The 71,046-nt window shown below is 47.1% G+C and overlaps 1 protein-coding gene across 2 annotated transcripts; it reads left to right on the plus strand.

Annotated features, from left to right (window-relative positions):
• Positions 1 to 19,628: 19,628 nt before the first annotated feature.
• On the plus strand, positions 19,629 to 42,466 carry WNT11 (Wnt family member 11). 2 transcript variants are annotated; one of them, XM_063327162.1, is made up of 6 exons: positions 19,629 to 19,783; positions 29,022 to 29,257; positions 30,007 to 30,120; positions 30,205 to 30,284; positions 31,723 to 32,015; positions 42,017 to 42,466. In XM_063327162.1, exons 1-6 carry the CDS (start codon positions 19,701 to 19,703, stop codon positions 42,189 to 42,191), a joined length of 981 nt encoding a protein of 326 aa, XP_063183232.1. In that variant the 5' UTR covers positions 19,629 to 19,700; the 3' UTR covers positions 42,192 to 42,466. The 2 variants fall into 2 exon arrangements, with proteins under 2 accessions (XP_063183232.1, XP_063183222.1); XM_063327152.1 differs by having other exon boundaries at positions 30,007 to 30,284.
• Positions 42,467 to 71,046: the final 28,580 nt, after the last annotated feature.

A 71,046-nucleotide genomic window follows, 5' to 3' on the forward strand; every position in this document is an offset into this window, starting at 1 on the left:
TTGCTTAGCTTAGTTTGCACATTTGCTCTGCTTTGCACCAAATTTTATCATCATATTTTTATACTTCCATCCCAAGCAGGAAATCTAGACTATGGATCAGTGGCTGCCCTAATTTTTATTGGCAAATCATGATCTTTATTGGTGGAATTATGAGCTAGCTGGACTTTACAGTCTTTGTGTAATGAAGCCAATATATTACTACCAGCATGATGTTTTAAATTTAATGTAGCAAAGAACAAAGGTAGCTTTCTTCATGCTTTCCTTCTCTTTCTCTCTTTCTTTCCTTCTCTCCTCCTCTGTCTTTCCTTCTTTCCTTTTTTCCTTCTTTTCTTCTCTCTCATTCTCTTGTTCTTTTCCCTCCCTTCCTTCCTTCCTTCCTTCCTTCCTTCCTTCCTTCCTTCCTTCCTTCCTTCCTTCCTTCCTTCCTTCCTTCCTTCCTTCCTTCCTTCCTTCCTTCATCATTTAGGTTGGAAAAGACCCTTAAGATCATGGAGTCCGACCATTAGCCTGACAGTACCAAGCCCACCACTAAACCATGTCCCTTCTGTATTGACAGTAGGTCAGTCACTCCAACATGGACACAGTTACTTTAACAAAAGAGCTTGGTATTAGAAGGAGAAAAGAACCAATACTGGTAAGATGAAGTGGTTTTGCTGGTGCAGCTGTGGTGAGAACTGCATCTCTACCCAGCTTGGTCCCACTGATACATGAGATGGAGCCCTAAATCCAGAGACTGTAGATAAAAAAGTCACTCTGGACTCAATCAAATCACCCGCAGAGCAGCTTTGGGCATCACCCATCACCTTCAGAGGAAGGAGAGCTGGCTGGATTAGACACCCACCTTCAGGAAGGCTGAAGAAGGGTGAGATGAATCAAACCTTCTGTGGTTATGGTTGGATGGTACCAATCATCACATGAAATACAGCAGATCCCAACCAAAATGCTGGCTCTGACCTCAGCTCCAGGGCTCCTAGTTGTCCTTTGCAGATCCTCCCTCCCTCCCTCCACTGACTATGGAAGATCCAAAGAATGTCATACAATTACTAGAAGTGCTTAAAGCTACCCACCATGAACAACCCCCCTTCCTTCACCTCCCCCAGGGCTCTGTCCCAAAGAGTTGGAGTCAGAACAGGAAGGTCAAGGAGAGGAACGGGGACATGGGGTGAAATCATGGGCCTGGCAACAGTCCTCAGTCACTGCTGGAGCGGGGAACGCAATGCCAGCATCTCCATTTCTAAACCAGGATCAAACCCCCCAAATTGCTCAACAGCAATGAGCTCCAGCAGGACTTTGTGTTTCTCTCCCAAAAAGTAAAAAAAAACCCAAACCACCATGCCTTTTCAACCCTTTTTTTGATTTAGGGTTTTTTTCCCCCAGGCTGGGAGGTGAGAAGGATGTGAAGGATCAGGCCCTCAGTGCTGCCCAAGCCAAAGGAGCACATCTGGCTTCTTAGACCCTGGGATGGGTTGGCAGCATGAGCAGCAAGCAAGAGCCACGCTGTGTTTGTAAACCATGCAAAGTTACGAGAGTGTCACAGCAGCACAACAAACATTGAGTCTCCATCCAGACCAAAGCCCTGCTTTAATATTGCGTGCACATAATCTTCAGTTTGTAGCATTTGCTTAATTCTTTATTGTTAAAAAGCCCAGAGGAAGCCTAGGCTAGACCTAACCTCTTCTGGACCGCAGTTCTGAGCTATTAATCTGTCATGTCAGCGTATTTTATTAATACTGTTTTCCTGCAGACGATGGGTAGAATACATCATAAGTCACTTACCATCTGCTGTGTAAGTGCGTTGTAAAGTATCTTTCTTCCATAGATTATTGCTTTGATAGATTAGAGGTTTGTACAGCCATGATACCTCATCCCATCAATTTTAAGCTCCCAGGAGAGCCCTCATGGCTGAAGTATCTGATCAATGCAAAAGTCTTTAACGGCATCTCCTTGTGCCCCCGCAGGCTAGGAAAGTGTTATTACATCCGCTTTCCAGATGAGGACACGGTGTCCCAGTTTTGTGCTGCATTGCTTTAATTAATTGCATTTTCTCCTTCTGCTCCATCCCTCGGCAGTGGGGAGAGATAAGCAGGTCTAGAGGGGAACAGACTGAATCAGGGATGGATCTGGGACTGGAAGCTTTGCTAGAGGTGCCTTGTAGCATCCCAGCCACTGAGCCATCTGCTCTGCTCTTTAGAGCTTGAACACCACCAGCTTTTATGGGCAGAGCTGCATCGGTGGAATGGGTGACCTACAGAGCATCCCCGAGCAGCAGCATCCGTGGGCGCAAAGCTCATCCATTGCCAACAGAATCCACCTCATGCTGGTTTAGCTGTATTTAAACCTGGGTACTTAGGTATAAAGAATTGTGTTGAGATAAAAAATGAGAAAGAAGGAGGCACCGCGACAGAAAAGGTTTATTTCCAGCCTAGAAAAGGTCTCTAAAGAAGGTGGGCTGAACTGGAACTGGAAGTCCTGGGCAGCTGATACATCAGTGATTTCCATTCTGCCTTCCCTGATGCAATGTGTCCTGCTGGCAGCTATTTCTTCTCCCTACCCTGATTAAATCCTTGACCATAAGCGCAGCTGTGTCTGTGCTGTACTCAGCCCTACTGAGTCCTCAACTTGGTTTCTCCTTGAGGAAATGACTGAAGACCTTTCTGAGCTGGTGGCACATCTGAGCCACTGAATGGATGGGTTTGACCCCAGGAACCAGTGGTTTCTGGGGGGCTGGAGCTGCTGTCAAACCTGAAAACCACTTGAAGTTAAGTGGTCCTTTGGGAAAACCTCAGCCTCTCTGGAGGAGGGCTTGGAAAACGAGTACTGATCAAGGGTCTGATTCAGCAAGATGCAGAGCAAGGGGGACAAGGTGCTTCTGAGTGACATACGTCTGGTAAAACTTAATGAGTGTGGGCTTTTGTATGAAAGTATGCATTAAGTGCATTAAGAAATTCAGCATGAAGAGCTCAGACATGGAACAAACATGAGACACGCATGAGGACGGGGAATAAAGATGTCAATCGAAGGAATAAGGCATATCAACCTGTAGACGAAGAGATGCCGAGGAGAACATGGCAGTCGGGATGTGGCATTGCCCAGCTGGGTTTTCCTGGCATCTTGGTCCCCAGATACTCCAAACCAAAGTGGACCACCCCTCCTTGCTGCCCACAAGGACCCGTCTCCCACACGTTGGCATGCTCAGCACACCAAGGCTCTTGATTACCTGAAAGCAGTTCAGCATCCTCAGGGTTAAATCAGATTTGGTATCCAACCAAGACCTGGCAGCTGAATTTCAGCCCAGCATGAGTTTTTACGATCAAATTATAGACCCCAGAAAAAGAAAAAAAAATACCCCAAAAAAATCCAGTCCGAGGTTTATAATGGAAATCATGACAGAGCCATGATTGTAGTAGCAGGAACAGCATCACTGTAATACAGTCGTAAACTGGTACCGTCCTGCAGGGTATTATAAAAGGAAAAAAAAAGGCGTCTGAAGTGCACTTGGTAGCCCCAAAAGGTCTGAGGAGGTGGGTGCGATGACTGGATGGGAAAAGGGCTGCTTGCCAAGGTGAACTTTAAAGGATTAAATCTCCTCCCTGGTGCAAAACAGCATCCGCGGTGTCTCTGCAGTCCCGTGTAGAGGGAGGCAAGATGCTAAACCGACCCCTCCATGGAGCTTGTGCCAGTTCTTTGCACCCCTGAGATGAGGAAAATTAAACGTATCCATTTCCAGGCTGTCTATATGTGGGTAAATTGAAATTATATTGGGCAAAGCAACACTGGATTGCAGCGATTTTTCACAGCGTGGGTCTAACAAGGTGGAGGCACAACCCTTTCCCACATTTAAGCAGGAAAAAAAAAATGATAATAAAGCTTCTGGATCTCATCTTTATTATTATCTGGCCATCAGGGGCAGCAAAGCATTTGTGAGCTGCTTACAAATCCCAGCTTCTGAACTTCTGCTCTACATCCTGGGTTTGCAACGAGTTTGGTCCATCCTCTCCAAGTCCTCTTAAAAAACGGAGCAGAAATGGTGCTTGGCTCTGGCAGAAAGCGAAAGCCGAGAATGATACAATAAAGAAACAATGGTCACATTTTATTGCCTTACTCATCCATGGTTTCTTGCGTATGACTTATGGAAGCTTTGATTTACGCTGGTGCAAGTTTTATCTGCTGCTGTCTTGGCCAGCTCATTCTTAATACCAAGACCTATGGGCCTCTGCTGACTTTCTTGGTTAAATAAATTAAAGCAAATATAAACGTTAATGGAAGCCACTTTATTTATGGCTAGATTGGAGCACTGTCTCTTACACCGTGGGTCCAATCCAAAACCCATTAATCCAAAGCCTACTGACATCCCCGCATCAGGCCCTATCTTTCGGCTTTTCCTTCTCACTAGGAAAGGGGCAGCTAAAAAATAATTTTAAACGGGACTACGTTATCCCACGAAAGACATTCTGCACAAAACTTTCAACCCTTGGCACCTCTGGGGAGGCAGAGCATTCGGGATGTTTTAGTGGCTGTTGTTTGAAGGCTAAAGATATTCCTCCCGCAGTGATGCCTCCCTCCCCACTTTCCTCTCCATGCCAACCATCCCACCCTCTAAATATCTCCTCGTGAAACGTTTTGCAATGCGTCATGCGCTGTTTGTGGCCAAACACATTTTTGGCTCTTCTGTATGATACAGAACCTACTTCCAGCTCTTCAGACACTTTCTCAGATTGTTCCTTGCCAAAGCTTTGGTTTTTTGGCCTCGTTGGATGGGAGAGTGCTTTCTGCTGTTTTTATTATTATTATATTATTATTGTTTATTCAGAGATGCTTTCTGCCACATGTACTTGGATAACTGCTGGCTTGCCATTCCAGTGTCTGCCTTAATGCATTCTGGCATTCTCCTTCCCCTTGCCCATTTCACTTTCCCTAGTTCAAAGAAAAACCACCCCAAAAGCAAGAAAACAAAACAACACCCGAAGAACAGTTGCATGCTGTTTTTGTGCTGAAGAGAAGAAGACCAGAAGAAAGGGGCAGCACAACATGTTTTAAAAAAGTGGAAAAATCTAGGAGCTGTCCCGCAGAGAATTAGGATTAGTCAATAATCGAAGCTGTTGTGTTTTCGCATGGAAGTAGCAACTTCTGGGTTATTCTCGTAGCATAAAGTCTTAGTGTTATCACAGCTGTGGAAAGGATAAAAGGAGCGTCAAGAAGGAGGATCAGCTCCTCAATGAATATGAATTATTATAGTTTATCAAGGCTTTGGCTTTTCACATCTGATCGTGTCCTGTTATTAATAGAGCTTTTCCACCGAGTCAAGCGGGGACTGGAGTCAGAGGCTGGAAGGCAAGAAGAAAGTGTTGGGTCAGACCTCCAGCACGGAGAGGGACAGGGAATCTACCCAAAATGGTTACAACACCAAGCTCCCCACCTCTGTGTGAGCACAAGTGCATCCTTTGGGATGGCATCCAGAGTTGATGGGTTTATAGACAGCATGGTCCTTCCCAACAGTGACTGTCAAAGCACATGCTACACCCAGATGTGGTATTTGTTGCCCTGCAGGATTAGGAAACTGACAATCTAAAGGATCGGGATAATTCAAGGAGGCCTGATGCCTTTGTATCGGTGTTTAAAAATAAAGAATACTATTTATATTGCAGCAGCGGTGTTTGGGAGCCCTGGCTTTCTTTGTGCCGGGCAACTTGTGTGCATGTAGTAAGAGGGATTTTGTACCCATGACAGTCCACTGTCCCCAGGAGAAGGATGGAAGGGGAGACAAAAGCACTGAAACTGCACACAAACAAGTGGGGAATTGGAGAAGTCCTAAATTAACCCACCCATTTCTCTCCGACATCTGTCATCCCAAACATTTCAGAGACAGCATGCCAACACTGACACTCAGTACCACCTCCACACCACCATGTGCCTCCAGCAGCTAAACCGACAGCGGCTTGGTGAACCTCATGGGTTGTTGAAGGTGGGTCTACCAAGCTGGTGTACCACGGTCCCATAGCCCAGTCTACAGGCCAGATTTGGGGACTGCTGGTAGTTTGGTTGCACTATTTCTTACTGAATTTAGCATAACAGCTCTCACTTCCAGGGAAAATGGCATGTTGGGCAGGTGGGGTGGGATGTCCACTGTAGGACACAGGCTCCTAAGCCTCTGCGAGCTGATGAAGCAGCAATAAAATCCCAGATAGGACAAGCCGGCACAGCCACCCTCTGCCAGGCACATCCTCTGGAGGTATCCAGAGTTCTCCTTCGACCCATCTCACAGGGCTTGGTGGGACCCAGGGATGGAGATGGGATCACAAGAGGGGATTTTACATGATGTCTTCATGCTTTTATGGCTGCTCAGCATGGCAAAAGTCTGCTGGTCTTTTGACTTCCTTCTTCATGCAGGTCAGCACATGTGGGCTGCGGGGAAGCGCCCAGGTAAGGTGGCTCAAACAAGACCCCGTCTCTCTTCCCCGTTACCTCACTTTAATGAACTCCCTATAGTCACCCTGCCAAGCCCTCGACTTTTTGAGCAAAGTGACAAATGGCTTCCAAATCTGCCTTGTATTTTGCTGAGGAGAGAACGAGCTTTGTGAATATTTACCCTGCAGATTTCCTCAATTAAAATACCTTCATGAATATTTGTTCGGTAGATTCCATGCAATTAAGTGAATAAAAGATACGTGACAGCCTCTGTTTTCCAAGAGCAGGACAGTGTCCAAGCGATAGCGCAGCAATGCTATGAGGAGACAAAAGGAACAAATGCCTGTCTGTGTTTTTATGCCATCCTATAATTAACCCCTGGAAAGGCTCTGGAATAAAATCCAAGTAATTCAGTTCTAAGTCAGGCCCTGAATCCATACTACAACCTCAAAAGCGCTACATCTTGCTCAACACCTTTTTCACAAAGTTTTTTACCTTGGATATACTCCATCGTGGAAGAGGAACCAAAGCTCGCAATTGGGTGTTTGTAGGTAAGCAGAAAGCTTAACTGAACCCTCAAGGTGAAATCAGGGAGAAAGCACATCAGGATCACAGAGAAATCACTCAGGAAAAAAAAAAATCACTGCTATCAACACAAAGGATTCATCTCCGATGTTTTCCTGGCAGTTTTAGATAAGAACAAAACAACCAAGCCTGGGTGTTCCTGGAAAGGATGACGGGTTTTCGTAGCATCCCCTTGAAGACCGTTCTTTAATAAAACCAACTGGAAGGGAAGATAACTCAAGCTGGATGTCTTAAGAATGTCTTAAGGATGTCTTCGAGGATGCCTAAGAAAACTAGAGACCAGGTTTTTGGAAGCTGGGATCCCAGCAGACCAAGCAGATGAGCAGCTCTGGGTGCCCATAGCTGTGACCCAGCTGAGCAGGTTTTTAGGATTAACTAGTACCCAGAATTGAGAGAAGAGCCATACATTAGCAGGGACTAAATGGGGTATGGATGCTTGAAAATTATCGCCCACCTGAGCTGCCCAGAGGAGCTTCAAATTTACGTCTTCAGGCCAGGGAAGGTGTGAGTGAGATGGGTGTGTGAAATGACTCCTATGAAGTTTTAGGTAAAAATATAAAAGCCTGGTGTTACCTATATTTTATGATCACGTAGAGCAGAGTGTATATGGAAGAGGTTTCCCTTGTCCGAATGGTTCCAGACTGAGTTTCAAAGCATGGTACCTTGTCCGGGACCTTGCCACCTCTTGTCAAGTTAGGTCATAAAATGATTATGCCATTAATTTACTTGCTGTCCCAATCTCTATCAAAAAGCAGCTTTTTCTCACAGCTGCGAAGAGAAATACTTGGCTGTGATGGGGCACTGTGGGTTGCTTTGGGATCCTTCCCCAGTCTGGAGGATCTACATTCTCCACTCAGGGCCATGGATTGCAACTAACCAAGGAGACCCATGTCCCATCTCAGTTTTGCTTTGTTTTTCTTTGTTTTGCCTTGTCTGAAAATGTGTTCCGTTGGCAGAGCAAGCTGTGTCTGGATCTTCAAAAATGTTCAGCCTCTCTGGCCACAGCTGGGTTTGCAGAGGTGCTCAGCTCCCACTAAGACAACAAAAAATCCTATTTTTGAAGGATGTTCATGCAAACACCACTGGAATATCTGCCCAGGGGTTGTAGCAGCAGGGATGGCTGCTTTGAGCCTTGAAAAAGCCCATCTTCTCTTCTGCAAGGCGATCTTGGCTGAAAACCTCTCCAAAAGCCTTTTGGATAACCTGGCCCTAATGCTGCCTTGCATGAGGTGGTCCCAAGACCCACTGAGTCAGAGCAAATCCTGGCACCGCTCTCTCCTGGTCCCTGCTTCCCATCGCAGAGTCAGAACAAACGTTGGGATCAGGGACTAGATTAAAAATGGGCAGAAATAGGGATGTCTAACAAATGTCTTGCTCACAGATGAGGTGTTTTTACTCTCAGCCAGCATTCGCAAAGCCGGGACCAAAATGGCAGACGCTCCCTTGGACAATTTACATTATTCCTCCTATTCCAAAAGTGCTATTCAGGCATTTTATCCTTTCCAGTTGGTCTCCATCTCTCCACTCTCGCAAACCACTGTTCTTAATTATGCACCCACTGCTAAGCCCTCCCCCCCCGCACTGCGAGGACGACTCCAGCTCCGGCACCGCAGCAGAGGAGGGGTTACTGGACTTCTTTGTAGGGAAGAGAAAGCACCACCCCACCCTGAAGGGATCATTCAGCTTTGGAGAGAGGAACTGACAGCTGGTTTTTATTAGGACAGAGGCCTTTAAAAGGCAGTGTTGGGGTAGGGGTGGGACCTTTGGTCCAGAGGAGAAGCATGTTCTGTTCAGTCCCTGGCCTGGAAGGTCAGGCTTGCATGGTCTCTGGCCAAATGGCACAAGAGTGGAGCAGCTCTGCTTTGATTTTGCTCTGGCTGGTGATGGGAGCTGGGCTGGAGCAGTGGGACAAGAGTTGGCCTCTGCCGTGGCTTGGGCTGGGCACAGACTGGGCACTCCTGCAGCATAGTTGATGAGCGATGATATCAAAAACGAGGTGAGGGAGACAAACACCACTGAAATTTAGGGGAAAGGAGCTGTGGCTGCAGCTCTGAATCCTGCCCCTTTACAGGCAGGTAAGCAGGATGGTGGTGCACAAAAATCTCTGTTGTTTAAGGGCAGGGTAGGGGGAGGAAAGAGGCAGAATAAAGGGGAGCTGTGAGGCTTTTCACCTTGGAAAATGCAATAATCTGCAAGACGTCTAGCGGGAGAGAAATCTCAGTTTGCTGCAATCTTGCTGCTTTACAGGGGTGGCCTCGTTTGCCAAAGGAAGGACGAACGGTGGCCTCATCCCCTTTTAAAGCTGTCCATGCTATAGGTACAAAGGACTTTGCATATGGCCTCGGTATGATCTGGCCTTTGTCACCAGGGTTTGGGTACTATAAGGAGAAACACAAAGCTTTCACCTCCCTCTGACTGGGACAAAAACCTCTTTTCTGTTATTTGCCTTACATCTGCCATGCACCACTGAGGCATAACTGGAGCTGCAACCCCTCCACACATACAGCTGTGGGGTGCGATAGTTGCTCACACACTGCTCCTCTGCACCCTGGTCCCTGCTTAGTCCTTGCCAAGGCCTCTTGTTTTAACCCCCAGCTGGCTCCAGAGCAACTTCATGTTTAAAAAAAAAATCCATATCGCAGAGGCTGGCGTCCTCTTCATAGAGAGCTGGGTAAAGCAGAACTTAATGAAGTTCAACAAGGGCAAGTGTAGAGTCCTGCACCTGGGGAGAAATAACGCCACGCACTGGTACAGGTTAGGGGTTGACCTGCAAGATATCAGCGCTGCAGAGAGGGACCTGGGAGTCTTGGCAGACAACAAGTTGCCTATGAGCCAGCAATGTGCCCTTGTGGCCAAGAAGGCCAATGGTCTCCTGGGGTGCATTAGAAAGAGCGTGGCCAGCATGTCAAGGGAGGTCATCCTCCCCCTCTGCTCTGCCTTGGTGAAGCCGCATCTGGAGTGCTGTGTCCAGTTCTGGGCCCCCCAGTCCCATAAGGACAGGGAACTGCTGGAGAGAGTCCAGCGGAGGCTACAAAGATGATCAAGGGCCTGGAGCATCTCTCTGCTGAGGAAAGGCTGAGACACCTGAGGTGTTCAGCCTGGAAAAGAGCAGACTGAGAGGGGATCTCGTCAATGCTCATCAATGTCTAAAGGACGGGTGGCAAGAGGATGGGGCCAGACTCTTCTCAGTCGTGCCTGGGGACAGGACAAAGGGTAATGGGCACAAACTTGAACATAGGAAGTTCCATCTCAACATGAGGAGGAACTTCTTTCCTGTGAGGGTGGCAGAGCCCTGGCACAGGCTGCCCAGAGAAGGTGTGGAGTCTCCGTCTCTGGAGACATTCCAAACCTGCCTGGACGTGTTCCTGTGCCACCTGCTCTGGGTGCCCCTGCTCTGGCAGTGGGTTGGACTAGATGATCTCCATAGGTCTGTGCCAACCCTGACCATTCTGATTCTGTGATTCTCAGAGATGTGGCATTTCTCCCTAGATGCTGTACAGAACAGGAAGGGCCATGTCCAGTCTTGTATTTTCCCCTTAGGACTATCAGTGGTTGCTATGAGACAGTCTAGAGAAAACACTCCTTAAGTGTATGCCCTATTCTTGATTTAATTTGGAGGAACATCAGTAACTGAGTCCTTCCTTTTATACATGCTCCTGCTCTTCAGCATTTTGCAGAAGATTTTAGCATCAAATGGTCCTTGTTTGTTTGTCCTGTCAGAAGAAAAAGCATATGGGTGAGTAGTCAAAACTCATATGACAATAATTTGGCTTTTTTTTTCAATAGATGGAGGAGTCTTAAAAAAGAAGTCCCTATCAATGCTTCAAATTGAAATTTAGAGGCCTGGTGAAAAACTCAGATGTGCTTAAACTACTAACTAAACAGGGTCAAGGACACAAACCTGCTCACTGACCTATAATGTATTATTAATCGGTGTTGCTCACCAAAAAAACACTCAGCAAAGTCTGGGCAGGGCTTGGGGGATTTAAGAGAGATGTTTCCTGGTGCAGAGTGTTGATGTGGTCACCCTGTTTCAGGTAAAGGAACTTGGTTTTACATATACGAGCTGTGCCCAGCTAGCTGTGCATCGGGCCAGCAAACGGTCACTAGCCCGAAGTTACTCGTATTCATAGCTGGAGCCCGCGTCTGAAGATGGCCAGAATACTTCTTTAAAAGGGAGGAATGTCATCCTGTCGCAGGGTGTGCTGTCACATGTCCTGGCACCTTCCAGCCACGAGTCCCAGCTAAATAATTAAAAAAACAACCAACCCTCCAGAACATTTATAAATGGCTCGTTTGACTGTCGCATGCAGAACACGCGCTAAAGCTGGGTGAAGCGCTGTCCTAACCCCTCTGCGGGTGTGATGGCTTTCGTAGCTCATTCGTAGCACACAGCATCTTGAAACCCGCTGATAAAACCGTAATACCACACCCCACAGTATACATAACTATGTCATATTAATAAATATTTGCAGAGTACCATGGCTTGGCACGGCGCTTTAGAGATTTTTTTTTAAATAAAGGAGCACGGCCCCCTGCTCCAGGAGAGTTTACACTTGGGTCCCGGTTCTGCATATGTTTAATGTTATCCCGAGTCATCCTCGGAGGGTCTTCTCCTCTTGCGGGAGGGGGATGGAAGAAGACAGGATGAGGAGACACATGCATAAAAATGAATGATAAGTGATTTTACTGAAGGCAGCATGGGTGGGCCTGGGGCATTAGTAATGGAATATGCCTTTTTTGTGTCAATGTGGTTGGTTGACATCCAGTTGAGCTCCTCAACACCTGAACGATATCCCTCTCTCAACAGAGGCGGGATGACCTATGTAGCGTGAGTCTGGTGAGGTCTGCAATGGCACCAGGAGTTTTGCGAGGGGTTGCAGGACTCGCTCTCCCTCTTGCTTCTGAGTTACGTTGGAGGCAAGGGACAGATGTAGCTGCATCAGGGTGAAGGGAGTCTCACCTGTGCTGCTGTGAAGTGTCTCGTCGCTTTACATGCTCCTGGTAACCTGCAAGGACTTTTGGAAGAGGCTGCCCAGGGCAGTGGTGGAGTCGCCATCCCTGGAGGGATTTAAAAGCCGGGCAGACGTGGTGCTGAGGGACATGGGGTAGTGGTGGGTTTGTCAGTGTTGGGTTGATGGTTGGACTCGATGATCTGAAAGGTCCCTTCCAATCTAGGCAATTCTATTATTTGCTGGCAGATTTGGGGAGGGTTTCAAGTTTTGGAGGTTACCACACCTGCTGCAACAGAAGACAATAAAACCTTATTTTCCAGCCCGATACCTTTCTGGCATGCTAAAAAATTTCTTTATACTGCTCAAAGTTATTTCTAAAGATTAACAAGAAGATGATTTTCCAAACATTACTTTGAGTTTAATAATTAGGTCAGTTAGGTCAATTAGGAAATGCAATCCAGAAAATATCATCCCACTGCCTCCACTTCTAATAACGGATGGATACATCTATACCCTACGAATATACTGTGTCTTTGCTGGCTGCAATGCTGAAGATGGTTGTTTGCTCAACAACCGTTTGCTTCCCATGGGGCTTATATGCTTTTGGAAAAATCACACCTCTGGTTTATTTATTGTCACGCTGGTGTGGCCAGTTGTCTTTTATGAAAACCTTGTGGAAAATGGTGAATTGGGTTGCCTTCTGCTGATGAAAATGGTAATATCTTCAACCCACAGAAGCAGTAGCAAAGCTAATGATTGCTAAAATTTTAGATTTAAGCCCTTGGTTCAGCACTCGGGTCCTGTGAAAAAAAAACCCATATACACACCCAGGCAGCTCCCCACTTCCCAGGTGCCCAAAAAGCATCCCTGCTTTGCCTCGAGACCCACAACCTAATGCGTGCATGAGGAGCAGGAGACAAAGACCTGCAACGTTTCAGCAATGGACGGCCCTGATTCATCACAGCATTTAGAGCACAACGTGTCACATAGAGATTCAGAGGATTTAAACACGCAATGAAGCATGTTGACATAGCAGGGCCTGGGGGCTTGTCTATGCATGAAATTGCCTCAGATCAAAGGTTTGGGGTGGTTTTAAAGTTCCTAAAGCCCTTCCTGAATAACTCCCTATATGCATGTGGTTAGTCCAGGGCATATTTATCCTATATCCTGTATGCATACATCCTTTCTCACTAGCCTTCTGGTTTCTTACTCTTTGTCCCACCTTTTGACCTCTGCCTCCTATGTCCTTCTGTCCTGATGAACATTGTGGACAAGCAGCCCTCATGAGTAGATACTTGTGGTTGTACCTTTTTTAATGATTCTCCAGCATGTTGTCCTGTCGTAAGAAACCTTAACAAGCTGCTTAGGGCTCAAGACAACCACGCAGACTGGGACGGTCTCCTTCCTCCCATATTCCTCCTCCACACCCTCAGTTTTGACCATTCAATTCTCATCGACAATATGAAGGTCTGGTGGTAGGACTTGCCTTGCTGTGGTGTGTTTGCACGGCTCCAAGCACAGCAGGTGCCTACTGCAAAAGCATGAGTATTACGACTACTGCTGCTTACTACTTCTCCTCCTATTGATTAATAACAACTGCATTTTCCCAACAGCCCTTTAAAAATTAAGGTAATTTGGAAAAAAGCTATTCATACAGAAATCAGGGCATTTGCACAGCAAGCTGGACTGCAATAGATATTCCAGGCGATTTCCTCATGTAAATACATTCTCCTTGGAGAACTCTGACAAAACCTCCTCCTCGTAGGTACATGTTTCTGGGGGGTAGAGGGGGGGGCTGGGGAAATGGGAGTCTTGAGCAGTTTGAGCACTTACGGGAGACTGTCACACAAAGAAAAATGGACATACTGTGCAAAGCTGCTGGCAAAACTGGGTCTTAAACAAATAATATAGTGGCTTTGGGAATTTGGGATTGTGTATACAGGGCTCTTTGCAGTTCACATAGGAAAGCCCATTAGCGACCCGTGTAGGTGAACGCAATCTTTCCGGCACAGGGACACATACATAAAAATGTTATCCTATATAAATAGCTGTTCCAAAAATAGACCGTTAAGAAATTTATTCTGAGTCTCTTGGTCCTGAGACTAAAGCATTTATTGTCTTCTTTCCTTTCACCTGAAACCCACGATCAAACTGAGTGAGCAAAATGACACAGGTACTTTTGCAACCAGCACCCATTTGTCCACAGCCCATAGGTGACACAGGCGCCTTCAATTCAGACTCCTTGAGGCCTGAGGTTGAGAAGCCAGCTGGGCTTTTCTTTCTTAAGAGTTGATTAAGTAACCCTTCTTTTTTCTTGTCCTTTTCCTTTCTCTTTCCCTTTCCCTTTCCCTTTTTCTTTCCTTCCTCCCCCCTTTCTTTTTCTCTCTTTGCCTTTTTCTTTCCCTTTTCTTTTCTCTTTTCCTTTCCTTTTCCCTTTTTCTTTTTTCTTATTTTTTCTTTTTTCTTATTTTTTTCCTTTGTTTTTATTTCTTCTTTTCCTTTCTCTTTTTCTTTCTCTTTTCTTTTCTTTCTCTTTTCTCTCTTTCTTTTTTTCCCTTTCTTTTGCCTTTTTCTTTTCCCTTTCCCTTTTTCTTTCTCTTTTTCTCTTTTTTCTTTTTTCTCTTTTTTTCTTTTTTCTTTATTTTTCTTTTTTCTTTATTTTTCTTTTTTCTTTATTTTTCTTTTTTCTTTATTTTTCTTTTTTTTCTACTTTTTTTTCTCTTTTTCTATTTTTTTTTTCTTTTTTTCCTTTTTCTAGCAGGCAACCATCAAGCCTCCATCCCTGATACTGGCGTGCAAGCAAAAATCGTGTCTCCACATCTGAAGTTCCCACTGATTAAAGACAGAGAGGGGGGGGGGGGAAGAGGCTGTGGAGGCTGAGGGCTGAGTGCAGGACCCGGTGGGGCAGCCTCAGGAGTGCGGGGCAGTGATTTCTTACCCTCGCAGGAGAAGGAAATCCACCTGACAGCCCCGTGCGATGAAAAGTATCTTTGTCCTTTAATTGGGAAGCCGGTCGCGCGGCCCAGCAGGCGCTAATCACCCTCCGGGGAGGCAACCTTTAAAAGTTTCCGGTGAAAACACCAACTGGCTATTTTTGTTGCTAATCATTAACCGCTCATTAGAATAACGCCCTTCGCAGTCGCGGCGCCGGGTCCCTGCCGTCCCCGGGGGCACCCCCGGTCCGCTCCCCCCCGCCTCTCCGTGCGCGGAGCCCCGGCCCTGCCCGCGGGGGGATGCGCGGGGCGCGGAGCGCTCCTGGCCGAGCCCTTTGTTATGCTAATCCGGGCTGACATCACGCCGCATATCAAAGCCGAAGGGGCCGCATATAAGGCGGCTCCGCGGGGCCGCCCCGCCAGAGGCAGCCCCGGCCCCCGCGCAGCCCCGCCGCGCCCGCGCAGCACGGGCGGAGGTAAGCGCGGACGGGGACCGGGGGGGGGGCGGACGGACGACAAACACGGGGTGCGGGGAGCTACGGGAGGGGGGCACTGCCCCGGCGGGAGCCCCCCGAAACGGCGAACGGGGGTGTCCAAGAGCAGGAGGCTGCGGGGAGAGGGGGGACCCGGGGAAGGGAGAAGGGGCGCAGAGAGAGAAGGGGCTTGGAGGCTGTAAGGGAGAGGGGATACCCGGGGGAGGATGCACGGACAGGAGAGGGCTTGGAGGCTGCAAGGGAGAGGGGAGGGCTAGAAGGCTGCAAGGAAGAGAAGAGGCTTGGAGGCTGCGAGGGAGAGGAAAGACCCGGTGGGATGGAGGGAGAGGGGAGACCCCAGGGGAATGCAGAGAGAAGGGAGACCCGGAGGTGGGTGCAGAGAGAGAAGGGGCTTGAAGGCTGCAAAGGGAGAGGGGAGTCCTAGGGAGATGCAGGGAGAGAAGAGGCTTGGAGCCTGCGAGGGAGAGGGGAGACCCGGGGGGGGATGCACGGGCAGCAGAGGGATTGGAGGGCTGCAAGGGAGAGGGGAGACTGGCTGTGAGGAGAGGGAAGACCCAGGGGAATGCAGAGAGAAGGGAGACCCGGAGGGGGTGCAGAGAGAGAAGAGGCTTGGAAGGGAGAGGGGAGTCCCGGAGAGATGCAGGGAGAGAAGAGGCTTGGAGGCTGCGAGGGAGAGGGGAGATCCGGTGGGATGGAGGGAGAGGGGAGGCTTGGAGACTGCAAGGTAGAGGGGAGAATGGGGAGGATGTAGGGAGTGGGGAGACCTGGGAGGCTGCAAGGGAGAGAAGAGGCTTGGAGGCTGCAAGGGAGAGGGAAGACCCAGGGGAATGCAGAAAGAAGGGAGACCCGGGGGGTGGGCTTGCAGAGAGAGAAGAGGTTTGGAGGCTATAAGGGAGAGGGAAGTCCCGGGCGATGTAGGAGAGCGGAGAGGATGCAGGGAGACCGGAGGGCCCGGTGATGTGCAGGAGAGAGGGGAGACTTGGAGACTGCGAGGAAGAGGGAATACCTGGGGGCACTCGGGGAGAGGGGAGAACGGGGGGGATGCAGGGAGAGGGAAGTCCCAGAAGGGGCTGCAAGGGAGAAAAGAGGCTTGGAGGCTGCAAGGGAGAGGGGAGACCCAGGGGGATGCAGGGAGAGAAGAGACTTGGAGGCTGCAGGAGAGAGGGGAGGATGCACGGACACCTGGGACCTGGCGGGGTGCAGGAGAGAGGGTGGAAGTCATAAGGGAGAGGTGAGACTCAAGGGCTGCAAGGGAGAAGGAGACCCAGTGGGGGTAGAGAGACCTGAGAGCCAGGGGCTGCAGGGGAGAGGGGAGACCCAAGAGCTGCAAGGGAGCCTGGACACCTGGGGGCTGAAGTGGGAGGGGGGGGATCCGGGGGCTGCAGGGGAGAGGGGAGATGGGGAAGAGTATAGGGATGCCTAAGATGTGGGGGCTGCAAGGGAGAGGGGAGTCTCAGGGGGGTGCAAGGGAGATGTAGGGGGCAGCAGTGGCGAGAGGAGACCGTGAGACGGCAGGGTAGCGGGGACACCCAGGGGCTGCAATGGAGAAGGGAGATGCAGAGGGCTGCAAGGGAGAGGGCACACCTGGGAGCTGCAAGAGAGAGGGCAGGTTGCATGGGGAGGGGAGACCGGGGGGCTGCCAGCAGCCCCACCACCCCTCATTCCCTGTGTTTTCTCCTCATCCTCACTGCGGGTCATAGGGATGCGCCACCCCTAAAACAGGAAACTGTTCTCCCGGGGAGAGCTGCAGGCTGGCAGCGGGGTCAAGTGGATGTCTCTCCTTCTTGGGTGGGAAAGCTGGAAAAATGTGAGATGGATACTCAGCTGTTTATATATAGTTCCTATTGCCTATTCCCAACCCCCGGGACCGGACTCTCGGAGATGTCGAATGGGAGCATTTTCTGCGTGCAAGAGCGGAGCTGGCTGCAAACAGCCTTGGGGTGAAGAGAAAGGGGAGCTTTGAGTTAAAAACAGCTCTGTTTTTTAGGAGTCTGCAGGCCACTTGTTGCTGGTTTGATCAGTGACCCAGAGCGCTCCAGAGCTGTAAACATCACGTCTGCCCCAAAGAGCCTCCCCTCCCCTTGCAAATTCCTCTTGCAAACGTAACCTGTGCAGGACTGTGTGGAAAAAGGTGTTATTACCTCCCCAAATAACAGGGGGGTGATTGCAGGTCAAGTTTGTAGCTCTTGGGGTGGGGATGGGGGGGGTTTAGATCACTTCTATTCCTCCCTGCAGGGAGGGTGGAAAAAACCCCAAATCATGACTTTTTCAAGGCAGGGGGCGAAGCAGAGGATGGTGTTGGCTGGTCAGGGTTAGCGAGAGGGTTTTAGACCATCTGAGACATTTTACACCCAACTCTTGTGCTGTTCAGCAATTCACAGGAGGGAGATAAGGGGTCTGAAATATCTAAATGGACACTAAAAGGCAGAAGGCAGGATTAAGGGTTGAAGGTTTCCAGCGGAGAGGGAGGGAAAGCAAAGAGCTTCCAAAGATGAAAAGATACAGAAAGACCCTGAAAGAAGGAGTATGCCTGGACGCTCATGGGAGCGCTGCCATCAAGGGACACATCAAACCCAAAATCGGAGCGGGCATTAAAGAAAAACAACCCGTGGCGATGAAATCCTGCCTCCCTTGTAGTCAGTCGGAGTTTTGTCTCGGACTTCAAGGGAGCCGGGAACTCGCCCCTAGAGGTTATTAAAATCCTTTGTAATAACAGCACTTCTCTAGTAACCCTTTACACCAGGCTGGGATAGCCAAAAAGCAGCCTGAATGGAAAAATACACTGGAGATGGTAGAAAAAACCACCCAGATATATTCCTTCACACACACCCCCACCCCAGCCCTGGACCCAATTGCTCCCCAGATGGGGGTATGGAGGTAGAAAGATGCAGCTGGGACAAATCCAGAGCTGGGGGCCAGGTGGGATGTGCTTTTACCAGGGTAAGGGGCTGCCTGAAGCGATGCCGACTGCTCCAGCCATTCCCGGTCCCATCCCAAGCCCCTTCAAGGGGGTGGCGTTTTGGGGTCGGGGGGCAGGATGGATGCACGATCACAGCTTAGGGATGCCACCGTGCCTTGCGATGGGCTGTGAGACTTCAGAGGTGCAATGTGGCGGGCAGGGCTTTTTTTTTTTCTTGGTTTTTTTTTTTTGTTCCCTGTTTATCTTATTATTGGCTTTCTGGTGGGAAACCACCGCAAAGACCACAAAGAGCAGCCCCGAGTGGTGTCTGAAGTGAAGAACCGAAGGGAAACCCCATTTACTGCTATTAATACCGCTGCTAAAATAAGCAAGCCATGCCCTGGAGACAGAGAGGACCCCTCTAAGAATTTAAGTCCTGCACCTGGTTTGTTTATTTTTTGGGGCTGAAGAAGGGAAAAACCTAAAAAAAGAGGGAAGGGGGAATCCTTGAGAGCTTTTGTCCCCTTCTGGCTGCTCTCCGGAGACAGAAATGTGATTTTTTTTTTTTTTTTCTGTTTACGAAGTTGCAGCCCATTCTGTGAGCTCCAGGTGCCCAAGGACTTGGAAGAAGTGAGAGGCAGAGTTAATGAGGTGAGAAGGAAAGCAGAAGGGAAAGAGCAAAAAAAAAAAAAAAAAAAAAAATTAAAAAAACTACCCCGCATTTGTTGTAACAGATCAGACCGAAACATCTGCAGGGCACAGGCACCTGCATGGAGTCGGGGAAACGCAGTTTTTACAATTTGTCTTTTCTGTAGAAAAAGAGAGGGGTGGAAAAAAATAAAAGAAATCCGGAGAGAAGGAAGGGAGAGATGAATAACTGAAGATTTGGGCTTGTTTAAAGATTTATCTTTTTTTTTTTTTTAATTCCCCTTCTTCCCGAGCAGTTAAACAAACTTTTTGGAGAGGAGGAAGGTGGCCGGGGGGGGCGGGAATTGTAGCAGCAAATGAAGTCCTGCCATGCGCGGGGTTAAATGGAAACACACAATCAGACCATAACTCAGGGTGTAATTCAAGCCATACGGTTTGTCTGTCTGTTGACTCGAAAGGTTGTATCAAGGCTTGGCGAGGGAGGGGACTGAGAGGGGATAATCCAAACTTTTTCGTGATTCATAAACCACTCCTTTGCAATTTGGATAATAGATCTCTCTCTCTCTCTCGCAACGACTCACTAAACTTCAGAGTTAACCGTAGCTCCTGCTCTTTCTTTCTCTCCTTTCAGGTTGTTCATCTCTGAGGAGGAGCAACACCCAAACTGCAGGGAAATACGTCGTGCAGAAAATTAGGAAAACTCTTTTTTCTTCTTTTATTTTTTTTTTTTCCTTCTTTGGAGAAGCTGATTTCCTTCGGCAAGTGGGGGACGGTGGAGAAAATGAAGCCGAGTCTGCGATTTTTCTTAGCTGGTTTTCTGTCTTTCATTCTGCAGACGGGGCTTTGCTATGGGATAAAATGGATGTAAGTACCTGGCTATCTCTCTGCATTTTTTTTAAAGTCTTTGTAGGCATTGCTGGTCTCGTACCCTTTTTTTGCAACTGCTATTTGAAGCACACTGTAAAGCCATTTAAAGAGCAGCAAGCGCTGCATTTCTCCGGGCATTCATTGATTTCAAGTGTGTGTACTAGGGGCTTGTGCTAACAATATGTCTCCATCTTCTTTCCAAAATATGCATGATTTAGGCTTGTGTGTTTTTTTTTTTTTTTTTTTCTCCTCATTGATACCAAAGGAAAGGCACACACTTGAACGCTCACATGAGCCACTTAATGAAGTTTCTAGCGTTAGCTCCTGCCACGCTGGGAAACTCTCCCAGTGGGACCGCTGGTTGTGCTGAGTAGGAGCTGAGAGCAGCAGGGACGGCAGCTGAGATAATGCCGCCAATCTCCAACCACAGGGGATGCTTGACAGATAACATGGGTTTTTTTTGTGGACCTTTTAACCTTTGGATTTCGTGAAGGGTGTTAAAAAACGAGGCAGGGGGTGGGCGGGTGAAGAAATACCAGGGAGTGTGGTCAACTCCGGATCGAGTTTCCTCGGAGGTAATGTCACTGCAAACAAAGTGAAAACATCGCTATCTCATTTCTTTGCTTAAGCAAGCAATCAATTAGTTGCTTACTGCAAAATAAACAAACAAGCCCCTCCAAACACCCATCTGGTTTGACGTCCTCGATGAGTGATCTGTCTTTTCTCCTCGGGTTTGAAGCTGTGCACAAAATAAATAAGAGGATGTGAGTGAGTCTCCAACAAGCATCTTCTGTCAAAGAAAAGGCACAATGAAAGGCGATGCCAGGAAGAGCCTGTTGTGTAGGGTGTAGAGTGTCGAGGTAGAGAAGTTGGGGTTAGGTGGGGAAACAGACATAAGCGGTTCCTCTTTTGTTCCTTCTTCTGTGCTATGTCTAATTCCCATTCCACTGTGCCAATCACTGTCATTTCAGGCTCTCCCCATACCACCTTTTATAAAGGCACTCTTAAATTCGGACATCTTCAATTTAGATGTCTTGTTGGAGCCAGTGTTTTCGCTGCCCTGCGTGCAGTCATGGCCAAGTGGATGTTCCAGATGGGGATTCACCCTCTCCAAAGAGAAACATCCAACACAAATGTCAAGAGATACCCTTTGGAGATGCCCTGGGCTGCAGGGAGCTGGTTGAGACCATGCATCCCCCTTTTGTATGCATAAAGAGAAGCAGGATGAATCCCCCCATAGGGTGTTTAAATGCATGTGGTCGGGCGGGAGGAATAGTCACCTACTTCAGGGCATCTTTCGTTTGCTGTCCCCATACTCTGAGGACCACCTTGGAAGTAGAGAGTCAGGATCTGATCTGCTCTTCACCGTCTTGGCTTTACACCTTGTAGCAGCCACGACAGCTAAATTACATAGCCTGGCTATTTCTTTCTGCCAGATTCCTCGAGTATTTAGGCTCCCAGCTCTGCCTATAGCCAGCACCTTGTGCAGAGCGGGCACCTCCTCTCTGCAGGAGGAGATGCGACGTGCCCATGGGCTGGCAGAGCTTGACTTGCTCGCAACTTTTATTTCTATACAGGACAGAAATAAAGCTGGTTTGTGGCACCCTGATTCAGTGGGGCACTTCCGTACAGACCCCTAACTGCGTGGAGGGTCTCCCTAACACGCTTGGCATTAGGGTCCTGCTTAAGCAAGGTGCTAAATCCCCAGTGAAGGACCTGGGTTCCTCCAAAGGGCAGGGGCAAGATGATCTTCATAGGGAATCTGATAGCATGTTGATAAGACATAGACGTGAGAAAAAGGCTAGCGGGCAGGGCGAGGTCCTAATAACTTCGCTGGCAAAAGCAGCCTTTTGGCCAGCAAGTGGTTAAGCTGCAAAGGTGTCTTTTGGGGCTGGGGTGGAGGGGAGGCAGTTGGAAGAAAGACTCTGTGGTTGCCGCTCCTCCCCTTCCCAGCAGACACATCCCCCCCCCCCCCCTATCGAAAAGCGAGTGGGGAAGATGAAAGCTGGGATTAAAGTGGCATTTGAAGCATGAGCTGCATCCAGATGCGCCGCCGGGGCTCCCCTCACACCTGTTTAAAACCTGGCGGAGACCTGCCCTCCCTGTCCCAGGGCGCTTCTCAACTGGGATGCTGCCAGCTGAGATTTCACAAAATTATGTTTGGTTGGGTTTTTCTTTTTTTTTGTTTTTTTTCTTTTTTTTTTGTTTTTAATTTGCAGCTTCTCCTCCCTTCCCCACCCTTGTTTTTTTACGGAAACACAGGCCAATTTCCACCTCCCCACTTCCCCATCGCTCTCTTTTCCCCACTGCAGCAATGCTGCCGTCCTGGGGGCTAGGGGACCATCCCTGGAAATCGCGTGGGTAAACTCTTGGCGAAGGGAGATCGATGCTACTGAATACCAAGTAATTTCTCGGAGCTGCAATCCCAGCCCTAAACTCACGCGCCGGGTGCTGTACAACCAGTCCCTCATACTCGTGGATGGAGATGGGGGGAGGAAAAAAAGAATGGGATGAAGAGGAAGGAAAAGTGCTACGAGATGTTTTTGGTTGCGGGCTTGTCTCAGAGGTCTGCTCGCTGTGCCGTTGTTGTAGGCATGGTGCCAGAGGCAAGCTTCAAAGGGGATTTGGGAGGGGAGGAGGTGGTGGTGGGGAGGAAGATAGGGAGGTGGGTTTTGCCAGCCTGGCAGGCTGGGTTTGCAAGGCGGAGGAAGAGGGAGCGACTGATACAAAAGGCGATAGGAAATTCAATTTTGATGCAGCGTGTGATGTAATTGCAAGGGGAGGGGGAGAAGAAAAACACACTTTTCAGCCGTTTAGGACTTCTCTGTAACACGAATATCCCCTGTAAATTAGTAAAAGCAGGGAGAAGGTAAAAGGGAGCTATTTGTTTTATTTTATTTGGCTTATTTTTACGAGTTCTGTCGTGCAGATCCCCACCTGTTGTAAATCGGCATCATGCCCTTCCCTGCCGTGGAGGCATGCACCACCGAGCACCCAGCGCGGTGCGTGGATGATCAGCATCTTGCAAACCCGCTCTTGCTGTTGGAGAAATGTCTTATTTTGGCCTTTTCCATCCAACCTCCAGGGACTTACTTGTGTGTAAAGTCAGGGTACGGACAGATCTTTGCAGGATCAGGGCTGCCATGCAGAGGCAGCCTTTCCATTCAATGCATACGATCTCCTGAGTCTCATTTTTGCACACTGCTTTTTGTAGTCACTTTCCCATCCTTAGAGCAGGGTTGTTTTTTTTCGCATGCCTTTGTGGTCCTCAGTGCTTGTTTTGCATCACAGCAGCTGGGGAGGTGAGGCAGCCATCGGTTTCAATGGGACATGTCTCAAGGCCAACTCATGTAGGACTATCACTTTACCTGTCTCCTTTTCCACCCCTTTAGCTTTTCTAGCGGGGGCTTGGGTTTGGCCAAGCATGTTGCTGAAGCAACTTGTTTGAGTAGAGCTGAAAAATAGATGAGCACTAGAGGGAGCTGCGGCCAGATGTGCGTGCCGCAGAGGTCTGCAGATGTTGGGGTGTCTGGGAACAGGGCGTCTTTTGAGGCACTTCTGCCTTCCTGGGGGTTGGCATCTCCTCTGCCCAGGGACACAGGTTGGACTGTCCCTCTGGGTCAAGAGTCACCCTCAGCACAAGAGTAGTGGCAAAGAGGCCGAATGCAGCAAGTGGGGTTTTTTTGCGTGGCTTGCAGGGTCAGCCCATGACAGCAAGTGGTGGCATTAGAAGTCGCATAATTTTTAGGTCAAGCTTGGTTACTTTGGGAAATCCCTGCCTGTCCCTGTTGTGGTGGTCTGGATACGTCCCGTGCTCTCTGGAGCCATCCCTAGTTGACCACCGTCCACATCTATGAGATCAGCTTTGCCACACAATTCCCATAGTTAAATCACAGCCCTTCAGGAGCAAAAGGCAGCTCAGCCGTGCATTTCGGTGAACCCGGGATGTACCCCAGCTCATCGACCTTGAGCAGCCAGCAGAAAGCAGGGGAGAAAATGGAAAGATTTTGTGCTTCCCGGCAGCTCCTGCTTTTCTCCTTCAACCAGGGGGGAGAGCTGGGACATTGGGGCACGGGCGCCTGCGAGGAGACCGTCTGCCTGGCAAGGGGGCTGCTAGATGAGCTGCCGTGAAAGGACTGCAGGATGGAGACGTCGGGAGGGGAGCGGGCTGGGGGCGAAGAAAGGGGGGGACAACGGCTTTGAAGTTTGCTCTTCGCTCCGTAGGCAGCTCGGGAAAACTTGACAAAGCTCCACGGCCTTCCTCGGCGCGCGGTGAGCCAACTCGCCGCTGGCATCAACTTCAGTCAAGCTTGGGCTGGAAGTCAATGGCCTTGTGCCCACTACTGCCAGTGCTGGATTTGGCACTGTATCTGAAAGCAGCTCTTATTTTAAGCTTTTACTTCAGGGTTGGGTTTTTTCCCCCACTCCTCTCCCTCTTCCTCTTTATTTCTTTTTTTTTTTTTTTTTTTTTTTTTTTTTTTACTATATAAATCCCACTTCTCTGTTTGAAAAGGCATTGCAGAACCACTGGAAGCATTTACCAGGGGACGTGGTTGCTTTCCTAGTGCTTGTGGTCCCCAGACCAGGGCTGATGCAGGGCACGGGCATGGGCTGCCTCTACCGAGAGCTTAGACGAGGCACTTGTAACAGTCCTGTGAGCCTTTTCCAGTTGAAAATGTGAGAAAATGAGGCTCCTGCAGATTAAAGACCTTTAATGAGATTGAATGCAAAACCCCTCCAATTGCTGCCTCTCTTTATTGAAGTTTATGGCACACTTCACTCTCCAGAGAAGTGTCATTTTGTCTAAATCTTTTTCTTTCACCCAAATCCCTGCAAGATTAAGGGGTTTAAGAATAGGCATAAAAAAGAGAGTGCCTTTGCAGAAAGCAAAGCAGACCATTTGGAGAAGTTAAGGGTTTCACCAACAGTCCTTCTTTTGAGACCTTCTTGGGTCACACCACACAGGGGAGGATGGGGAGATACCCCCCAGAGAGAGAGAGAAGATCCTTCCACTCTTTAAGGGATTTTAAAGGACACCAATGCTTCACTGCTCAATTCAAGGAGTTTTTTCTCCCTTTGGCTTGACCAGGAGCAGTGTCCTACTCATGGTGGTCCTTGTAAACCAAATAACTTGTGGCTTTCACTGACATCTGCTCAGATCTGAAGGTACTTCTCCCAAGCTGCTGCTCCTATGAATAGTCTTCTCATGGAGCCCAGATCTGCAGGAACAGGCCCATACCTCTCAAAGGACCTAAAACTGTAGAGCATTCATGTTTTCAAATGAATTTATTAACTGCCTGAGATAATTAATAGAGTAAACGAATGTCATGATCCATCCATGCATCATATTTCCTCTGTAATTACGTTTATGGTTTTCTGTCAGTATCCATAACTTCAATTGAAAGCCCTGCTATGCTATATATAAAGCAGGGCATGTTTGGTTTGGGGCCTGTTTATTTAAAGGGATGGGTCAAATACGTATATTTAAAAAAAAAAAAAAAAACAACAAAAAACAAACAACCACCCTTCAGTTGTCCTCAGCTTTCTGGAAAATGAAGGATGGGGCAGGAGAGTCAAGGGAGGAGACCACGATATTAGCAGGAGGAAAAGGTGGAAAGCAGCATTTATAGGGTGGCAGCAGGTAAAATCCCATGTGCTTCTTCTCAGATGAAGGGTGTGAGTCCAAAGAAAGACGTTTATCCAGGATTTTTCCCAGATATAGGACTAAAGGCTGTTCTGTTAACTATACCCTTGAGGCCTGCTTTATTCAGGCTGGCTGTGCCCCATTGGCTCCAGTTTCCCTCCCAGTGCTGGTGGTCAATGGAGACTGGGTGGAGATGGGGTAAGAGACCCACCACCAAATCCCACCAGGGACAAGACTCTTCTGGGGAAAGGTGATTTCCTTTCCACTGCCCCACGAATGGATTTTGTTCCCCAACAACGTCCTTTGCAGGCAGTGGGCATCCCTCCCTGGTGCTGCCAGAATTTGGGGAGCGGGGAGGGTTTAACACAACGAGGGGTGGAGAAGATATTTCTGAATGTAGGACAGAGACTGAGCAAACCTGGGCTGTCAGGGCATGGACTAGATGACCTAATAGGCCTCTCACATTCCTGATCTGTGATTTATAAATGCACTTTTCGGTCTCAGCAAGCAACTCCAGTAACTGTGAGTTTTCTTTTCCATCTCCATTACCCTTTACTTTTTCCTCCTGACACTTGGAGATGTTTCCAATTATAGGTTCTTACAAGCAAAGGCATGAAGTTTCAGGCCTGGGAGATGTTCAGAAAACACCTTCCTGTGTCTTGCATTTTTATTCTTGGCGGGCTCCCTGGAGCTCGGCTCATTCGACGAGAAACAGCCATTACTGCCATTTACTGAGTTCTCCCCAATGGGGCCATGGTCCTTCCTCTCTTGACAGTCTGGCAGATATTTTTCCCTGTTCCAAGAAGAGAATTTTTTTCTTGATGCATTATAAATCCGCTCCTCTAATGGCAATCATTTCAGGCTATCTGTAATAACATGATCTTGTTGTATGAAATCCCCTTTTTTCACAACGGGGATGAGTTTCAGTCTGAATTCAGGTCTCATCCCAACTTGTAGATGGTTATTTCTGCCATTCCTGACTTGTCTGTAGTGGTGAGACGCAGACGCCTTAATGTAGGCTTCCAGGTCCTTTTAAGATGCTGAAGACCTCTATAGGGGATTAGAAAACGTGGTGCAGGACCTAGGAGATATATACATCCTTCTAGAGGTCCAGGTGAAACATCCCAAGGCCTCTGAAGTGTCACTTGGCACCTCTGATTAGAAAACTGAGTTGGTGCCCCATCAGACAGCATCTCCCAAAGACCTGAAGCCTTCCTCATTTTCCTGAAGCTCAGGCTGTAAAGTTCTCTCATTTGGTCTGCCTCACCCTGCTTGCTTATTTTGCTGCTAGGACATACTGTGCTGGAGTATTTATCATCTTTACTCTATTAGTGACGAGCTGCTCTGGCCTTTTGCCTGATTTGCATTTCAGCCCCTTCCTGAGAGTTGCTGATAGGCTTTCTGGGATAAGTTTTCACAGGTTTCTGGTGCCAAGTGCTAGGGGTTGGACACATATCACCCAGCTCTGTGCTTATATGGTCCAGATGTCTGCATCTGAGCTCGGTGCCTGGGTTGCCTCTATAGGCAGTGCAGAAAATGAGTGCTTCTAGGGCATAATGTTATCCTACTGTAGATCTCAAAATTACATCAGGCTAATTACTCCCTAGATGTGGCTTTTTCTTTCCATGGACTGAAGAAGGACCTAAATGACTACCATGAGGTCCACGGTGTAGGACCTCATGGTAGTCCTACAGGTGACATTGCAGTCAGGTGACATTCATACTATCCAAAGATTCATGCCTTCAAGGACGTGATATATCTGAGATACCTGACCATCCAGAATATCACTAACAGGTTTTGTCTCCACCAGCTCAGGTCCAGCTGGTGGATCAGTCCACCAGTTCATGTCCAAGGCAGGATGAGTTGCCTTCTGGAGGTGCCCCTTTCCAGCCAGGGAGCATTGCATGAGCAGCAGTGTGCAAGATGAACTACAGGGCAGAATTTCTGACAATTAAATACTCCACTTTTTGCTTTCCCTTGAAATTCACAGGCCAAAACTTCTGTTCGCTGTATATTTAATGTACCTCTTTAAATATATGTATGATGTATATATTTACATAACTAGCAGAGTGGTGGTTTCCCTTCCAAGTTTGCCACTGATTATCTAGTGCCAGAAATGCCAAACTCCAGCCGCCTGGGAATTTGTCAGTGTAGACCTACTCAGCCCTGGCAAGGATCGCAGCTTTTCCCTGCCGGAAGAGGGGTTGGGGTTAGCACTTATGCGCAGCCCAGGGAGAACTCCAACATACACAGCAGCTGGTTCAAGCCAACCTTAAGGGAGCTGGTGGAACATAGATGTGTTTTCCTGAAAACCGGAGATCAGAGCTAATACCCTCGATCTTGGTTAGGGCTCAATTTTAGCTCCGTTTCCATCTCATTTAACTTCTGAAGGATGTGGATGTTACAGCAATAAAGTGAAATGCACCCAGAAATGTGTCTGCTAATAAGCCAAACTAACCAAGATGGCTTAGGATGAAACTGAAAGGCAACACATTTAACAAGGAGAGAAGGAAATATGTGTTAAGGCAGTTGTGTTGCCAGGATCAGATGCCAGTTACTGATGCAGCCAGCTAGAAAGTTGTTTTATGGGAATGAATAACATTTATGACTACCCTAAGCAGGTCATAAAGATACAAAGAGAGTTACACACCAGGCTTCTGCTGATCGCTGTGGGCGCGTGGGGAAGAAGAGCACAGCCCTGTACGATGCATGGCACCATTCGCTTTTTGATTTTTTTACCTGGAAACATTGGCAATTGCCCAATAATAAAAATAATGGGGTCTTTGGGGCATTGTTGGTTTCTTACACGGCAATACACGTGCTGATGCTAATGGGTGCCTTCTCACTTTTGACCATACTACTGTCGTTGCACATATTCTCATTGTGCTTCTGCACTACGTTTTTGGAGGCTGGAGAAATAGACTTATCTATGTGCAACAGTGATGGAATTGGTGGAGACCCTTGGCATTAATTCTAAGGAAAAGCATCTGTTTTGCAAACTTGGTGGCTTTTCCCTGGGCTTTGCAGGGGATTTTTTCCATAATTGATTACATGACATTTAGCGTAATCCTTAGAGAGTGTGTGAGACAGATGCTGAATGCAAAACACTGATAACACCAACTTGGCTTTTTATTTTTTTCTTTTTTTCTGAATACCACAGTCTTGGAAGACCCAGCTTTGTGTTATCATGGACCTGATGGGTCATTTTTTACTGTGTTGGGAGGTCCATCCTCTTCATTCTTCAGCAAAAGATTCTTCCCATAAGGATTTACACATTCAGTCAACTTGGCATATGCCCCAGGAGCTTTGTGCAGGCTCCCCTAGATGATGGAGAGAAACGTACACTTTTAGAGGGTATTTCTTCCCACCTACCTTAAACACCTACTTTAGATGAGATAAATCCCTCTTAAAAGTTGCCCATCTTTCTCACCAGCTTTAACTAAGTGCTTTTTTACAGGTAGCTAAAATTTAGTTGGATGAACAGAGGCCAAAGCATTCACTGAACTGGAGGTAGTGGGGAAATTAATATTGACCTAAAGATTAACTTTTTTGCAGGTTTTAATGCCTTTTTGCATGTACTTGTCTCCTCAGAGCTCTGTCCAAGACTCCTTCGGCTTTGGCCCTGAATCAAACCCAGCACTGCAAGCAGCTCGAAGGCTTGGTGGTTTCCCAGGTGCAGCTGTGCCGCAGCAACCTGGAGCTAATGCAGACCATCATCCAGGCAGCACGGGAAGTGATAAAGACCTGCCGTAAAACTTTCTCAGACATGCGGTGGAACTGCTCTTCCATTGAGCTGGCTCCTAACTACCTGCTGGACTTAGAGAGAGGTAAACAGCACTGCTGGCTCAACCGGGGACATGAGTGAGTAGAGTCAGCCAGCATGTCTGTATGCGTGCTGGGGCTTGCTACCAGGGGGAACATGGAGGGACTGCATAACCTAGTTGTCCTGTTCTCTGAGACCATGTTCATTATGGTGCCAGTCATGCCCAGGAGCTCTTGAGTCCAAGACCTGGCCTCCCACAGCTCTCACAAAGCATGCCACCAATCTGGTCTGCTCATCTCACTAGGAGTCATGGTGCACTTGTGCACAGCCATGGAGCTGTTCTTCAGGGCATGGAGACTTGTCAAGCAGCACACGCTACGCCTGAGGTTGCACAGTCGGCTCTCATATGGGTCAAAGCATCCTTGCACGCTTGTGCTGCACCTCTGTGGCCTCCCACCACCTCCCTCAGCTCCGTGCATGGTAGTTCCATGACCTCCTGGCAAGCAGTATCCAGCACAGGGGCAAAAGCGGGCAGGAGAGTCCATGGCGTTGCTTCTTCACATGTTCCAAGAGCAGATCACACCACAATGGACAAGTTGCATAAGTCCATGTGCCTCTCTGCCCTGCTGGGGTGTTGCCTTAGGTTGAAGAGCTCACTTAGGAGATGTATTCCAAGCTGGTGATGCCATGGGAGGTCTCAGCTGCAATGAGTTGGTGTGTTTGCTGTTCTGTAGGGTACAGGCTGTGTGGGTCTCTTTTTGGGGAGCCTTTAGCTGTCCCAGGAGGCTGAGCTGGAGTTCTTGTCTCTTCCAGGCACAAGGGAGTCAGCATTTGTGTATGCCCTTTCTGCTGCTGCCATCAGCCACACCATTGCCAGAGCCTGCACCACCGGGGACCTCCCTGGCTGTTCCTGTGGTCCCATCCCAGGTGAGACACCTGGACCTGGGTATCGATGGGGAGGATGTGCAGACAACCTCAACTATGGTCTTATCATGGGGTCCAAATTTTCAGATGCTCCCATGAAGATGAAAAAATCAGGATCACAAGCCAATAAACTGATGCATCTGCACAACAGTGAAGTAGGGAGACAGGTAACAAATCCACGAGAGTTATTGTAATTGTACAATCATCTGTAGTGGTTGGTCGCTGTGCGAGGTTCAGTGTCTCTATCAGCTAGCGAAAGGAGCAGGTTTCTCCCACATTGCTCTGAACTCCTTTGGCCTGCTGAAGACTGTGGCTATATAACTCACGCCGGGATCCAGGAGGTCCTGAAGGCTGTTATCAGTCCTATATGACCGCGGGTGGGATGTCTCATTGCCACCCTTTCCACAGCCAAGGATGGCTTGCTTACCCCAGGAGGTGTGGTGGGGATGGGTCCCGTCGTGCTCTGCCAAGGGCGTTGCGCAGGCGAAGTGCTGTGTAAGCATGGAGGATTATCATCTGCCAGACGCGGCCAGCAGCAGCTGCCTCCCAGCCATCCCCGCAGCCAGCAGGGCTGATTTTTCCTTCTCAAACCGCTTCGTCAGTAATTATTCCCATATCTGACAGAAGCCACTTTTAACAGCTTGCATCTCGTGGAGGGATAATGCCTACCACACGCAGTGCTCGGTGTGCACCGAGGTGCAAATCCCCATCCCAGCCCTCCAAGCAGCTGGAGAAATGGGTGGGAAACTGTAAAGCTGACCCCTGCACCCCATTTCTGGGTCTGCCTTTGCTCTCTGGGCTGGTTCTACCACACACCTTGATCCTTCCAGGGCTTGAGCGCTGGAGCAGATAAAACTTGGAGCGTGCTGAGCTCATTGGCAGCTTACTGTGTAGCTATGGGTTGAACTCACCTTTGCAGAGCACAACCATGACAAACTTGCCTCCCCTGGGTGGTTTTCTCTACCATTACCACTCTATCTGTTTGGGGTTTTTTATTTTTTATTTTAGTAATGTCTTCAGGTTTTGTTTTAATTGCAATGGGCAAAATTTTGTTTGGGACATAGTGTAGCCGCGGCTGGTACATTCGTCTGTTCCTGGCAGCGTCCTGCCATGTCCCACAAAAATGAGACTAGTGCAGGACCAAAGTAAAAGGCTCTTTTGGCCCCACGGCCAGCAGAAAGGCAGGGTGAGGGTGCCCTGAATTCATCAGAGCCTTGACATCTCTGCTACCCAAAGCCCAAAGCTGCCAGAGGCAGAAATGGATGTTATCTATTTATGGATTGCTTTGGTTTTCATCTCCTTAGGAATTTAGAGGGTGGAAATGCAGCCCTGTGTAGATATCTGATCAAAATTCAAAATACTCTTCTGTCTGCTGGCTGCAAAGGCGCCTTGGTGAAAGTAGTCCTGGGCTGATAGTGATCACCAAGGAGCCGTGGGATCTCGTTCCCTTTGCACAGTAGCTACTCTAGAGTGACTGTGCAGAAATCAGAGCAGCATTCCTTTTCTGTAATAGTCCCTGCTAATAAAGTGCCTTCTTTAGCAAGCTTGTGGCATGTTTGGAGGTAAGAGAAGGGCATTTCCTAACTCCTGCATTCCTTTTTGCAGGTCTTGAAAGCCTCTCTTGAAATGAAATGTAAGTGCCATGGAGTTTCTGGGTCATGCTCTATCAAGACCTGTTGGAAAGGCCTTCAAGAGCTGCGAGACATTGCATTGGACCTCAAAAACAAGTATTTATCAGCCACCAAGGTCGTTCACCGGCCCATGGGCACACGCAAATACCTCGTGCCAAAGGATATTGATATCAGGCCGGTTAAAGAGACAGAGCTGATTTACCTGCAGAGCTCGCCCGATTTCTGCATGAAGAATGAGAAAGTGGGGTCACATGGGACCCAGGACAGGTGAGGGTTTCTGCAGCAGGTGCTGATGGCACTCTGAGCTCCAAAGAGGGAAGGGGAAGAGGGGAACGTGTATGAATAAGAGGCAAATAATTGGGGAGGTAGCACATGCATGCAGGTAAAGGACATCTCTAACATGCGATATGGTCTACAGATGTCCAAGCCTATTATTGGTGGCCAAGACAAGACTGCAGACACCTTTTGCGTTATACAAGCAGGCACAAGATTTTGAAATCCCCTAAACAGCTCACCTCTGCAGGAACTTGCAACGATCAAGCAGCTGCTTTTTACTGCGTTGAGTCTCTCTAAGTAATTTCTTGGAGTTGCTGCTGATGTGATGAGTTGTTACTCTACTGTAAGGCTCCTCTAAGTAGCCAAGCGTTAACCCAATTAGCACCAGTGCTTCTAGGCAGCCTTAAAAAAAGACCTGTAAACTACAAAGATGAATTTTTAGGATTTTTCTCCCATTGCATTTTAAAAATCCAGGTATGCCTGTGTTGCTCATGTCTCTGCAGAGGAATTTCTTCATCCCATTAGTATTAGTCATTTAAGGTCATCACACCCAAACCTCCACTGGGCACAGTGCTGCCCCTTTCACAGGCAGCAGACACCCTTCCCAGGATCTGTTTACTTCCTTCCAAGACAAACCAATTCCACGTTTCAGCAGTCTGAGCATCTCTAGGTGGGCAGCAGACCCTTCGACAGCCAAATAATTGTGTATTTCCAGAATTTTGCAGAATTTCTGGGATTTTTGTTAAGTGGCTGCAGTGGCTGGGTTTCAAGCTAACTCATTAGTTGCTACCTGCTGGCTTGGCTTTCTTCAGATTGTTCTCATAATTCTTTGCTCTTTGTGCTACTTTGTGGTGGAGAATCAGACAGTCAAGTTGCAAGGAGCATGTGCCTGCCCTTTTGTGGGGTGTCTTCATTTTAACTCTTGTTGGATGTAGTTGTCTTTGGACCACTTTGGTTCAATGGAGAGAAGGTTTTGCTGTAATGGAAATGAACTGAATGACCCAAATGCAGCAAAGATACTCTTTGGATACCTTTGAATCATACAAATTATTTGATGGGGGGACTTTAGAAGCTATCCTTTAGCAACAGCCATTTAAACTGGAACCACAACTCTGTAGACAATATGTCAGCATTGAACTGATAGAGATGATCAGGAGATGGTGACAGTTGAGTGAGACAAGTGTGCCCTTTTTGTCCTTTGATGTTTTGTGGCAGTTAGTTTCAGTTTAGTATCCTCCATTAGGACCAAAACTTAAACTGCTCTACGACAGCATTTGTCTGTCAGCTCTGTGGTGGGAACACCAAGCTGGCGTTCATCGCCAGCCCAGTGGCGGAGCAGTAATTAGCAAGTGAAGAAGTTTATGGGCCACTGAGGACTGTAGAGAAAAAGCATGTGTTGAAACTGGTTTCTGAGGAAAAATGTCATTTGAGTGGAACCGATGTTTTTGTGGATTTGTATGGATTTTGACAAACTTGTGTCTTGAAAAAGACCTCTTTGTTGTGCTACTCTGTTTTGCAATGAAAACAATTATGGAGGCTATTTGGAAATTAATTTTATAGGAATTGCATGAAATCAACAGGTTGTGTCAAAACCAAACTGAATCCGTTACAGATTTGCCAAGTAAAACATTTTCCATGGGCTGAAATCCTTTCAAAGGGGAGGGAGGCGTGACTTCTTCTTCATCTAATTTCATTTTACAACAGATTTTGACTTTTTATCCCAGCTAGGGATGAAAAATATGTCAAGGTCTTGAATGATTTTTTTTTTTTTCCTTCTGAGGATAGGAAAATGTGTGTTGCAGGCGTCCGTTTATCCCGAGCTGGGTGACAGCGGTGATTGTGAGCCTGCCAGGCGAGGGTCCACGGGAAGTGAGATTGAGTGAGGATTTAGAGGACTGAGATATTAAGGCAGGAGGGGATGACTTTCAAAAGGAACCTGTCAAGAAATACTCCTTATTCTCGGAAGTGCAAGATGGTGATGGTCGTGGGAGGGGAGGAGGGAGAGATAGTCCCGTGTTGAGCTGCAGGCGTCTCTCAGGCCAAGTTTTAAGGTCATGCGTAGTTACGCTCATTTTCGTCACAATCCATCTGCCAGCTCTTGAGAAGATGCCTGGTGTCTCAAAACTGGCACGTGTAACAGAAGCCTTAGCAGCCCCTTTTCTGCATTAAATCAGCAGAGGAAATAAGTGAAAAATGCACACAATGTGTTTGCAGATCGGTCCGTTCTTCCTGGGGGGAGCAGCGAAAAGGAGGGGAGCTGCCCTAACCTCCTCCTCCCATGGATGCCTTTTTCCCTTCTCAATTTTTCTCTCACCGAGCGGACATCTAAATGTATTTTAAACGCAGTGGCTCTGTTCCAGCCAGCCCTGGGGCTGCAGAGATAGCGCCTAATGACAGGGATGAGGGAGAAGGAAGACAAAAGGGATGCTGTTAGAGAGGGCAGGGAAAAATGTGGCTCCTGCTTACTCCAAAAAGATGTAAAAATGCTCGCACGGAAATAGCCCAAAGAAGTTTTTGTTTTTTAAGTCAAGTCCCGGAGGCATCTTAACATTTTATCCTTGTGCATGTCAAAATTCTCTGGGGGGAGATCCTGCTGTTTCCTACTGGGTTAATTTTTAAGGTCTTTTATGGCAAATGCAATCAAAAAGGAATTTTTTAGTGGTGGTCACTCAGTCCGTTTTCTCTCTTCTCTTCTTCCGACACCTGCCTACTCCCTCTTTGGCCCTTTTTCTGGCCATGAACATGGGTCCAGGGATCAGCACGTGGGATGTTACAGTGCAGACCCCCCTCACCATGCTCTAGAAGGCATCTGGGCATCTTCAACAGCTTCCCAGCCCCACTTTCTTCGTCCAAAGGGGTGCTGAGAGGAGGGGACCCCATTAACAACCCTTTTTCCTGCTGTTGGGTTAAAAAATTCAGATTGATGCATTTTCATTACAATAAAATGAGTAGTTTTGCATCATATGGAGAAAAAATCCTTTCCCCGCTCCCGATCTCATAGGTCTGGTGCTCGCTCAGAACACACTGGAAACAGGACAGAGGATGATGGCTCTGTTGCAACACCTTGGACATATTGAGTTTCAGGGTATACTGCAGGGAACAATCCTGCACCGGCAGGTGGGTGGGATGGAGAATCTAATCGGTCGCTTCCATCTCTCTAATTATCCCTCGCATTATGTGGACTTATTGTGTGTTTTTCAGGCAGGAGAGGGAATTGAATTATCTTGTAGTGCAACCGTGTGAAAATCCACTCGGAAAACCCGCACGCGGTTACTCAGAAGCCTTTCAGAGCTTTTCGCTGAAAGGATTTCAAAGCCTTATTTTGAACAAGCCTGAAATGTTTGCTAAGACACCTCGGCCTTTCTTAGCTTCATGTTGAAATTAGAAATGGCTTGGAAATCTGCATGCCTCCGAGCACTTGGGGTGTATCCAGGTTTCAAAGCCAGGGAGCTGAACCCGAACCTGAGATGTGAAGCCTCTTTGAAGTGCTCAAAAATCTGATTAAGGAGCTGAGTGTTGCAACCGGTGTCCAGGGCTCCTGCAAACAGGTTTGCTGCCACCACAGCCCTCTTCGACTCCAGCCAAACTCCATGTGCTTATATGCCACCATTTTTCATGGCCAATAAAAAAATGGTCTGGAGAAAAATCTAAAGAAGCTGATCTGTGGAGCAGCAAGTGGATTGTACAACTTTACATACAACAAATTAACCACTGGGAAAAAATGTATGTGTTCCCTTTTCAGAGCTTTCTTGGACAGAAGCACCCTATAACTCATCTTTTACAAAGGTAGTTCAGTTTCTCCTGCCTGAAAAATTCATTATCAGCTTGGAGTAAATGATAAATAATAGCAGATTATAAAATTGAGACCCCTTTTGTGAGAAAAGAAGCCAAAGTATTAACCTTCTTTATCAGTAGGGTGCAATGTATCGTATTTCAAAGCCTGTTTAAGGTCCCTTAAGGAATCCAAGGAAAGGGAAATTCTGCCATGCACGCAAAAGCCTCCAGCTCTTGAAGCCTTGCAAAGATAACTGAGCTGTTTATTACTGATCTTTCCCAGAGCAGCCTCGGAGCTACGCAAACGCTGCTCCCTCCCTGCTGGAGATGGGAAGGAGCCCTCATACGCTACAGAAATCAGGCCCCCACTCCTTAGCCATTCTTTGGCGGTTGCTCCTTGCTCACATGTTCATTCTTTTCTGCAACATAAAGTATTAATCTTAAGTGTCTCCCAAGGTGTTTTAGGCTGGTTAGGAACACGCATGGAGTTAGCTAAGCATGTATCTACTGCTCGGTGGTGACTGCAAAGACTTGGTGGCTGGTGGCTACCTCTTTGGCACCTTGGTTGTCCCAAAGGTGCCCAAGGGCAGATCAAATGCTGCAAAGAAAGGATGCAGTGGTTTTCAGTGTTCAATTACAGCCCTTTTCTTTGAAACCGCTTTTTTCCTGCCACACCAAAAATATGCTTCGCCTTGTGTGATTATGTGGGCAATGAGATTTCTTAGCAGAAGCACTCATATTTAGATGGGGAAGAGTGGTAGTTATGGGTAGACAATGGCATCAGGTGTTTGGGTTTTGTTACAGCCTCTTCTGGTTTCTGTCACTCAGTGAGGGCACAGGAAGCAACGTGATGAACTTTGGCTTTGACTTGGTTATAACTTGGTTTAGGACAAGAGGAAATGGCCTCCAGTTATGCCAGAGGAGGTTTAGATTGGATATTAGGAAAAATGTCTTCACTGAAAGGGTTGTCAAGCATTGGAACAGGCTGCCCAGGGAAGTGGTTGAGTCACCATCCCTGGAGGTATTTAAAAGATGTGTAGACGTGGTGCTGAGGGACAAGGGCTAGTGGTGGTTTTGGCAGAGTTAGGTTGATGATTGGACTCGATGATGTTAAAGGTTCCTTCCAACCTAGACAGTTCTATGATTCTATGATTCTATAATATGTATGATGATTCAGTAATTTTTGGAACCGTTATCAGACGTGCCAACCTTTTTTCGTGGGATCCAACTAATGATGAATAACGAATGGCAAATAATTCTTCTGTGAGTGTCCCAGAAGTTTAAACTGAAGGAAAGTTGGGAAAATAGCAGCTTTCTGTTCCTCCCACCTGCAGTGAAGGAACTTTCCTAGGGCAGTGTGCTTGTAGCTGCTGCTCGTTTCAGCAGTTGGGCCAGCCCTGCTTTCCTGGGCTTTTGCTGGGTTCCTCCCTGGGGAAGTTTGAATCCTTCCCACTTTGAGAGACCTGTATTTGACTGTAAAGTTTCCTGAACAGATTTGTGAATAATGAATTTGTTGGTGGAAAGAATAACTTCACACAGTAAAATTGAAGCGGGTAGTGAATTCAGGGGATAAAAAAAGTCAGCCAACTCTCCTAAATGTACTTGGTTGCTCTGCATCAAAACAGGGTTGGAGTTAGGGAACATCAGTGTTGGGAATAATTTACCATGGAGCCTGTTCTTTTTAGGAGTGAGACTGCAAAGAGACCACCTGGGCTGTTACTGAAGATGTTTGTCTACTCTGGTCTTCAGTTTCCCTAAATAACCTGTTCCAGGGCTTTACTATCCTCAGAGTTATGTTTTTCTTAATCTGAATTTACCTTTTTTTTTTTTTTGCAAACCAAACTGATCATTTCTTGTCCTCTTTTCTCTGCATATAAAGAACATTTCTGCTCACGCCTTTTTGCAATGATCTTTTATAGATAGGAAGACAGCTTTCCTTACAAACTTCTTCTCTAAATCAGTTCCTTCGACCTTTTCTACTTTCTGAACTGCTCCTCTGACTCTCCTGGGAACATTCCCACATTTATCTGCATCTTTCTCTAAGTGTGTTGCTTACTTTGCATTTTAATTCACTCTTGCAAAATGCTCTCAGCTCCTTTTACCCCAGCATTATCCACAAATTTTAAAGTTCACTCTCTACTCCTCATTAATGAAAATACAGGCTGGTTCCAGGGTCTCCCTTGACATCTCCTCGCTGACATACACTATTGATAACTCTCTTTCGTACAGTTGTTCAGTGTCAGTCTCTAGCCGTTCCTTGTGGATGAGAAAGCAATTTAAAAGTAGTTAAGATCCTGCCCTCAAAATCTCATATGAAGTTGTGCACTGTGATGTCTTTTTTTAGCCAATGTCCATTGTGTTCCATACCTCCTGGGGGATTTGAATTATTTTTTCTCCTCTTTCTTTTATATACTGCTGTACAACTTGACATTACCGGTGCAAGAGGCACTAGGGGCACTAAAGAAATGAATAGGAATTTGATTTAAAAGAGATAAAATAAATTACTTCTTTACACAGCAGTACTGTCTTCTGGTACTTGTGGTTGCTGGAGTCCTTGGAGACAGATGGTTTCCCTGAGGTCGGAAAGGGATGAGTCAAATCCATGGCCAAGTTGCTCACAAGGGGATAATGAGATGTCTAGGTAGGAACATACCTTCTATCATCCCTGATACAACAGCCCAGGTGCTGGTTGTGTATGAGGAAAAGGACTACAGAAAGTGGCCAGATTTGTATTTTCCTCCCTAGACAGCGTCTCCCGCAGCCACTGGGAGATGTACTAGGCCAAGCAGGCCGTTGCTGTCACCCAGAATGACTTCTAATCTACTTATAAGCAGCTTCCGCTTATTAATAGGACTGATGGTGTGAGGTTCCAGTGGACATCTGGCCCATCCCCGTCACCATATGTCATTATTGTGGGTGACACAGAAGAGAGTTGGCCTCAGTTTGGCTCTCAGGATCCAGCTGGGCAACCAAAAAATATCCTTATATCTGCCAATGGGACAGAAGTGAACTGCGATCCACAAAGAAGTTAAATGTGACATCTCCCCATAGCTTTTAAAATGAAAATCCCCCGGGGGGTAACTGTGAGATGGCTCAGCCTGTCCCTCTGGGGAAAGACTCTCACAAGTGCTGGGATGTCCTTCACCAACTCTGCTGAGGAGCCGCCCCTGTGATGAGGCTGTTTGGGCTCAGGGAGCGATGTACCGCAACATGTCTGCAAACGAGGGCTGGAAAGGGGAGATTTTGGACAGGCATATTGAGTGGGATTTGTCCAGTCAGCAGGGCTGACCTCCTCCCTGCTTGAATAAAGAAGGAAAAAGCACTGTGACAATGTGAAAGCCTGTTCCTGAGCCAGGACCTTGGCTGGGATTATGGCCGAAGCATCGTTTTTCACCGGTCTTCCAAGTGCTTGTAGAGGTTACGGTGTTGTGTTAAGATGCAATCGCCTGCCTTCGTATTTTCTCTCTGAGGCTCGGGAGGAGGGCATTTCTCGGAGTTGCTGGAATCGTGCTGGACCAGGCCCAAAACAAATGAGATTGAACTTAACCCATCAGCAGGGAGCCTGGTGAGATCGCAGCCGTGGGCTCTGAAAGCAGATGCTCGGGGGCAGCTTCTGTGGATAAACTCTGGTCTTTGGTCTCCTTTTTCTTTCCCCACTTGCTTTTTGTATGTACAGATACAACTGAGAAGCTACCTCCGTTTCAGCTTGTTTAAAGAAAAAGAAAGATAATTCATCCAGGCCCAGGCTTTAAAACAGAAAACAAAGTGTCTGGTTAGTGGCATTGTTGGGAAAGTTTTTTAGAAGCCCATTTAGGTTCAGGATGGGGTCAAAAGCTTTGTTTTGGCTATTCTACCCATTCATTCAGAACGTCCCTGTTCCTTTATCCAAAACTGAGGGAAGCTAGGGGATTTTTCATATAAGATTTTGGTTTTTTCCTTTCTCTATTTCAGGCTGGGTAGGATGGGGACAGCTATGGAAAGGTATATCTCGTAGTAGACCCACTTTTTTGTTGCAAACCACAGGAGTGGGTGCAAGGAAAGGGAGATTCCCAGGTCTCAATACAGTAGGTAGAAGAATTTTGGTCTCTATTGGAAAGGGGTAAATTTAACTGTTGGGTGCCTTGTACGTTTGAGGAAAGAATGTCCTCAGTGGTGAACTAGAGTCAGAATGGACCCATATTCCTCTTCTTGGCCATTTTAATGAGCTTTCAGCACGAGGTGGCACGGATGCACTGCACATCCATTACCATGCTTCTGCAGACTCCCCATCCTCCCTAGGTGAACCTCTGGGCAACAACCTTTCCATCCACTGGTGAAGCAGAGTAAGGTTGTCAAATACCCTCCCTTCTTCTAATGTCAACACGCCTATATTTGAACCTTTGCTCTTAATATTTAATGCATTTACTAATACATTTATGAGGAGTCATTCGGAGGTTTCCTGGCGGAGGGGCCCCGGCTCGCAGGGGCAATAACAACGCCTTTGGTTTAGCGTTAGGCAAACACGCTCAGTGTGGTTGCAGACTTCAGCTTCGGTAGAGGCTTTCAAAGGTTTGTAAATATTTACACACACTCCCGAATGAGGGGGAGGAGGGGGGGCAGCTTTAAACACTGGACCTGGGGAGAAATGTGAGTCAGAAATAAAAAACAGGGGGCCCGCCTGAGTCAGAAAAAAATAAAGGAAGAACAAGAACAAAATCTCAACACCTCATTAATCCCGTAACTTCTCCTAAAGCATTACCTCACGAGGAATTCCTATAAATCTCATGGATTTGTTTTCATCTATTAATGGAGTGCTCTGCTTGAGTCCGACTCATGCTCCTCTCTCCTTTCTCTGACCCAAATTAGCCTTAGAGTGTTTCTGTCCAAAATAGCCATACAGAATAAGATTTAGGAGAGACGTCAGCAATTTCCCCACTCTCCAAAGTGCCTTTCTTACAGTAGTTTCAAGACTCCATCAAGTTCACAGCCCCATGGTGTTGGGTGCATCATGAGATCTGAGCGCTAGTGTCCACCTGAGCATCTGACCAAACATGAACACTTCCACCCTGGGCTATCTTTACAGCCCATGGACAAATGACACCTCTAGGACATGGTTCATCTCATCCAAAAGTCAATGCCTGTTGCGCTGTCATGTCCAATGACCCAACTTGGCATAATTTAGGAGAATGAGATAGCTGGTGTTTGAGAATGGCTGTGATTGATGATGCAATGGCTGATGAGAATGGCTCATGCATTGATCAATGCATCAACGAAAGAGAGTCCCCAATTCATGAGTTACATCTGAAACCCTCAAACCAGCCGCTTGCAAGCAGACAAAGCGAGGGAACCCCGCACAATGTTCAACTTATCCCAGAAAGTCTGGCTTTAATTAAAAGCAGAAGCAAAACAAGCAGTGGAAGTCCGTGTGATATTTGGCGACTTGTCATCCTACACTGGGGTCCTGCCGCGCTGCCTGCTCCTGGGTCAGGCCGTGGGGTGGTATAGGGCCAGCTCCCCGTCTGCTTGTGCCATGCTGGGGGACATGCCGGCGGGGGAAAAGAGCAGAGTCCAGCCTTGCGAGTATCGGTTGTGATTTCTCTGATAGGGTCAGGGCTCGACTGTGGCTGTAACAGGCTGCTTGGGAGCTTTCCCAGCCCAGGATCGTTGGCATGGAGCCTGTGCAAATAGTCTGTGGCTGCAGGGTTCCTCCTCCGTCCTTTTCAGGGTAGGTAGCATTGGACAAACACCAGTGTTTGTTCTTTAGGGTATCATCTTCTCCCATCTCCTTTCAGACAGCTTTGGAGCCTGCTCAGGAATACAGATTGCTAGGGACTATGAGGTTTTGCTTTGGTGGAGGTACCATGATAGCTTTGCTTGTCTGCCTGTATGCGAGCTGAGCCCTACCAGCCCTCACTGATAGCAGCCTGAACACCGCTGAGACCGAACTGAGAGTCAGGACAGGAGCTTAATGTTATTTTGGGTGATGCAGTTGCAATCCTGGGCATGGGAGCAGGTGATGTGAGTGCAGCCCTGGGATTCTCCCTGCCTCCCTTGCAGGTGCTGAGGGCTCCTTGGCTGGGTGCTCCTCCCTGCCATGGGCTCTCTGCAGCTGGGATGCAACCGTTCTGGCTTCACCCAACGCCCTGCAGAGCTGTCAGACCCCAGCCACCACCACAGGGCAGTGGTTTGGAAAGCCCTGCAGAGATCTGCACTTGCTCACGGCATTTTCTTTCTTCCAGGCAATGCAACAAGACCTCCAATGGGAGCGACAGCTGCGACTTGATGTGCTGCGGCCGAGGCTACAACCCCTACATGGACAAAGTGGTGGAGCGATGCCACTGCAAGTACCACTGGTGCTGCTACGTGACCTGTAAAAAGTGTGAGCGGACTGTCGAGAGATACGTGTGCAAATGAAAACCCTCCTCTCTCCGCCCGGGAGCTGAGACACCGGCGGCAACCCCAGCACTGTCCAGAGAAGAGAAAACATTTCCCCGACTAGACATCGTTTATCTTGTAAAGACACAGACTTGAAGAAAGATGGTAGGAGGGAAAAAAAAAACAACAGTCAAACTGGTAAAAATAAGACCCTTAAAAAAACCCCAAACCACCAACCCACGAATGTTTCCCCCCACCAATAAAACACTCTCTGAGAAGACAAAAACTCATTTGGGATAGTATCTTCTTCCATAATATTCGGCCATCAAGTGCCTTACTATTTTGAGGAACAAAAGTAGAAACTTTCCCCAGGGAAGAAAAGTGACTCTTGTTTCAAAATACCTAAGGCTCGCGCCTGCCTATGCCTTCTAGCGCAGGTACTGAGTCTGCATTAGGACCATCCCAGAAGGGAAAACGCCACCACTTTTCAGCAATAACTGCTTTTGCTGCCAAGGACTTAATTTTTATCATGGAAGCATCCACTCCAGATGATAAAGGTGGAAAGATTTCAGGTCAATCCCCTGAAATGAACAACTCATTTTAACATTTCTTTTACGCAGGTTTGCGGCTTTGAAGTTAACTGCTGTGGGAAAAGCTGTCCGTGATTTTTCCAGGCTGGATGGGGTTTCAAATTCAGCTGTGCAAGAACCCCCACGGATCCCAGAGGCAGTGAGAGTAGTGTACCCAGAGAAGGGCTTTATGGGGTCCACGAGATCATAGTGGAGCTGTTAGGGTAAAGTACCAAAGTTAAGTCAAAATCCAGAGGGAAAAGTAAAAAACACACGGCTCCTGCTCTTTCTCTCCTGCCCTTTGGGTGCGATGCCCTTAGTCACTGATGTTCTGCCCCGTTGGGCCATCAAGTCCTTAGGGAAATGTGCCGCTGCCTCTTTTCCCCCTGCAAAACTATTGACCCTGCCCCAAGAAACTACAGAGAGCGGAGCGGGTGCGGTGCCGGCTGTAGGGAGTTCGGCCATGCAGGGCAGCAGCTATTCCCAGCAGAAAGGAGTAGGAACGTGTCAGTCCTTCGCGTGGCCCTGCCCTGACGCAGCAGAGAACCACTATCTGTGGCTGTACATATTTTCTTTTGTATGCGGACATACAGAAATATTTATAAGATATATCTCGCGCTTTCGTCTACTCTACTTCCTACATAAATATATCTATATATTATAAACAAGCATTAACAATAGTATGAAATAAATGCTGAAGTTACTGGTGCAACAGCAAAATGTTAGATTATTATGTTTCACTTTCCTGCTTGGAAAGCAACCCTGCTTTCCCTCCCAAGGACGGGAGAAGAGCATGGCTCAGGCACTCGCTGGCGTGGGATAGATAAGTTCCTTTATTCCCTGTCTCCCCAGCCTCTTCATTCTGAGCAGAATTAGCCAAGATACAGTCAAGACCATGAAACAGAACACTTGGAGAAAGGAAGAGTCTCACCGTTCTTGTTTTGGTTTTAATATCAGCGATCACTCTCATCGGTAAAATATCCCAGTGCCCCCAAGGAGCGCAATAACAAATGTGATTAATATATCTCATGGGTGGTTTGCTCCTCGCTCCTGCATGTTGCATTGGAAGTTTTAGCTGAGGTTAGGTTCCCTTTCTTGCTCTATTTTGGGTTTTTTTGCAATGGGTATCTAGCTCAGTGTCAGGAAAGGTGACGTTGGAGAAGGATGTCTGCTCCAGGAGCAGAAGGCAGCAGAGCCGGTGAGGTCCTTCAGGTCATTTTTGGCCATGCCATCCCCCAAGCAAAGTGCTGTAAGCAGCCAAAAAATTACTCATACACAAATGGGGGAGGACAGTGCCACTTTCCTAGGGGGAAATATGTCCGTAACGCTGCACTCTTCCTCCAAATCCCCTTTTTTTCCCCACCCAGCTGCTCTCTAGGAGGCAACTGCCTTTGACATGTCTCTGAGCAGCCCTGAGAGCTGGAGGAGAAAAGCATTGCGGCCTATAGAGCAAAATTATATGTATTTTGTACTCCTCAGCTACTTTGCTTTGCTGTAACGAGTTTGGTTTCCTCGACTCCTTCCCTCCCCCAGCCACGAGCAGGCAAAAAGAGGCCTTTGGTAGTTTGTCAGTGGTTTGTGTTATTGTCACCCCATAAAAGCTGGTGGACTAAAACGTCTCCACAGTGCGGCGTGATGAGCGGTGGGTGTCTATAGGCTGACATGCAGACAGGCTGGTGGCACAAATCCCACTGCTCTCCAAAGCCAGAATTTGCCTTCGTTTGATATGTAAAGAAATGCTCTACTCTCATTCTTTTGAGGAATTTTATTTTTATTTCCAGTTTCTGATGAAGCCAACAAGGCAGGGATGTTCTGACCAAAGAAAAATTTGAGCATTTCAATGCTATTCTGAAATGACTCTTTTTCTTGCTCCCTTGCTGATGTCCTGAGTCTTTCTGCTTGGCGAAAAAATAGCGAGATGGAAGAAACTCTCTAAATGCACATTGTTTTCAGCTGCATTTCACTCCTCAAGCATCAGGCCCATGTTCCTCAGCTGCTTTTTCTGTATCAGAACAAACCATAACCTTTCAGAGCATGAAAAGACATGGGCAAGCCTACCAGGCATGTGCGGGTTCATCAGGTGGGAAGTGATCCCTCAGCAGACCTTTAGCCGTGGTGGTACCTCGCACTTCGTGTTTGCCTCTGCCCACATCTGTTACTGAAGATGCTGAACTGAAATGACTGCAGTGTTCAGAGGTTTGCATTTTGGGGCTCAAAATCTCTGCTCTAGATAATCCATCATGAGCTTCATGTGAATTTTGTTTCTTTGAGCTAAGAAAGAAGCTCATGGGCCCCAGCCCTTGTCCTAGCTATTGGTCTACGAATTAACGCCTTTACACCGGTTTTGCTATAACTCCTGTGTTTCAGGGTCCTTCTCTAGAGCGGCTGCATCTTGCATTAGCAATGTGCCCAGGGTGATGAGCATTACCCGGACGAGAGCCATGCACAGGGCAAGGTCTGATAAACTGCAGCCTCCCTTGGTACACAACCCTGCTTCATCCAGCAAATTAGTGTCATCTCCCTCCTGATGGCGTGGCATTTTCTCATTTTTCAGAAAATGGCTTTCTGTGGGAGCGCCTTCCGTTTTCTTTTCCTTCAAATACAAACTAGGAATAAAAAGAGAATCTATAACATGGGACCGTCCTGGTGGAACGACTCATGGTGCATCTTGCTCCTTGCACCCTGGCTCTGATGCTTTTCTCCTGGCGTCAGCAGCAAAGCACAGAGGGACCACGAAAGAGAAATTTCCTTGCTCTCAACTGCAATGCTTGGTGCAGCAGGAGACCAAAAAGCAGCTGCCAAATGATTTTCTGTGTGTGTGTGGCCTGAAAGATATTTGGGAGAACATTTGTCACAAATCAGTTTTGCAAGGAAAACGTATCCCTAACGGCAGGGCAAGATCTTCACGTACCAGCCTCCTTCCCTCCCCAGCCCCTCAGCAACCAGTTTTCAAGGCTTTGCTCTGAAACACTGAGGTCTTTCAGCTTCTGAATGAAATGGCTTTAATTATTGTGAATGCCTCTGTCGGGTGATGCTACAGTTCCCTCTCTCATAACATGCCCTGACACATCCTAACAGCTGGTGTAGTTTGGCCCAGCTCCATGTCCTACTACACAGCTCTCTTGATTTACACTAGCTGGGAAAATACAGCTGATATACTCCCATAAATACTATTATTTCAAAATATTACAATATTACCCCTGAGGGAAAAGGGCAAGCTATCTTGAAAAGTATTATGTCGGTGGCTTTGTAGCATTTATTAATTTGAAAAAAAAATCTGTTGTTTAATAAAACAGTTTTGACTTAATGCTATTTCCAAATCTGAGGATTTAGACCTTGCGTGCATCCAGCTGGCTTTATATTTTTTGATTAATTCCCTCCCCATCCTCACCCCCTTCCAGTTTTTTGTCATTTGGGTTGCTCCCCAAGGTAGGCAAACGACATTCGTTATAGAAAATTCCCATCTGATTGTTTAGTTTCGTCTGCAAAATGGAAAGTATCTTAATCATGCTAAAGCAGGCAGCCCACGAGCGTTTCATGTGCAGCTACAAAAGCCCTTGCTGAGGGGAAGGGGGGTGGGGAAAGGAGGCAAAAATCTGAATACAATTAACAGTGCCTTTGTCGGGAAAGTGATAAAAGAGTCCCTGAGGGGCCATGCCTTTTCCTGCAAGAAAAGAGATCCCTGCAGACAACCATTAGCATCCTCCAAATGAGTTGGGCTTGTGCTGCCCAGCTGTGGGCTTACCTGCTGGGGGAAGATCACAGAATCACAGAATCACAGCATGGCAGGGGTTGGAAGGGACCTCTGGAGACCATCCAGTCCAACCCCCTGCCAGAGCAGGGTCACCCAGAGCAGGTGGCACAGGAACGCGTCCAGGCGGGTTTGGAATGTCTCCAGAGACGGAGACTCCACCACCTCTCTGGGCAGCCTGTGCCAGGGCTCTGCCACCCTCACAATAAAGAATTAATTCCTCATGTTGAGATGGAATTTCCCATGTTCCACTTTGTGCCTGTTGCCCCTTGTCCTGCTCCTGGGCACCACTGAGAAGAGTCTGGCCCCATCCTCTTGCCCCCCGCCCTTTAGCTCTTGCTGAGCATTGATGAGATCCCCTCTCGGTCTGCTCTTCTCCAGGCTGAACAGCCCCAGGGCTCTCAGCCTTTCCTCAGCACAGAGATGCTCCAGCCCCTCCGCATCTCCGGAGCCTCCGCTGGACTCTCTCCGGTAGTTTGCTGTCCTTCTGGAGCTGGGGAGCCCAGAACTGGACACTCCTTCCTGCTGGGACGAGGTTCTGGAGCTACTCAGGGACATGGGAAGCAAAAGGAAAATTCATCCCTGGGTTCACTTGTCCCTATCATCTTCACCCTACCATGAAGCCTTTGCCTTCCCTACGTCGGGCAGAGGGTCGTGGAACACCATCACTTTGGTCCCAGGAGCAGACGGGAGCCAGCACAGACACAACTTTGTCCTCTACACATGGGAGACAAAGCAGAAAGCAAGATTTGGGAGAGAGGGGGAAAAAGAACAGGAAACTTAAAATCCACCTGAGATTAATGACTTTAACATGTACAACATGTTTTGTTTTGTTTTGTTTTCCCCTCAGGACCAGTTTCGTCAGTCAGACAGAGTTTGATTAAATATCTCAGCAGAGCCGTGGTTTATTCATCTAGAGCAAAAGTTACCCCCTGTTCAGGGAAGCAGCATTAGCTTTGTTTTCGAATTATAAGAGCAACCATAATAATAAAAATAATAACATTGGTATGCGTTGTGGATCGTTTTTATTTGCTTTTTGTTAAAAGTAAGTGGACTGTATTTTGTCAGTATTGTAAAGATGAAAAGAGTTATTTTAAAGATCCTTTCTGGATTGTGTGGCGTGTTTTTTTTTTTTCTCTTTTAAGTGGAATTTTTCAAGGTATTCACCAGAACCACACAGCCTCAAAATTTCTCTTAAGAAAATAGAAAGGCAGAAGAGGGTGTGATGTAGTTGCACCACTCCAGGAGCTGGGACGTGAAGGGAAATGCTGCAAGGGCCGCAAGAGCTTATGAGAAAGCCGCTGGACCTGAAGGTCTGCGCTGGGGCTCTCGTGCTGCCATCTACGCACGGATGAGCTTCAGACCTAAACGCGATCATGGGTTGAGTTAATTGGAGAGTTTCCCCACTCGTACAGCACAGCGACAACTCAAATGCGGACGGCTCGCACGCTTCAAGCCAAATGTGTGCGTGAGTGTTCTTCTGGATCCGGGCCAAAGCACTGAAAACCTCGGAGGATTGAATCCTATAAATGCCAGTTATCGATATCTCAGATCTCTCTAAGGGGTAACTGCTGACAAACACGGGCTTTCTAAAATGGAGACCCACTTTCCTTTCAAATTTTCTGACGCTGGGCCCCAAATTCACCCAGTCTGGGAGCGGGTCTGTAGCGCTGCTCAGTGGTGATGAACAATGAACCCAGGCTGGAGCGAACGTGGGACTATAAAATAAAACCAGGTAAAGTTGGGTGCTCACGAGCCCACGTTTGTCTGAAGCTCTAGGGGTGTGCGACAGCTCAACTTCAACACCCTCGAGGATCTCTCTCAAAATTCATACTGAATTTCAGAGGAAAGAGAGGCTTTAAATCCATCATTCTACGGGGCTTCCTTCCTTCCCCGTTGTTTCTCATCCTAAATTTCAAGATATTTAGGATTATCCCAGATTATAGTATCTCATCCTAAATTCCAAGCGATTTAGGATTATCCTAAATAATGATGGACTTAAAACCTCTCTTTTCTCTGAAATTCAGTATGAATTTTAAGAAAGCAGCCAATCTTCAAGGAGGTTAAAGTTGAGCTGTCACACATCCCTAGAGTTTCAGACAATTAGGATTATCCTAAATAGCTTGAAATTTAGGATGAGATGCTATAATCTGGGCCATTATATATATAAAAAAATCATTGATAGCAACAACTGTATCCCAAAGAAAACCAACTGGTGGGCATATCTCACATCAAATCCCCCTCCCCCAGGTCCAGGGGGTTGATCATGCAAGGGAGGATCCAGATCTTTCTCTGCTGGGTGCAGATACATTTTTACACTCACCACCTGCGGCTACTTTCCACCCTGCTACCTGCTCAATATGCAATTAATTTTACAAAGTGCTGCACATGTTGGCCGGGGCCAGGCTCAGGCAGGAAAACTGTTTTCTTTTCTAAGCTCCTGCTCCATCCAGGGCTGTTCTCCTCATCTGGCTCGGGCAGATTAAAATACCACCTCGGTGCTCACCTCTGCAGGTGCTTCCTTCCCTGCTGCAGGCAGCATGCAATCTGCGAGGGGCGCGAGCTGGAAGTATCTTTGCGTCTAGGGAAAGCGGGAGATGATGGCCAGCAACTCCCTGTATATCCACGCTTGAGGAGCAGCCCTCGGCACGACATAAAAGCTTCAAGCTGACAGCTGCAAAGAAATGGCTGATTTAAGGCAGCTGCAACTCCCCAGCTTGCCCTGACCCCCGCACATAACTCTTCCTCCCCTGGATGTAGGGCTCCTCTCAGCAGTGAAGCATGTGGTGCAGTTCAAGGCTTTGCCTTGACCTTGGCCCTGCAGGAGACCCCTGACCATCAGGGCTTGGATAAGGAACCTCAAGGGGACACCCAAGGGCATTTCAAATAGTACTGACGGGTGTCCCTGCCCATGGCAGGGGGTTGGAACTAGATGATCTTTAAGGTCCCTTCCAACCCAAACCATTCTATGCTTCCATGACATTTAAGCCGTTGAATTGCACCCCTGCATCTGGTGATGCAAGGTCTCAAGGATGCTTTCTTCCATAGCACTGATCCCAAGGGCTCTTCCAGGACCGCCGTGGACCAACAAACTGGGTGACACTCAAAAATGGGGTCTGCAAAGCAATGGGGCTGATCCTGCTTCATAATTACCGCTGGCACACACAGGCCAGGTCAGACCTCCAGATCTGGTCCTTACAGCCCCAAATCACCAAGAGGGGCTTCTGAGTTAAAGGCGACCTTAGTGAACAATCCCAAGTTGTTGAATTAATTCCCCCAGGAGGAATTCACCCCTTCTGACATTGCACAGGTCGTGGAGCAAGCTGTCTTCAGCTCCCTGCACTGTCGATAAAGATATTTCTAGAGTGCTAGAAACTTGGCGTGCCTCCAAAGAAGGGATGAGGATAAGATGAATTGTGTCCGTTGGGAGTTAGCGTGACCCTTTGCATGTAGACATCCACTGAGCAGATGTCAGAGGTCGGATGAGATTTATCCTTAGCCTGGTGCTTGTTGTAGAGGTCCTTCTGTTTTGATGTTTGGTCTTGTTATAAACCAAGCTAATTAGTTGTTAAGCATAGATTAGCATTGGAGCATGATCCTGTATGACTCCTATGCCCAAAATGGTTACAGCTGGCATCTATTATTTTACATAAATTGCTTAAAGACACTTCCAAATAAAACAATGAAACTCAATGGGTGAAATCAAGCATTGTAAACATTTAAATGTAGCTGGTTAGATTTACTTTTTCCTTTTCTCTCCATTAGAGGGAACATTTCCATCTTGGGATTTGCACATAATTCCAAGGAAACTAAAAAAGTTCACTTTTGTGGAGTTTATAAAGAAAATCAAACCATTCAAGCGCACTGTCCACTTTGCGGTTGCAATCAAATGTCAGAGTCAAGGCCCCTGAACTTGACTTTTATTGTTAATTGCTCTGGTACAAAGCAACTTTTTTTCCCAACCATTAAAGAGGCTATTCCAGATAATAAAATGTAAACAAAGAAACTTCAAAGAGCAAAATGAATTCCATGCAGTAACTGCGTTTTACATGAACAATGAATTACTGGTAGAGGATTTCTCCTTGCAAAATATTTTCCATTACTCTGTGTAGTCTGGTTAATAGCCTAAGTGCCCTGTCTTACCTTTAGGAGACTTAGATTAGCTGAGAGATCTTGCTGCATAGAAATCCACTGATGATCCTTTCAATGTCATCCTCTTTCTCCTAAAAATGATCTTGGCCAGTCTAATGAGATTGACCTTCTTTCTTGTCGCTGATATCCTGCTGGTGCTTTTGAACACTTCCCTCAAGGGTGTGTGTACCGGATGAAATATATGAGAATGGAGGAATCATGGAGAATGAACTGAAATGCTCCGAAGCAAAAAAAATCAGCACTCACAGGGAAGATGCTCCAAAGTGCCTTTTTGGGACCTAAACGCAATAGTGAGACTTGAGTGCCTCAGTGACTAATACATTATTGTATATTTTTGTCTTTTTTTAGTCCAGACCAGTTGTTCCTTCCCAGCTTTACAACTAGTGTGGGTATATAAATAGGATTAGATATAAAGGAATTGAGTCGGAGAATTCACCAAAACTTTTATTAAATAAAACTCCCACCCTCTTCTAGCACAACCAAGTGAAACTCCACAGATCTCGAATCCCATCCAAGTTTTCCTTCTGCACTAGATCCCACGTTTTTTCAGGTGCTCTCATGCAGAGAGTCACCCAGGGTGAGAATCCTCTCACACAGCTTCAGGTGACAGCGATGGAGACACCTCCATCAGAGCTAACCCAGCACAGTCTTCATGATGGACAGGTGCGAGGAAGGGATGAACTGGTTGCATCCTTCTGCCTTTTAGCCTGGTCTGGGGTAGGAACATCTGATTTGTGTTTTACCTGGTTTGCGTCTGAGAACCGTCCAGCCTCACCTAATTCTGGATTATAATTGAATCCAGGACTGGTTCTGCTGGGTTGAATGCTGAGGGACTTTTCACTGCTCCGGCTGGGGCTAGGTAATGGAGTTATGTTAGAAATCCAGCGGAGGTGGGTTTATATTTATCATCACCCTGTAACTAGGACTGACACAAAAAAGATTAAAGCAATAAAACCCAAAATAGAACATCTTCTTGAAGGTTTTTTTTTTTTTGTGAAGGCCCAAAGTTTTCAACTAGGATTTGCCTTGACAGGATAAAGTACATTTTCAGACTCGGCTTCTTAATGGGCTACATCTGCTTAATGTAATTTTGCATCTGAACTGTGTGTCTTGTCAGACGCAAGCACAGTCAGAGCTGCACTCAACAGTACTCACTTTCCCTGGAATCAGATAAACTCAGCCCAATAAATTAGTTTTACTGCTCTTGGTATCACCCTGTTATCATTGTGAGTGATTTAGTCTGGGCTTCCCAAACTGACCCATTCTTTCCCAATGAAAGGAACTGAGCTCCCAAAATAAATATAAGCAAATTATTCCTTCTTTCTTTCTTTCTCTCTCTTTTTCTTTCTCTTTCTCTTTCCTTCTTTCTTTCCCTTTCATTTTTTCTTTTCCTTTCTTTTTCTTTCTTCTGCTCTCTCTTGCTCTTTCTCTCTGTTTCTTTTGCTTTCTTTCTCACTTTCTTTCTCACGCTCTCTCTCTTTCCAATGATGGGTTATATAAAGTAATTCACAGTTACACTTTTTAAAAGTATAGCTTTTTGCTCAAAGAGAAGCTATTTAATTAGGCAATTGTGACCCGGTTCTCAGCTGGTGTAAATCAGCAGCAATGATTTATACCAGCTGAACATATGAATTCTGGTGTTTGGTAGCAGGTTTTAGAGGGCCTGCCTTGTAAAGTGCATTGGACTGTGTATTATATTAGCTACAAGAACATTTTGTAAAAATACAGTTGTATTTTATGCCATATTTTTTTCATAACCTTTATATTCCCACGTTGATTGCATGATTAAACAAGAGGAACGATGGACTTGTCATTGCAGAACAGGCCGGGAGCAGGGTGATAATGGTCTAAGCTCCCTCTTACATCATGGGCAAGTCGCTTGAAGCTGAGGTGCTGAATATCCCATATGAGGTATTGACAGCTCGCAAGCCTTGCTGGAGCCCACAGTGCTTTATGGGGATCTAAGACCCCTCCAGAGGCATCTGGAGCTGGGATGGATGCAGCCCACAGGTTGGATGCTCAGGAGGGAAGGAGGTGGGAATAGGTGTCCACCCACCACGGCGATGGAAGGGAAGGACAGTGCAGTGTGAGGGGAAATGGAAAGCAGCATTTCTGCTGTTTTGGAGAGGAATTTCATTTTCTCAGAAAGACTGACAGATCTGTTCCTGGGGCAAATGAATTTAAAGAGTGACAAACAATGTATGAACCTCTGATTAGGGGCATCTGAGAACCTGGTGAACATCTTCTGCTCCTCTCACAGGGTTAGCTATGCCTGGCCAAAGGTTAGGAAAGGAATGAACACTTGGGAGTGGCAGTGTCTTAAATCACCTAGCAAACTTGGCCAGAGTTTGTCTGTCAGAGCTGATAGTTGTGTGAGAAGTGGCAAGTTCTGGTAAGCTGGGGGGACTGTGGTTTGGGCCCTAATTTGTTAAGGATATAAGTCTTTTGGGATATTCTTCTACTGCCTTCACAAATGTCTTTATTGCCATCCTCTGTCCTTTCAGATGCCTTCTGCACTCAGTGGGCAGTTCCAGCAAATTTTGGCAGGGAATTGAGGTTTCAAGAGCATCAAAGGCAGATGATATCCCATCTGGCTAGATATGCCAACTGTGTTGCAAAGCTGGACCCCCACTATCAGTGATTAGAAATTGGCACTGGGACCTGTTTCATCCTTGTGTAAAATAGTCCAGAACTTCTCTGATAAAGGTAGCACGCTGCCAGGGTAGTTCAGCATTAGTTTCCTAAATGATCAATTACACTTGGTATACTTAGGAGAACAAACGAAGTAACTGTACTCCTTGTAGAGTTAGGTAAATTAATTTAGTGATAATAGTCACAAATTCTTGGAGCTGAATTCCCATCTCTATTCTGGCTAAATTTCCTTTGAAATGTGCTAAATCTATGGGCATAATAAGTCAAGGAAAGGCATTTCTCTATGAAACACCTATTAATTTTTCTCCTCTCCTTTGTGCTCCATTATAACTGGGATTTCATAAGAGTGTGCTTGAGAGCCTGGGACACCTTTAAATATGGTGTCCCAGCTACAGCTGAACTTTCTGTTTGGACTTTGACCAAGCTGCTGGGCTTAAATCCCAACTCTGGAGCTACCAGATGGACCACATTATTCTCACTTGCAGAAACCCTATCAGACAAACCGTTTCGACCAGAGCAGGTCTGCTACTCATGGAAGGTGAGAGGTACTAATGGGACATTGTGTTCCTGCCATGGGTGCCATGCTCCTTCTGGTACCCATCCCAGCTTGCATAGTACTTGTTTTAAAATTCCCTGGATCAGAGGAATGGGGAAGGATCTAGCGGAGAGACAGCCCTGCTAGCAGACAGGGCATGGCCAGACGGACATGCCTAAATGAGGACCACTGGCATCTCAGCATCACAGCAGCCTGAAGTGCTTCATGGGGGAATGTCTCAGCCCAGCCAACAGGCACTGCCAAAGGGAGAGACGTGTTGGAAATCACACTTCTTTCTTGGACTCAAGCGCCTGCATACAGTCCCGAGATACCTGCATCTTTGGCTGCATTTGACTAGTAAATAAACCAGGCTGGAGCCTGTTCTCTGGCTGCCCAGGGCAAGTGGCACAGCAGAACTTGCAACCAGGTGGTTTTTATCCCCCGAACAGATGACTTCACCCTTACTGAGTTTTGTCAATGATCGTTGCCCTTTGTGAGGATGACCATGCCTGGATGTTGTCTGGACTCACTAGCTGGTGTGGGCCTCAGACACGCGGGGGACTAAGCTAAGATTTAATCAGTCTGGGTGATCATGGAAAAGAGCTGGTGCCATTGCTCTGGCTCTAGCTGGCTCTTTAATACAGACATAGCCTTGGAGGCTTAAAGCATTCCGTAACCTTTTGGTTTTCCTTTCCTGAAATTGCACATTCTCCTCTTGCGCTCCTGTCACCTTCTCGTACCCCAGAAGAGAGTCTTACAGTCCACTTCTCTGTTGGCTCAAGAGCTAACCCCCTGGTTTGTTGTGAACCTAGTTCCTAACAGCTTCATTTGGTGTCCCCTAGTCTGCCTTCTACAAGAGAAGGTTCTTGGACTGAAAGAGATCCCTCTTCATCCCTCCTGGATGCCCTTCCAGGACACCCTCTAATTTTTATGTAGCTATCGCCCTCATAGTCCTCAAAAATGCATAATAGAGGCATAAGATGGAATCCTGCTATAGCTATAGCCAGTAGTCAAGCAACACATAGGTTGTAGATCTCTTTTTTTATCCTTCCACAGAAATGAGCCCTTGCAGCTTTGTGACTTTAAGGAGGAGGAGTCACTGTGATGTCCATCCAGGCTTCCTTCACTGTGGATAGCCAAGGTAGGGCTGAGTCACATTTGCTTATTTTTCTTGTCCCACTGCCTCCCAGGAGATTTCGTACCCAAAGGAGAGAGTTCATACAGTGCTCCTGGGCCATAACATGGTGAAGGTCCAGGAGAAAGAGAAATATCCTTTTTCATGTAAAAAATGCCAAGTTCTCAACCACAAGAAATGAATCACATCATCCTCACCAGTGATACCAGGTCAAGTTTAGATTTGTTTATTTACCTTCTTGCTTAATAAATTGGAGGCTGAGGGAAGAGAATGAGAAAGAAGTGCCGGGTCCCTTACTGCCTTCTGGTTCTCAAGAGCCACTGCTTTTTCTCCATAGCCCTTTGCAGATGGGCAGAGAGGATGGAGATACTGGCAAGCCCTGATCCCCAATGGCAGGCTGGGAACAATGATTTGGACTCAGCCTGCATGTATGTGAGATGTAGCTAGAAAGAACGCACAGCCAAATGGTCTTGTGGAGTAAAACAAGCATGTATCACCCTGGAGGCACTAAGAAAGGTCCCAAAAACCCCTTCCTTCCATATCTCCCAATGGGACAGGAGAATAAGACAGCTAACCTGGAAGAACTAGCAGCAAAGTGCTCTTTTCCTCACCTGTCAGGTGTGGCAGGAAATCTCTGTACCTCTATTATGCTTGTTAACCCTTTATGAGACCCCTTCATATGATGCTCAGAGAGAAGAGCATGCAACGAGGACCAGAGATTGATCCCAAAATGCTTCAGGAGCGGGCAGCTTCCATGTTTTCCCAGCTTTGGTCACTAGGGGTTCAAGAACAAACTCCTGATAGTTTCATTGCATGAGGTTCACCTGAGTCACAGAGGTCTCTGCCTCAGCTGGAAGCCTTGGCATCATCCCTGAGGCCATGGAGACATACATGTTCAGGTATCACAAGATGAGGTCTGCAGGGGAGGCAGAGGCATCCCTGTCTTGAGAAATTAGGCAGGGTGAACCAGCCCACAAGGTCTTCATGGCACCACCAGACCTCCCCAGTATCCAGCCCCTTCCATTCCTAGTGCACGGATAGGAGGGTGAGGAGCAGAGCTCCACAAGCATCTGGGGAAATGAAAAACCAACTGGCTTTTCTGGCTTCATGTCAAGATGGAAAACAGATGGGATCCTTGTACTGTGGCTTTCTTCTTCCCTGGCAAGCAGATGTTGTAACTTATTCTAGAGCGGGTTGGAGAAACGTGCCCTCTTCTCCAAGACCCGGCCAAGCTCCCCACCAGGAGAAGGGAGATTAAGAGATACAAACCTTTTCTTGGCCCAGCTCATAGCCTGCAGCCTGACTGGCCTGCAAAGAGGGTGCAAAAGAGTGTGTATGGGGGCACTGACACTCACTTCATCATTGCTTTGCATCCCGAGGAAAGGATCTGCAAAGAGAATCAGGAGTGTGGGTTGGCTCAAGGAGGAGTTCCTTGCACAGCCTGTGTGGGTATTTTTTAAGCATACGTAGTCAATTGTGACCTGGTTGTAGAAACGAGTGGGAAGTCTGGGTCCTTTGTGTGCACGAAAAGGCAGGTAGTGTGTTTAAGGGTGGGCTGAAAGGCAGAGGGCTGGGAGAAAAGAAAGTGCAACAATCAAGGCAAAGAAAGGAATGAAGTCACTGATTGCTTCTCAAGGCTGTATTTTAAAATGTCACCTGATTGGTTTTCAAGCCATAAAGGTTTCAGGTCCAGTGGGTTTCCAGTAATGATGGTAAAATAAGGAGGAGCATTGAAAGGAATTTGTAAACTTTGTATTTCTTTCCCAGTTTTTTAAAGTTTCATGAAAAGGACTTTTGTCCTTCCTGGCTGGAAATCAAACTTGGGAGTAAAAACCTGTCTATGTTCACCAAGAGAAAAGACTTTTTCTCAGCAAGGTTTCCAATACTTGGATTTGTGACATTAGAGGCTTTTTTTTTTTTTTTTAGGAAGAAATGTTTCTCTGTGTCTATGTTTTGCAAAATTTCACATTGTATTCATTTACCTACATGGAAGCAGCCTTTCTGTAGGCAAAGTCCCCAGAGCTACAGGGTTCCAGCCCCGGGAGGGGACTGAGACATTTACAAGGAACACATCATGCCACCACCTCCATTGGTGGTGAAGATAGCATTGCAATGTGCATGATCATCTTCCAGGTGATCTGTTCTCCATCAGCTGGAACAGGGCAACCACAGGCCATGGGCTTTTCTGGGTCTACTCTTCTCCAGCCACAGTTGGCAGCGGAGCAACCAACAAGATGTGCAGCAGTGAGTTTCTGGAGCCCCCATTAAACCGTGTCATTATAGCAGACCATGGGCAACTCACTGCAGCCTTTACACCACTCCACAGGGTGGAGATGACAAGAAAAAAAGAGAATGAGTTAGTAGGCAGCTCGTAGACAGTGTGGCGAGTAGGACTAGGGAAGTGATCATCCCCCTGTACTTGGCACTGGGGAGGCCCCACCTCGAGGGCTGTGCCCAGTTTTGAGCCCCTCACTCCAAGAAAGACACTGAGGTGCTGGAGTGTGTCCAGAGAAGGGCACCGGAGCTGGTGAAGGGTCTGGAGCACAAGTCTTGTGAGGAGTGGCTGAGGGAGCTGGGGGTGTTGAGCCTGGAGAAAAGGAGGCTGAGGGGAGACCTTCTCGCTCTCTGCAACTCCCTGAAAGGAAGGGGTAGCCAGGGGGGGTCGGTCTCTTCTCCCAGAGAACAGGCCATAAGACAAGAGCAAACAGCATCAAGTTGCCCCAGGGGAGGTTTAGATTGGATATTAGGAAAAATTTCTTCACCAAAAGGGTTGTCAAGCATTGGAACAGGCTGCCCAGGGAAGTGGTTGAGGCGCCATCCCTGAAAGTATTTAAAAGAGGGGTAGACGTGGTGCTTAGAGAGGTGGTTTAGCGATGGTTTTTGTCATAGTTAGGTTGATGGTTGGACTCAATGATCTGAAAGGTCCCTTCCAACCTAGGCAATTCTATGATTCTATGATTCTATAGGTAGGGAACAACCAGTCCCAATGAGCTCTGCAACAAACATCGGGACTGTATTCTGTCCTAAAACACTTGTTAAATAGGTCATAGTCCAGCCTGGGATTTCTACAAAGGTTTCTTTCAAGAGAAAGAAATCCGACTTCATCATGCTAGCAAGTATCAGAGAAGGAATCATGCACCAGCATCCCAGGGGCATTCAGGAATCCAAAATGTGCAGAGCCGGAGTCAGGGACAGGGTCACTGGAACAGTGAAAGTTGCCTAACTCTAGCCTGGCAGCTTGATCCAACACAAGTCCTGGAGACTCACCTGCAAACCACGCTGAGCACCACCAGCTTGTGCAGACCCTGAAACAGAGGGAGTCAGCTCTTATGTGCTTAGCGTGGAACGGCTTGCAAGGGATTTGGTGAATCCAGCTTAATTTCCATGTGTCTTCTGATGAAATCTGTATTGAAGTCATTATGATAGCGCGGGCTTTTCCAGATGTGACAGTAAATGTCTGCAGGCACACTTTTTAACAGTCTGCAGGGTTAGGAAGACATTTTATGATCTAGGTGGACGAGGCTGTTTAATGTCTGAGCAAAAAAAAATTAATGGCAAAGAGCTGCCTAACAAGCCTTTTTCTGAGTGATTGCTAGCCAGGCTAATGTGTATTTGGTCATAAACCAGCTGGGACATTTGGGATGGATTAGCCAACTTTTGCATAACATATGCAGGAAGATGCTGAGAAGATATAACTGGTGTGTTATGATGTTGTACGAAACTATTGAGTTACATGGTACAAAATTTGAGTTTCTTTAACGAGGTGACCCTCGTCACTGTTGTGGACATGGTTCGCATGAAAGGCATAGATTTTTCGTGTGACGTTTTCTTATGGTATTTCATCGGTGTTTCCCTTTTTTTCCCCTATCTGCAAGATAAGGTTTTTTACTTTCCTATCAGCCTGAGGATCATTTCAGATATGACAGTAATGAGAGACAGACATGTACCTCCCAAGAAAGTGGGCCCACTTCATTTTAGTGGCAGGAGACCAGTGACTGTTTTCTCATCGTCTGGGAAGTGTTAAGTCTGCTAGTCCCATGGGAAATTACACTTTTTAACAACAGCCTTGTTTAGTAGTGGTGTTGCCTGTGTGAACGGCCTGTGGAAAGGGACCAGAAGACATGGTGGTCTTCTCTTCTGTACTGTCCTTGCCCTTGAAGGTGGACAATGCTGCTGCTGTTGTGTTTGATGAAGGAGAACTGGGCAACTACCTGATTTCAGTTTGTATTATAAAATACAATCTGAAGTCCTTAGCAGTCCCCATAAGTAGGTTCTTGTTGCTTCTAAGCCATAGAGGAGCTGGTATGAAGAACCTTGAAATCATTCCTGGGATCTCAGGGGACATCTTCGCTGATAAGTAAGAGAGGTCCAGGGTGCAAGCGCAGGTCTTGGAGAACCAATTGTCCACACTGCTTCACTGTTAGCTCACTCCCAAACCCTGCTCTCAGGCAGAGGAGAGACGAGGTGTTTGGACACAAGCCATGCTGTGACACTTGGCCTCAGGGCCAGCGAACCAGCTCCGGTCGGCTTTATTTAGTAGAGTAGGTGTTGTTGATGAGCCTGCACCGCTTTTGGCTCCCTCTGCCCTGCGCAGTCCTTCAATACTGTCCCGGCAGGCTTTGCACCTTCAAACACCCCCACAAGTCTTTATGCCACATCTCAGAGCTCGTAACACCTACCCTCAGTTTCTTACTATAAAAACATTACTCTGGCAGGCTGCAGCTCAGCCCACTTAATATTTCAGACTCTTTGCACTGAACCCCCCCATCCCTCCTCCAATAATTACTATGAACTAGGGCCGTGGGGCATCACACAGGACCCAGAGGAGGCTGAAGGCCAAATGCCATGTGCCGTGGACCAGGCAGTCTGCTGGCAACCCCAAGCTGTGTGCGGCGATAGAAACCAGGCTGCGCAACTGGACTTCAAGGCTAGGTGGGAGCACAACCCTCTTTTTTTTTGTCACTACAGAATAAATCGTTGTGGATTCAGAGGAACCATGCCCTGAGGAAGCAAGAAAGACTTTTGCCAGGGCAGACATTGAAACTAGTTTGTGAGATATACATACATCTGACTGACTTGCCAGCTCCCCTTTGTGTGATGAAAATCGAGGCTCAGAGAAATCTTCCTTTGGTAAGACACGTGGCAACACTCAAAACTCATGAAGTCTCCATAAATACCCCTGGTTAAGTCCTCAGCACAACAGAGCACTTTAATAGGGTTATCAAACGCAAGGTAATCCATGGCAGCCAAATGTGAGGTCATTCACATTAACTCAACTTACCATGCAGAAGTGTCCAACTTCTGCTTGCCTTGCATGGAGAATGTGCACTGGGACAGTTACAGCATCTCAGCCAACACGTGGCAATGTCGTATGGGCTGCTGTAACTGCGTTGTGTGTTTGAGCCCCGGCATCCAGCTGCTCACAGACGATGGGTTGCATCTCCCCAAAGGGGAGGCAGATGTGGACTGCTTTGTGAGAAAGAAAACCCAGCTTGTCTTTAATCCAGAATGCATGGACTTGACATTCCAAGCATATCTCAACATTGCTGCAGACAGTACAGCAAAACTCTAGGTCCCCACGCAGCATGAGCACGGGTATGTTGTTATATATACAAAAGGATCTCGTGCCAAAATGCTTGTGGTCTAAATCTGTTTGATAGCCTGGACGTGGTCTAGGGGAACATGAGTGACTTGACTGTGTAGGAAGAGGTAGGTATGTAGGTGCTCAGGCAATGACTTAGTATAAAATCATGGACACACTTTGGGTTCGGTTTGCTCAATGAGCCAAATGACTGAAAGATCACTATTGAAAAAGCCTTCCTGGCTTTGGCTTGAGGAATTTGCAACTCTTGACACAATGACCTTGCTGTTGGCCTGGAAGAGCCAGCCTGCAGAGGTGTGAAAGCCAGCAGCTCCTGTCAACCTCACAAGCCTTTTACTTCACCCCTGAATGTCCATGGACACCGCTGTCCCATTTCTGTAGGTGTTGGGGGACGATTCCTTAAATCTTGCGTCTGGTCCACCTCAAAGGAGATAGCTGTCCCCGTATTTTATCTTCATGCATCATTGTGTGAAGTTCCTCTGGAGATCCCAGGTCAGGTAGGGCAAACGAGGCAGGCTTGCCAGCTGAGATACCAGTTCATCTGCAAGGGTGGAAGCGGTGTGCCTCGGTCAGATGATATGAGAGGCTCGATAGGTCTTCAGAGATAACATGGAAGGGAAACGGTCTCTCTTTCAGTGAGCCTGAAAGAAGAGGTATCTCCTTCAGCACCCACCTCTCTGCTGACAAGGGGAGCACAGGGGGCAACTGTGGCTTTTATAAGGTGGAAATATGTCTACTTAGTGACTCCAGGCAGTGAGGAGATGGCGGCTTTCACCACTATCAAACCAGGCTGGATTTGAACTGGCGTCCAAAACATATCCCAGCAGGCTTACAAGCCCCTGAATGTCTCTCTTCTGCACCACACTCAGCTCTCAGAGGCCATGGGTGTTATTGCTACCATAAACATTGATGTTACCTCTCTGTTTGCCAGGTATGCTGCACTTTAGAAGTGCCACACGTATTCCCAGCCTTTAGGAATTTCCACAAATCCTACCCATTCAAAACAGATCCCACAGCTGCTTCCCCTGCAAAAATCCAGCTGCATCTTCTATTGTGCCTTTACAGTGATCATCAGAAGATTTTCCTCCAGTTTAGCAGAGCTGCAGCTTATGCAGTGTTGACCTCTGAAGCATGAAGAGAAAGAAGAAAATAACAGGGCACAATGTCTCCTTTAGCTATTATTCCACCAGGGCCAGCCATGCTACCGAAAGGGAAATCCCTGCACAAATTAAGGAAATTCAGATATTTCTTTCATTCTAAGAGGCATTCCCGACAGAGCCAGGGCTTGTTTCCAAAGACATGGCTGCATTCCAGCATCAGAGAAACTTTATTATGCAAATATTGACCAGTGTTGAAGGAAACAGAATAAAAAACTGTCAAAGGTGACAAAAGCTATTGCGCTTGGGCTGTAATATCTGAAGCCAAATTTTGGGAGCATTGCTTCACTGGTGAGATGTCGTTTTGCAAGTAGAGGGTAGCAGTGGATGGTTTGTGTTTCTTCTTTTTTTTTTTTTTTTTTCCTTCTTACTTTGTTTTAATTGGGGAAATTTCAGTCCTGGAAATGATGACAGAAACACTAGCGAATGCACAGAATCTTGTTATTGTCCAGGACTTAGTCGCGCAACGATCCAAACAATGATCCAATACATAGACCAAAACTAATAAAGCCCTACCTGGCAGGAACATGAAGAGGAACATTATGTGTTATGGACCAGCCCCAGGAATAAGAGCGCTGGGTGGAAGAATATTGGAAAAAGATGGGAACTCCACCTCCAGTGAAGCTGATGGAAAAGTCCAAAGGAGGCCCAGGAATGATGGGGCAGGAACTCGGTAATGATATACAAGTTGTAAGGTTTAAGGCAAAAATCAGGGGTCATACAGATGAGGGTTTAAGTTACGCACTGGCAAGGGAGAGCCAAGAAGTCTAAATATTTGCAGCTCATGTGCAGAGGGCCTGGAGAAGACATGAGGATACAGCACAACCCCGGGGGCTGGGTAGGTGTGAGTAGGGGCAGCATCTTGCCCTTAAAATTACTTCATCTGCCTCCACAGCAGAACTGAATTAAATCTTCACAAGTTGGGGAGAGACACTTTCAAACGTCATCTCTGCCCACTTCTTGGGGTAACGAAAAAAATAACGAAAAAAGAATTACTCACAGATAGTGTTCCCTATCCAGATGTAGCCAGAAACAAATTTTTGAAACAGTATTTTAAAAAGCAAGTAATGACTCCTTTTCCCTTTGCAATACCCTCCTAGCTTCTGACATGTGTGAGTCCAGGGTACAGTTTTATCGTAATCAAATGCAAATACATTAGACCCACATTTCATCCTTAGGAACTCCTGATGAAGCTGAAGGAGAATTTGGCCCTGAGATAATGGCTACTTTAACTGGTACTCTCTTTTCTGCTATTTATTTCCTCCTACCATCTCTAAGCTGTGTTTACATCACCAGTATATAGGCGCTTCCCAATGGTTCTGTAGGATATACTCCTTTATTCAAAAATGACCTCTTTCTTTTCCCTTCAGGCTCCTCATCATGTATATTATCAGCATCATGGACAATGTGAAAAATAGAGTTTATACCCCGTCCGTGAACTGGTATATGAACCAGAAGCCAAGGATGGGCATTGCTTCTCAACGCTGGCATCTAGACAAAGAATGTTGTCCACATTCCCTTAGTAACTCATCTTCCCAAGTAACGTGTGGTAGGACCAGCTCTGGAGTCCTCATCACAAGAAGGACATGGACCTGTTGGAACGGGTCCAGCGGAGGGCCACGAAGATGATCAGAGGGCTGGAGCACCTCTGCTGTGAGGACAGGCTGAGAGGGTTGGGGTTGTTCAGCCTGGAGAAGAGAAGGCTCCGGGGAGACCTTAGAGCCCCTTCCAGTCCCTAAGGGGGGCCTACAGGAAGGATGGGGAGGGACTCTTTATCAGGGAGTGTAATGATAGGACACGGGACAACAGCCTCAAGCTGAAAGAGGGTAGATTTAGATTGGATATCAGGCAGAAATTCTTTACTGTAAGGGTGGTGAGGCACTGGAACAGGTTGTCCAGAGAAGCTGTCAATTCTCCATCCCAGTAAATGTTCGAGGCCAGGCTGGATGAGGCTTTGAGCAGCCTGGTCTAGTGGGAGGTGTCCCTGCCCATGGCAGTGGGTTTGGAACTAGATGATCTTTAAGGTCCCCTCCAACCTGAACCATTCTGTGATTCTGTGACAAGAGGAAACAGCCTCAAGTTGCTCCAGGGGAGGTTTAGGATGGATATTAGGAAAACTTTCTTCACTGAAAGGGTTGTCAAGCATTGGAACAGGCTGCTCAGGGAAGTGTTGGGGTCAACATCCCTGGAGGTATTTAAAAGAGGGGTAGACGTAGTGCTGAAGGCCATGGTGGACTTGGCAGTGTTAGGTTGAAGGTTGGATTTGATGATCTTAAAGATCCTTTTCAACCTAGATGATTCTATGATTCTATGATTCAATATCTAACCATGGTGAATAAACTGTACTCTTACATTGCCCATCTCCTTCCATTGACTATAGAGACAATGTAGTTGGTGTTGCACCAAATGCTAATTTGTCATGGCAATTAGCAAATTGGTCGAAAAGTTCACAGAAGGCATGAGCTTTCCATGACCCCCTAGTCCCTGTATGTGCATGGGATCAAGTGATTGTTCAACCCCGTGATACCACCTTGATCTACATATGATACTGCTCTTCAGGTTTGGCATCTGGGAGTGGTTTAAGTGAAAAAATGTTAATTGGGACCTTTGGGAATGTCATTAAGTCCTTCAAAAGCAGCCTGGTGTTCACAGGGTCTGGCTGAGACTCACAAAAAGGGGCAGCGCATTTGCTGTCCCTGCCCAAAAGGCCTATTAATGTCCAAACCAGAAGTTTGCCCTGAAAAATGGTGGTCTCAGGTTGTGCTGCTGCTACATCTTCAAGCTGCTTACTAAAGAAAGCATTGCTCTGTCTGAGCTGGTGCTGGTCACTGTGTCTCTGCACAGGGGAGACCTGTTGCTTGCAGAACGCGTTACCTCATCGTTCAGGAAAATGGGGTAAAAAGGTCTAACACTGAGTCTCTGCAAGCACGGTGAAAGAAAATAGATGCTGGTGCTTCTTTTGCAACTTTCCATGTTTCTCAGAGCTGGCAAGGGGAGACAGCATGCCAGCCCACCTGTCCTTGTCTCTCGGTCCTCTTCCCCACCTTGCTTATTTGGGTGTAGGAGGCTGATCTGGCTCTGAGGAGGACTCTGTCCCGCCTGATGTGGACTCAGCAGAAGCAGAGACGGGCAAGATATTTCACTTTACATTTAATGAGAGGTAGGCATTAAAAAAACCCACCAGATGACACCTTCTGCAAGTGGTCAGCAATGAGGGGCCTCTCCAAATTTGCTAACATGCCCCAAGGAAGATGGGATTTAGAGGGCAGAAGGTATAGGGATTGCATCTTCCTATGTACCAGGCACAAAGTGGTCCAGGGAGCTTTAAAGGATAACACACGTACACACATACACACACGAAAAAAAAAAGATGCCGAGGAATCTAGACTAGTTAAAGCCTTTTCCTTGCTGGCCCTGTCTGGCAGAGCTTGAGTTTTAAAATACCAATGCCTTTTCTTGTCACTCTCAGCTTTAATTTATTATTTTTTTTAAATCAATAAATATCCCTCCACTCCTCCATCTGGAGGATTCCTCCTTCATCCCACCACTGCCAAGCTGATCAGAGCCACCTATGCAATGCCATTTGATCCAGAACATATTTCAATCTTGGCCCGTTCTCAGCCTCATAAATTCCTGACATGATTCGGGAGGCGTTTCTGTTGGAAATAGCTCTCCGCTCCGCTGTCGTATTTATAGAGATTGCTGCTGCCTCTGATCTGAGGCCAAACATTAGGAATAATTGCAGCAGGAAGCAAGACAGAGCTCGACATATTGTTTGTCTGGATTGTTTTAATTTCAGGATTGTGGAAGTACCCCCACTTAGCGATGTTAGGAGGAAAAAGAAAAGAAAAAAAGAAAAAAAGAAAAGAAAAGTAAAGAAAAGAAAAGCATTGTTCGGGAATTTTTTATTTTAATTTTTTTCTTTTTATTGCTTTTGTTAGAGGCAAAGAGGGAATCATTATGCTTGCTGCTGAGGACAGGGAGGTGAATTAGATGTTGGTGACTTATTAATTCAGGAATCCTGTCCCTGCAGATTAGGCCAGAGGTTCCCGCTTTTTTATTTTCTGCTTGTTGAAGCAGAGCCAGGAAATGCACATGGCTCTGCGTACGCATGTGTGTGTGTCTATGTGTGCATGATGGGAGGGAGGGGGGTGCAGAGCTGTAGGTGGGCCCCCAGAAACATCAGCCACACCACCGCGCCGGTCAGGGCTGAAGCTGCACATGGACAAGGTGCTAACGCTGGCAATTTGGAAGGAGCCACACATCCAGCCAAGGCGATGGCCCGTACTCAAGGCGTGAAGTCCTTGGCCATGTGGCTCAGAGCTGAGAAGGGAAAGCTGCAAGGACATGGGTGCCAGCAACCTTCAGACACGCCGTGTCTGAACTGGAGTAGCCGTGTTTGGAAGTGAGAGACACATGCACATGCTGGGAGCCTGAGCTGAAGCCCGTTGAAGTTGACAGAAAAATATTTTTCACTTCGTTAGGCTTTGGGTGACACTGGAGGTGCAGCTAAGAGGAAGGATGGGGAAAAGCATGGAACAAAGTTTCCCCAGCACAAGGATGTCAGGCAGTCTATGAAGTGGAACCGTGGGGCTCCTGGTGCTCAGAAACCCCATCGTAAACATCTCCCACCCCTGTCTGACCATTGGCAAAATTGCCAGGTTGTCTGGGGCACCACTGAAGCACAGAGAGAGCTGATGAAGTGGGACCTCACTGTGGAGAGGGAGAGGGTTGTCTTCTCCTCCCGCTGCTGTGATTTCTGGGTAGCGTTGCTCTGATGCAACAGGGATTTAGCCTTGCCCAATCTTACTGCCTTCAGAAGAAAGTACTTAAAGACTTGCTTAAGTGCCCATTGTTTTGGTGAAAACCTTAGAGCCTTCTTAGGTACATGTCGAAATGTGTTCCTGAGTAGGGATCCTGAATTTGAGCTATTGCCCCTTAAGAAGGAAACCTGACCGTGATTTAATTTCTGGGTAATAGCTTTGGGAAAAGAGAAGGTCTCTTCTGCCAAATCCTGTGTTGGTTCAAGCCTACCCCTTTTGCTAGTTACCGAGAGCTCTCTTAATTGAGCATAGATATGGGGTAAGAGCTGACATAAGTTCAGAGGAGAAAACCGTCCACACTTGCAGCAAGAGCTACAATCATATTAGCTTGACACAAAGGAATAATAAAGGGCTCTACTCAGAGAAAAAAATAGCAAGAGCCAACATGTGGGAGCTGAAGCCAAAAAAACATTGGTTACGAGCAAGTGAGCCTTGCAAATTGAAGGGGGAGGTTGACAGCCTGGGGCGATCTGTCAAGGAATGGTTAAAGGGTTGGCCAATCATTAGGGCACCTTCAGGAAAAGATACTTTAAACAAATCCAGGTCACTGGGCTCAGCCCAGTTTCGAGGCAAAAGCGTCTGTTCTGAGCTATGCAGGAGATCAAATTAGGGGTTCGATGGTTTCTGCTACCCTCAACATCTCCAAATAGAGAAATGCCAGGAAGCACTCGTGCGCTTCTTAAGCTGATAGAGAAAATGGAAATGAAGCCTTCTCAAACTGCTCCTTGGATTGTCAGGGATATTGTGCCTTTGCATTTTACCCCCAGCGACCTGGGAAATAGTTCAGACACAGTTTTGGAAAATATTGCAGAGGTGGGAAAAGAGATAAGGAATAAACTGTGCTGTGTCCCTGGCTTGATCGGGGAAGAAAGCAACTGCCCTGTCTGGCTGCTGGTATGAAGGTACCTTTGGTGTCCTCCATGACATTCCTAACAGCAGCACCCAGCACTGCCATTGCCTCAGATGTTGAGTCTACTGCCTCAATAAAAAAATGCCAGCAGCTGAAGGAGAATGGAAAATAAATGTCTTTTAAGGTCCTGGAACAAAATGAGGGCAGAACCAAAATAGGTCTTGCTGTATTCCGGCTCGATCATTCTTTCCTGAACTCCTGCACCTTCTCAGAGGTAGGACAGAGAGGCTAATCCAGTGCAGACTTTCCTACATTATTACACTGAGGAAAACTCATAGACATGCAGTGAGAAGTGCAGATGAAAGGGAGGAAAAAAGGATGGATTAATTCTGTTTTTCATCCAGGGAGCTGAGGTAGCGAAAGCTATAAAGGAAGGCTATAGAAAAATAGGGAATTAAGCAATTTTTTTAAGTCTAACCACATTTCTGCCATTCCAGTAGCACCTTCCCATGGAGTTGACCACGTCAACCCATAACTGTGGCTGGCAGTTACCTTGCCCTGGCGTCCTTGCTGCAGTTAAGTCACAATAACCTCCCTACTGAAAAAATTAACAAGCTCAGCATTGCCTTCAGTCTTTCAAGTGACCCATGACCTGCTTCAGTCTCCCTCAAAATCTCGTGCTAGTAAAAAATATTCATTTTATTTGAAAAAAAAAATAAGGATAATAGAAAAAGGGAGAAGATACAATAGACGGAGAGGAAGACTGGGACAGATGCCAGAAGATCTGATGCTAATCAGCTCCAGATAACGTCCAAGTCCAACATCACCTTCCCTGGGGATGGTACCCAGGACACAGCGCCAGGAGGATGTCAGTGCTGAGACTCCAGCGCTTTGCCTGCACCAGCGGGGAAAGGGAATCTGCAAATATTTAGTCTGCCGGAAAGACTATTCCAATTAGTGGATGTCAGATCAAGGCCTGAAGGATTCTGAAACATTTAAGGGTTTGGATAGGGCTTACCCAAGTCACAGAAGGGTCGTCACTTACTTAAAACTATTAGTATCTGACAAGCCTGTACATCGCCAGGCACTTACACCAGAAACTGCTTAATTTACACTAACAGTCGTGGGATGGATCCCATTTAGCGTGAATTCCTGTGTCCCCAGAGAGCTGAGCCTGGGCTGATTTCATCCCCTGGAAATTTGCTTATTCATAAATAAAAAAACGCCATCCGACATTATCTGAGATGGGGGAAGGAGCCTTTGTCGCAGAAGACAGGGTGTCATCACCCTGCTGTGTTATTGCTAGCTTCAGTCTGACCATTGGTCCTAATATGGTTGTGGTTAATGCTTACACCAACAGTTGCGGACAAGCCAGGACTTTTTTGGAAATGAAGGGAGAGGGACCGCAGAGCCCCACGTGAACATTCAAGTGAAGAGAGTCATGTCAGCAGATGCAGCAATGCTGGCATCCCACTGGTTGTGGGCAAGGGGCTGTTCTCACCCACCTTCTTTTTTCCACACCACGGCTGTTTTTTTTGTTTCTTCAAATAAGGACAGGAAAATCTTCAGGTCAAGACAATGAACAACAAAGAGACCAAGAGCAACTGACAGAGTGGAATTTAAAGCTGTCTTAAGTGCAGACACTGGTTTAATCCCTGACACAGCTCCCAAACCAGTCAGGATGTCCTCAGCATGGTGATGCCTGGCCATCCCCTCCTAGAAAGACATCAATACCCTGAGAGCAAGTCCAGGCTTCTCTGCTGAAAGGGGTAGGCTCCAATTTGGGTAGGGACTGAGAATGCAGAAGATGCATTTTCAGCTTCCCCTGTGCAGCCCAGTGGGTCACGAGGGCCCATATACATCTCTCCAACTCTTGTCTCTGAGATCAATTTCTGGCCAACACTGACCATCCCGGCTACATCTGAATGGGTAAGAAAAGCACCGTTGATCTCATGTCACGACTCACATCACACACTTAAAATCCCCTTTTTCTTCCCCAAAACTGTGCATGGTGAATAGTCTGCGGACAGTGCTCAGGCAATGTTGCCAAAATCATCCAAGGCGTCATGCTAACACTCAGCCAGCTGAGCCCATGCACTGGGTCTGTTGACTGTGTAGATCCCAAAAGCTTCCAGAGACAGAGGAGAGAGGCAGGCACCCTCTATCCATCCCGACAGGATAGGGTAGGATATTTGGGAGGTGAAGGCTGGTGGTATGAACCAAGCTTTGGATGTGCATTGGACTGTCACAGGGTCCTACTCTGGATGCTTAAGGGGGCTAACCTTAGGTGAGATGAACCCCATCACCCTTACCTGCTGCCTTAGATCCTTCATCTGGAGGGATAAGGGCTAACAAGAGATGAGGGAGACGCACTCTGCCAGTACTCACAGAGGTGCATGCAAATTTTGCACTCTAAAAAAAATGGGCACATGTTCCTGAGAACTTTTGTGATCCCACCTCTGCAGATATTGAATACTTTGTGACATCAGCCCTTGCTTTTACTTTTATTGTCCCAGGAGGGGAACTGAGATAAAGTACTTTGGCCAAGGTCGCCCTTGAAGTAAGTGGCAGGGTGGGATGCTGAGCCTGGGTCTTTGAAATACCAGGCTGCTCCTCACACCATCCTAGATGCAGAAGGAGAACACCGGGGAGGTGGATGCAACCGTCTTTTTGTTAGTGATGTTCTGCCCAGACTACGGACAAGCGCAGTGAAGTACAGTGTCTGCCGAGCCTGCTTCCCAGTGACTGCATTTCAAGCAGCTCCTAGCTACATGTTTAAAAAAATAAAAGTTTTAAAGAGGCTTATAGCAAATACCTGCTAAGAAATAGGCTTTTTATAGCTGAGACTGGAATAAAACCGACCAAAGGCGACAGGAGAAACTGTTCAAACATGACCAGACCAGGGTGTAGCTCCAGGACCAGACCTGGCTGTACATATCTCCAGGGTTTAGCTCTGTAGGCAGCAATGAGACTTCCCTGCTTTATATCAACTGGGATTACGTCCCATCTACGGACCTCTGCAGGTGGCCACAGCCAACTTCTCCCAGCTAAGAGCTCCCTGGAGGTATTGTCTTAAATATCAATAGGGGCAAAAATGTACCACAAAGGTCCATTAATTTCTGCCTGTGTCTGTGTGGTGTGTAAGTCAAAGTTTGGTGTATGTGTATTTTTCATGTCCTCTTAGAGTGACCCTCTGGCTTTGGAAAACATGAAATTTAGATGCTAAAGCCCACCAGTTTTAGAAAAAACCAAAACTCAATAAATCCTTTTTGCCGGACGATGTTTCAAAATATTGCACTCAATAGGGCTGCCCAAAGTAGGTGTTGAATAGTTACACGTGATTGTCATTTGAGATGATTTGGGGACTCTCAGACGCACAGGGCTGTCAGAGACAGTCCCTTCCACCTGGCAAGCATGAGGAACGCCCAAAAGCATCACAGGAAACCTTGCTATACAAAGTCCAGCTAGACAAAACCAAGAAGGGAAGGAGGACAACTGAGGGACATGGTTTAATCCAAAATCAGTGAATAAGCAACCGGTAGGAAACAGTTTCAGTCCTTGTTCCACTAAAGTGGAAGGTTTTGCAGCCATCATCTGCTGTATGACCAGGGCTTCATCAGTGCTTGCTGCCCTCGGGCGTATCTTGCTTGTCTGAAACAAGAAGTTCA

Source organism: Chroicocephalus ridibundus, chromosome 1 (genome assembly GCF_963924245.1).
Source record: "Chroicocephalus ridibundus chromosome 1, bChrRid1.1, whole genome shotgun sequence".
NCBI classification, from domain to species: Eukaryota; Metazoa; Chordata; class Aves; order Charadriiformes; family Laridae; genus Chroicocephalus; species Chroicocephalus ridibundus.

Bases quoted from the DNA above. Each gene is read 5' to 3' on its own strand.
- WNT11 (XM_063327152.1), top strand. From the start codon at position 19,701: ATGAAGCCGAGTCTGCGATTTTTCTTAGCTGGTTTTCTGTCTTTCATT. The intron at 19,784-29,021 runs GTAAGTACCTGG...TTGTCTCCTCAG, and splicing joins TGCTATGGGATAAAATGGAT to AGCTCTGTCCAAGACTCCTT. The intron at 30,285-31,722 runs GTAACAAATCCA...TCCTTTTTGCAG, and splicing joins ACAGTGAAGTAGGGAGACAG to GTCTTGAAAGCCTCTCTTGA.